The sequence below is a fragment of the Salvelinus namaycush genome, chromosome 39 (assembly GCF_016432855.1).
Source record: "Salvelinus namaycush isolate Seneca chromosome 39, SaNama_1.0, whole genome shotgun sequence".
In the NCBI taxonomy this organism is placed as follows: Eukaryota; Metazoa; Chordata; class Actinopteri; order Salmoniformes; family Salmonidae; genus Salvelinus; species Salvelinus namaycush.
In genome coordinates this window covers 12,566,354-12,627,301 of record NC_052345.1, presented here as the reverse complement: position 1 = coordinate 12,627,301, position 60,948 = coordinate 12,566,354, and the positions used below count along the sequence as shown (strand labels likewise).

At 42.3% G+C, this 60,948-nt stretch overlaps 2 protein-coding genes across 2 annotated transcripts; one reads left to right on the top strand and one right to left on the bottom strand.

Moving 5' to 3' along the window:
• Positions 1–998: 998 nt before the first annotated feature.
• On the bottom strand, positions 999–33,305 carry LOC120032581 (growth factor receptor-bound protein 2-like). The gene is made up of 6 exons (XM_038978724.1): positions 33,197–33,305; positions 32,088–32,381; positions 11,508–11,605; positions 7,249–7,371; positions 6,014–6,182; positions 999–4,460 (listed from the first exon to the last, which is right to left on the bottom strand). Exons 2-6 carry the CDS (start codon positions 32,163–32,165, stop codon positions 4,275–4,277), a joined length of 654 nt encoding a protein of 217 aa, XP_038834652.1. The 5' UTR covers positions 32,166–32,381; positions 33,197–33,305; the 3' UTR covers positions 999–4,274.
• Positions 33,306–41,340: 8,035 nt separating this feature from the next.
• On the top strand, positions 41,341–46,718 carry LOC120032688 (melanin-concentrating hormone receptor 1-like). Its single transcript, XM_038978884.1, has 2 exons — positions 41,341–41,548; positions 45,694–46,718. Exons 1-2 carry the CDS (start codon positions 41,341–41,343, stop codon positions 46,716–46,718), a joined length of 1,233 nt encoding a protein of 410 aa, XP_038834812.1.
• The last annotated feature ends 14,230 nt before the right edge of the window (positions 46,719–60,948 follow it).

The following is a 60,948-nucleotide window of genomic DNA, read 5'->3' as shown; positions in this document are numbered from 1 at the left end:
CACAACTGATTGGCTCAAAGGCATTAAGGAAAGAAATTCCACAAATTAACTTTTAACAAGGCACACCTGTTAATTGAAATTCATTCCAGGTGACTACCTCATGAAGCTGGTTGAGAGAATGCCAAGAGTGTGCAAAGCTGTCATCAAGGCAAAGGGTGGCTTCTTTGAAGAATCTCAAAGAAATTAAAAAATTGTTGAAAACTTTTTTGGTTACTACATGATTCCATATGTGTTATTTCATAGTTTTGATGTCTTCACTATTATTCTACAATGTAGAAAATAGTCAAAATATAGAAAAACCCTGGAATGAGTAGGTGTGTCCAAACTTTTGACTGGTACTGTATATATACAGTGGGGCAAAAAAGTATTTAGTCAGCCACCAATTGTGCAAGTTCTCCCACTTAAAAAGATGAGAGCGGCCTGTAATTTTCATCATAGGTACACTTCAACTATGACAGACAAAATGAAAAAATAAAATCCAGAAAATCACATTGTAGGATTTTTTATGAATTCTAATAGTAACCATGTGGGTACATGTCAAACTGATCTTAGATCAGGACTTGGGCATATTATCTGACTACTTATGTCACCCAGTTAATCAGCATCTTTCTCTTTTGAAACATTGTGTCACAGTGTGTGGTGTTGAGTGTAACCAAACATGACCCATGATAAGAGCCCACATCCAATCTGCTACATTGCTCCTCCATGCTCTCTGTTGTGCTCAAGTGGTGAAATAGTTAGTGAAGTAACCATAGAGATACAGGGCCAGTTGTTTCCCAGATGAAGCCTAGTCCTGGATTAAAAAGCATTCTCAAATGGAGAATCTACATTGAAGAGTTTTGAATTGAATGACTAGGCTTAATGTGTCTGGGGTACCGGCCCATAATGTTCTCATTTCTATGCGTAGAACTTCCTCATAAGAAAATGTGGATTGTTCTAATTTGAAACATACAGTATGCACGACAGCAAGAAGTAACCAACGTCACAACAGTAGCTTCTTCATAGTGATCGTTTTATTATTCTGTTGTCGTCTATCTACGTTCAAAGGAAATCAAATGCTGTGAGACATCAGGGGACATCGTCATCATCTTCCAGTTTGAAAACGGAAATGTAAAAAAATAAAAATATGTTTTTAATACGTGCACATCATGAAATGACATAAAAGCAACCATGTCAGAGACATGCATACAAAGACTTCCCAGCATAATGTAAACAATCACATCGTCTTAGGTGTCAACCACTATGATACCACTCTGGAATAACGCGAGTCAGACGGCTGCAATTGAGTGAACGAGGAAATAAACCATAGAATGATACTGGTAGCAGACTGGAGACTATTGTCCCCGAAGTGAAACAATAGTGAGTGCTGAGTGCAGCGTTGTGTCTTATCTAACTAGGCTTAATGAATGGTACACTTGCCGGCGACCTTCGCACTGTAATGAATGACTGACTGACCGAGGAGAGTGAAATATTGACCACGGGAGAGTGCAAGGGAACCTAGAAACAGCGTAATTAGACATCAACGTTTTGGACTGGGTCCTATTTATCAGGCCCCTTGAGAGCAGCGAAATCCACCGTCTGGTAGCGTCAACTAGCCTGGTAGAACAGACTGAATGCAGCGTTCAATCTGGTTCAACCAGGCCAAGAGTCAACCAATAGGGTACCCGTCTCAACTCTAAAACCTGTAGAAACATTGACCCTTGCAATCGCATAAGGTCTAGGGCCAGGAATTTCCCCTGAACACGTGACATGACTTGGAAATACTCCAGATCAGATGGTCAGGAAAACTTCAGGGTCATACATGTCATATGATTGGCTGAGAATACAGACACACCTGAAGAAGTAAATACTTGTCTCGTACAGAAAATACACACACACGTCACTTGTTTATTTATTTTTTTACATAGTGTGACATACTGAACTTTGAATGGGGGGAGGACGGCTTGAAACAACAGCAAGGTGACACAGCCAGGCTACAGTTCATTGAGAAACCACGTAAGCAAGGTTTCTCGTGCCCTTGCATTCTCAAACACCTGCAAGTCAATCGGAGTATCAGTTCATTGGAATGGCTCATTGCAGTTCATTGCAGGCTAGAAATAACATTGGAAACTTGCATGGTCCACTCCCTGCATATTCCCTCCAGACCTGCCTCTGTGTATTTCAGCCATTTTACTTCAAGAAGCCATAAAGCATATTCGAGTATCTTTTTCAAATCAAAGAGTGTAGATAGGGAATAACAAGCAGAGTGAAGGAGAGATAATATGGAATTCCTTGCATTTGAGGTCCTCTTCAAGATTCTCAAAAGGTCCAAAGTAGAGAGTTGTGGACAGCAATAGGTAAATGACCCACCCGTTGCGCTTGTCATCCTGATCGAGTCAGTTTGTCAGCATCATTGGTCCTTTAATCTTTTTATCAAGATGGAGGATTCCATTCTGCCTCCCCCACAAGCAGACACTGACTGAAGGATAAATACTGAAGATGTTGCCCAGATCAAGCACTTTATGTCCCCTCTTTCAGGAAATGCTAAGCTACCTTTTCTGTGACTTCTTTTCGCCCGCTGTCAAAAATGTCCCCCTTTAAACACAACCAAAACGGCAGATAATGTGTTCGCATCTAATCTCATAGAATTCCAAAAGCCCTTTTGATACGTCCCATAATCAGACAAAACAAGACTTTGTCATATGCATGTCATTCTGTTGAAAACATAGAACCACACTGCACATTTACATCAAACCATTTAGTAATTTCTCAAGGGAAACACTACATAACAATACCCTCTGGCACAAAGCATTATGTTTCTCTTTCATCGTATTATCATACTTGAAAGTGAGACAAGAGACTGCGAAGCTGAGATGGGTTTAGAGATTCAGACTGGGGTTTCCATAAGGTATCCCCTAACCAATGGCCGGCATGTGTGGAGAATGGAGACAATGTATTGGTCACCATATCTCTGCGATCTGCTGCTTAAAAAGCGCTCATTGGTCAACCTGGAGAGACAAACACCAGAGATGGAAAAGGCACTACCCAACTTCCACAAACACAGGGTGAAATCAGTGAGTGTAGCACGCTCATCTGTACACTATTCAATACCTTCTTTCATAGAACTAATGATTATAAGGATACTGCCGTTTCAACCCAGTCAACCACTAGCAATCTCCATAAAGAACCCATACAACCCAATTTAGCTACATTTAGGTCATATTGAATCAGCCCCATCATCAATTAAGTCTATTGATTGCGGGTGGACATAAAACTCTATACCATTGTCTCTGATTTTATTGAGAAAGATGGCTACATTTACAAATGCAGAAAGCGCCTACATGTCTAAACGGGTAAAAAAAGGACATAAATTGTTCCAGCTGATAGCCGCGCTTCCGCTTTCATACCAGAACAAAGTAGAAATCCTTCTCCAAATTAGATTTCCATCTTAAATATTATTCCTATATTGAATAACTCCCAATCACATGAAAACCATTTAGCTTCTTGTCTCAGAGACTCTGTGCATGATCTGGGTCATATTAATTAGTGCACAGTTTCAAAACGTTTTGCTACGAAAAACTAAAATGAGTGTTTCTTATTCAGTTCAGGTAGTTCCTCCCTGTTTGGATCTGTTTCCTTCCATTTGGTACCAAATGAATATGATCCTAGAAAACGATGTAGGCCTACAAATAGGGAAGAAATCAAGTAAATTAATGGGGAAAAAAACACACTAAAACAGGCTCAAACTACAAATATTTATAGATATACATACACATCGATAACAATAGATTTTCTCTCCAGTCCATGGTCCTTCTGAGAGCCCAAAGCTGGGTTGATATGAATAACACACTAGACTAGAGTCTTTGGTCTCTGACATCTTCTTCATTGTCTTTGTCTAATAGACTGAAACATAGAATGGTGATGTCATGCATAAAGAAAGAAAACAAAGAACGTATAAGAAGGGAGGCCGTAGCCGGAGTCGAGCTATAGCCGGATCCCTTGTTTGTTTTTTTTACGTCAACTTAGGTTCCTTTGCAATGCTTCTCTGTTCCGTGTGTCTCCCTCATTGCATCAAAGAATCCACAGAGTCAACTGTAGAGTCTGAGTAATGAAATCTGCCTCTCGCTCTGTCTTTGCAGGGATTTTGCTCCACTTCCCATTCCTCATTTAGGTGTGTGTTTCTGAAGTGTCCCTCAAAGTTCTGAGGGGGTGTAAATGTGCCAATGGGGGACGAGGGGGGCCATGTCATTATTCATTTAGCCAGTCAAATGTTTTGGTTGACGGATGTGACATGATCACATGCTTTGGTTGACTGGCGTGACGTAGTTGCGCGGGAACATGCCCGTCTGGCCGTGGCAAGCGCCTTTCCACCAGTTGGGATCGGAGTTGTCCAGGACCTGGATGAAGTCGCCGCGTCGGAAGCCCAGCTCGCCGTCCTCCTGAGGGTCAAAGTCAAACAGCGCCTGCACGTACGTCGAATGCTGGAGAGACGAGAGGAGAAACACATGGGTTAGAATACGTGATGAGGGAAGTCGGGCAGGTTAGCCAAGACACAGTCCTGGATCATGTTCATTAGGGCACGCAACATGTTTTAAAACGCTTTGCAATGGAATAGGAAATTAGTGTTTCATATTGGTCTGTGTAGTAGACCCTCTGTTAAAGTCAGTTTTCTTCTGTTTGGTGCCTAATGAACATGACCCTGTTTTCCAACTACCAATTGGATTGTACTTCTACTTGTATATTTGTCTCATAACCAACATGGACACCATAGTGAATTAAGCTATTTGTCTGCAAAATTGCTTAGTGAACTGTAGTTCACTGGTAATCGGCTAAGCTGTGTTTTTGCATGATTGCTTAGATTACGTGATGCAATCTCATTAAACGATTGTCAGAGATGAGGATTTCCCTGGTATTCCGTATGATTTGCAGCGCTGTGTGTACATACATTACCTTCAGAAAGTATTCACATCCCTTGACTTTTTCCACATTGTGTTACAGCCTGAATTTAAAATACATTGAATTTAGAGGATTTTTTGTCCACACAATACCCCATACTGTTAAAGTGGAATTGTGTTTTTGGACATTTTTACAAATTAATTAAAAAAATGAAAAGCTAAAATGTCTCGAGTCAATAAGTATTCAACCTCTGTTATGGCAAGCCTAAAAAAGTCCAGGAGTAAACATTTGCTTAACAAGTCACATGTACTCACTCTGGGTGCAATAATAGTGTTTTGTTTTAGGACTAGGTCCCTCAGTCAAGTAGTGAATTTCAAACCCAGATTCAACCACCAAGACCGGAGAGGTTTTCCTATGCCTCGCAAAGGGTATCTATTGGAAGATTGGCCAATAAAGTTTTTACTTAAATCTACTTGAAAATCTATGACAAAACCTGAAAATGGTTGTCTAGCAATGACCAACCACCACCAAGATCTTGAAGAATTTTTAAAATAATAATTGGCAAATGTTGCACAATCCAGGTGTGGAAAGCTTTTTAGAGACTTACCCAGAAAGACTCACAGCTGTAATCGCTGCCAAAAGTGCTTCTACAAAGTATTGACTCAGGGGTGTGAATACCTATGTAAATGAGATATTTCTGCACTTCATTTTGAACACATTTGCAAACATTTCTAAAAACATGTTTTCGCTTTGTCAAGATGGGGTATTGTGTGTAGAAGGGTGAGGATTTTTAAAAATGTAATACACTTTTAAATTCAGGCTCTAACAACAAAATGTGGAATAAGTCAACGGGTGTGAGTACTTTCTGAAGGCGCTGTACGTGTGTGTACGTACATGTATTTGTGTGTGTGTATTGGGGAGAAGGACGAGGATGAGAAGAAGTAGAAGAGGAAAAAGATGAAGAAGCAGAAGAGGGAGATAAGGACAGAATAAACAGAACATTTGTGGTTACTGATAAGGTAAAGGGAGGAGTGATTTAGGAGTAAAGCGGCTTTTCGAAAGTAATAAAAAAGGGAAAACGGATATGATCGATGAGGGTCCCCTGTGTGTGTGTCCCTGTGTGTGTGTCCCTCTTCACCTGTGGGACCTGCTCGATGTCCCTGAGGAAGATGGGCTGGTTGCGGGACACAGAAGTGGAACGGTGGTAGTCCACCAGGGAGTTGAGAGAGTTGAACTTGACCACCCACAGGAAGTACTTCCCAGCCCCGTCACGCAGGACTTTGAAGTGCTGCACGTCATTACCAAACCTGGGGAGAGGTAGCATAGATCTAGAAGTGATTGGTTAAGTTTAAACAAGGTGACCATCCTACTACTTCCATCAGTCCGACCATTTCAGATCTGTGATGACCAAACCTGTGGCGGAGGAGGAAGAGAAGGGGGAGATAAGTATAGAATAAAACAGAAAGTGAGTGATGACATTTACCGTGGTAACCATCTGAGAACAGCAGTCAAAACACTGTTAAGTCTACATCACGTGGGCAATCGTTTCATAACCATCTGTGTCAGTGCTTTCATGAATGATTTAAGCCCAGATGGCCCAGTTTCCTTCTCCCCGTGTGATACCATGAGTTTGGGATTTTGCCACAGAAGATATACTTCATTAGATTGCATTAGACAGGGACAGTTGTTTGGTACACAGCTGTGATACTAGGACAGTGCAAACGTAGCAGTAGCGACAAGAATAATATTCTATCACCTACTGTAAGTGCTGAACTGGAGTCTGTGTCCACAATGGCACCCTATTCTCTATACAGTGTACAACTTTTGGCCTGGACAAAGGGAATAAGGTTCCATTTCTCACACACACACACACACACACACACTTACTTACTGCAGACACAGCCTGGGACTAGGGAAAGTGCCAGCTTGCAAAGCTTTGATAACAGGCAGCAGCGCCCACACCGGAGCTATCTGACAGAGACCAAAGTGCTTTAGTAGCAGATAACTGTTGGTTAGCCCCAGGTGAGTCAGAGATGACACAGCCAATTAACTTGATATGGATCTGTAGATCTGCACAGCGACTTTACATAAAGACTAGAGCGGGAACAGGGTGGCCAGTCACTGACTTAGAACAGTCAGCACTTCCCAGGTCAAGCTGGCTAGACGCCACCCTTGCAAACCAAGATGGGAGCTGTGCTTGAGAAAGAAAGCACTTAGCAGAGTAAGAAAAATAAAATAAACGAAGGACTGATATTGGAGAACAGTGAATTTTTTAAAGTAACAAAAAAGGGAAAACGGATATGATCGGGCGATGAGTTATACAATGATTGAACTGAAATTAAATAAAACTGAGTGTGCGTGCGTGTGACATACTTGACAGAGAGGGAGAAGTCTCCCGGCGCGCTCTCTGACTCTCGGATGAGGAAGGCCCCATCGTGTCTCTGTTTGTTCAGCATCTCCTCTGCCTTCGCCCGGGGGATCTTACCATAGAACCACCTGGGACACAACAAATCAGAACAAAACACTTTAATAACTCATTAAAAATGATATAAAAACAAGTTGTAAATAACAGTGACAAGTGCTGTTTTACTGTAAATTAAGAAGAAGAAAAAATAGTGCTGGCAAAACTGGTTGAAATGACATTGTTTCAACCAGCCCTACCAAGCTGGGTGGTTTTTCCCTTCTTCATTTGTAGGAAAAGCAGCACTTATCAGAATTTGATTGTGGTGTGGTTGTGACGGTCAACGCTAACTAGCTACCCTTTTGAGTAACCTCAAAGCGTAGGGTCATAGGCGTGACTCAATGTCATGGAAACATGGCCTTAAGCAGAGCTTGACCTCAAACCTGACCCCTGTTATTGACAGTTGTAGTGGTTGTTGTGTCTGTGGGGGAGGAGTGAGTGAAGTGCATAGCGACCAATAACACTACTAAACAATGATGTCAAAATCAGAATATCACATCTATTGTGCATGCCAAATAGAATGAAATCAATGCAGTAAGTGAGCACCGGTGGGCCATTTAATTTGGTCTTTTTGCATTTGTCCTAGTAGGTTGTAATTACAGGGAGGTTCCTGGTCTGATAAAAAAAAAAAAAAACTGGTGGAGCCTTGGGCCGAGACAATGACAACTCTGTGTGCTGCCATGCCAACCGCACCTGCTACCTACTCCTCTGGCTCTGACTGGTGCCCAATACCAGCGGTCAGTCACCAACCCCCACGGATACTCCATACAGAGTGTGTGTGTCACTGTGTGTGTGTGCGTGTTTGCGCATGGGGGTAGTGTGTGATGGTGTGTGGGACCTCCCTTTCCTTCTGTGATTCGTCAGGTGTGGAATTTTACTGTCTAGATAAAGGTGTTATGTCACAATGTGCCAACAAAGGTGTTGCAACACACAATGTGTGCCTATCTCCAGTGAAAGCATACACACCCTGAGCTTTATCTATATAGCTTAATTTAGCCATATAGCTTAGCCTTACCATATACTGTAGCTTATTTTAGCGATAGCATACCCTCTGCTTAGCCAATAGCCACAGCAGTAGATCATGTCAGTGCAGGTGAGTGCTAGCGCTAAGCCGCTTAGCTTGTTCGTTTGTGAGCTCAGACAACATGACAAAGCCAGAGGACCTGATCAACACCAGCTATTCCTCATGAGGGAATGATAATCCAGCCAGGTTTCACATACAGTATCATCATCAGGGCAGAGTCCTCAAACAGTGTCACAAGCCGATAGTCACATACCCACCGGCTAATTTTGCCTGCTGGGTAAAGATGACAGATACGAGTAGAACAAGTTCAGTCCATTACATGTGTACACACACATTGACCTCTGGGCCATTGGTTTCAACCCACAAGCCTTTAGCTTGGTCCCGTGTGGCTCAGTTGGTAGAGCATGGCGCTTGCAACGCCAGGGTTGTGGGTTCAATTCCCACGGGGGGACCAGGGTTCAATTCCCACGGGGGGACCAGGATGAATATGTATGAACTTTCCAATTTGTAAGTCGCTCTGGATAAGAGCGTCTGCTAAATGACTTAAATGTAAATGTTAAATGTAGCATTTAGCAATGCTATTCTTTGTGCCTGGTGTTCACACGCAAACAAGCTTAGGGATGACAGAACTCCAACCCCCTCATCCAGTGCTCTGATCTCCCTGAGGTAACACCCTGAGGTAACAGTAACACTGTGTGTAGAGAGATAATGTGGATATCCTCCTATTATCCTGGTCCTTCCTGCTTTGCGGTGGAGTGCTGCTCTTTGATGTGGTCACACTGACATCCACGGCTACCAGGCTTCCATAAGGGAGTCAAAGCCCTTTACACACTATCGAGCTGAATCAAACCATACTGTTGTGACTTGGCTATCTTCTCCTCACATGATCCTTTCCAGCATGGTAACAGCAACCATGGTGGATGTAACCAGGCCAAGGCCAGCCCAATAGTGAAGTGAGTACTGTTTTTTTTCATATCCAGCCCCACCATCTGCCTGCTATCCTGGACCCTCCTCCACCAGCTGCTCCTCTCCCTCCTGTATTTAGGCCCAGCTGACCAATCAGTCATAGGATCCTTAAAGCTAATGGACAGTCTCTTCCTGACTGCTATAATAGGGCTCTCTGTATCTGATTGGTTGCGGTGTGAGAGCCCTCACAGCCCTGAGAGCAGGTGGCGGTGGTGGGGAAGGCGTTCTCACACAGCTGACAACTATACAGGACAAAGCCCCTCTTTGCTACTGTGTGTGTCTGTAGAATATAAAGTACAATCCATCTCTATTTAGTGGATACCTCAGAATAGGATCCATTTAGTGACCTTTAAGTTTATGTAGAAAGGGCAAATGTAGGACAGTTACAGTACAATCCATCTCCTATCTGACAGTTACACAAAAGCCCTGTTGCTCAGCTGAAGTCATATTCTTTACAAAATATAGCATGTTAAAAACAGTGCCCCATATTGAAACAATAGGGTCTACAGTGCATTCGGAAAGTATTCAGACCCATTCACCTTTTCCACATTTTGTTACATTGCAGCCTTATTCTAAAATTGATTAAATTATATTTTTTCCTCATCAATCTACACACATTACCCCATAATGACAAACCGAAAATAGTAAACATTTGTTTTTGCAAATGTATTAAAAATAAAAAACAGAAATACCTTATTTACATAAGTATAAAGACCCTTTGCTGTGAGACTCAAAATTGAGCTCAGGTGCATCCTGTATCCATTGATCATCCTTGGAGATGTTTCTACAACATGATTAGAGTCCACCTGTGGTAAATTAAATTGATTGGACATGATTTTGAAAAGGCACACCTGTCTATATAAGTTGACAGTGCATGTCAGAGCAAAAACCAAGCCATGAAGTCAAAGGAATTGTCCGTAAAGCTCAGAGACAGGATTGTGTCGAGGCACAGATCTTGGGAAGGGTACCAAAAAATGTCTGCAGCATTAAAGGTCCCCAACAACACAGTGGCCTCCGTTATTCTTAAATGGAAGAAGTTTGGAACCACCAAGACTCTTCCTAGAGCTGGCCATCCAGCCAAACTGAGCAATTGGGGGAGAAGGGCCTTGGTCAGGGAGGTGACCAAGAATCCGATGGTCACTCTGACAGAGCTCTAGAATTCCTCTGTGGAGATGGGAGAACCTTCCAGAAGGACAACCATCTCTGCAGCACTCCATCAATCAGCTGTGCAGCGACACTCCCCATCCAACCTGACCGAGCTTGAGAGGATCTGCTGAGAAGAATGGAAGAAACTCCCAAAATACAGGTGTGCCAAGCTTATAGTGTCATACCCAAGAAGACTCGAGGCTGTAATCGCTGCCAAAAAGGTGCTTCAACAAAGTACTGAGTAAAAGGTCTGAATACTTATGATAGATTTTTTTTTCTCTATACATTTGCCAAAATTTCTAAAAAACGATTTTTGTTTTTCATTATGGGGTATTGTGTGTAGATTGAGTGAGTGAAAAAAAACGATTTAAGCAATTTTAGAATAAGGCTGTAATGTAACAAAATGTGGAAAAAGTCAAGGAGTCTGAATACTTTCCCAATGCACTGTATGTTAAGTAGAGGGTATGTAGAAAGATCTGCAGAGGCTATATTGGGCCAGAGGGCGATTGTGGGGGAAAACCTAATAGGTCTGACGCAGCAGAAACAGACTCTGGAATCAGGACTGACGACGCCACATGAGGGATTCTGAGTTGCCAAACCGACAACCCTGCGACCACATGGAACTCAGAGGCCTATAACCCACAAATCAGATCTAGAAAGCAGGGTCGCTTCCAGGCTAGCTTCCAGACCACAGCAGCAACACGAGGAGACCTTTATCCCCCTTATCTTCAGACCAGAGGAGCATTTATCCTAGCCACAGGAGTTCGCTAGACTCTGGTTCCAGTGTCTTCTGAATGGTTCTAACCATGGGAACTAGAGAAGTAAAAATGTCTATAAAGTTACCTTTCTTCTGATATTTAGCACAAATAAATGCCCTTTGGAAAAAACACATTTGACAAACTAGTACTGGAGCCAACATTAGAACCTCACGTTTGATACCCCCATTTTGAGCTCCAGGTTAAACATGAAGTAATTTGAGGGAGGTGAACCCTGCCATTTTGGCTCTCAAGTTTTCGAAGGCTGGCTCATACTTACGGGTGTCCCTTCATTTCGATGTAGTTCTTGGGGATGAAGCCTTCCTTCCCATTCAGCTCTGCCTTGTACCAGTTCTGGTCGCATTCTTCATTCAAAACCTGAAGACACAAAACAGAGGGAAGAGAGCTGGGTTAAAGAGTCACAAATGGTTATAAGCATGGTCGTGACAAACATTAAGACCACACTATAAAAACCCACTGACAGAGTGGGTACATGAAAGCCAACATAATGGTGTGGAAACCATTGGATGAGCTAACAACAAATATTTAAGGAAATATCATGCAGATCCTCTATATTCATGTATTGCCATGTACATACACTGAGTGAACAAAACATTAGGAACTGCTCTTTCCATGATAGCTTTCAGCTGGATTCACCTGGTCAGTCTATGACCCCTGATTGATGTCACTTGTTAAATCCATTTCAAAAGCAGTGTAAATGAAGGGGAGGAGACAGGTTAAAGAAGGATTTTTAAGCCTTAAGACATGAATTGTGTAAGACAAAAGTGCAACTGAACAGGGTATGGTAGTAGGTGCCAGGTGCACCGGATTGAGCGTGTCAAGAATTGCAACGCTGCTGGGTTTATCACACTCAACAGTTTCCCGTGTGTATCAAGAATGGTCCACCACCCAAAGGACATCCAGCCAACTTGACAACTGTGGAAAGCATTGGAGTCAACATGGGCCAGCATCCCTGTGGAAGGCTTTCGACACCTTGTAGAGTCCATGGCGTGACAAATTGAAGCTGTTCCGAGGGCAAATGGGTTTTGCAACTCAATACTGGGAAGGTGTCCCTAATGTTTTGTCCACAGTGCATTTCCCCCATATGCTCCCAGACGAAAAGAAAGGCATTGATGTTTATGGTTAGGTACACGTTGGAGCAACGACAGTCCTTTTTCCGCGAATGCGCACCGCATCGATTATATGCAACGCAGGACACGCTAGATAAACTAGTAATATCATCAATCATGTGTAGTTAACTAGTGATTATGATTGATTGTTTTTTATAAGATAAGTTTAATGCTAGCTAGCAACTTACCGTGGCTTCTTACTGCATTCGCGTAACAGGCAGGCTCCTCGTGGAGTGCAATGAGAGGCAGGTGGTTAGAGCGTTGGACTAGTTAACCATAAGGTTACAAGATTGAATCCCCGAGCTGACAAGGTAAAAATCTGTCGTTCTGCCCCTGAACAAGGCAGTTAACCCACCGTTCCTAGGCCGTCATTGAAAATAAGAACGTGTTCTCAACTGACTTGCCTAGTTAAATAAAGGTGTAAAGAAATACGGTGTACGGTGTCCAAAAATACCGATTTCCGATTGTTATGGAAACATGAAATCGGCCCTTCTGATTAATCGGTTGACCTCTATACCGTACACATTTCCCCCCTAACCTCCCATATGTCCATTCACAAAGCCTAGCAAGGTGAAAGGATATTCCAGACAGACTGCCCCCATCCCTGCACCCATGTGTCCTAGTCCGGGTCAGTCAACCTGACCGTGATCATCTGGAGGCTCGACAGTGGGACCTGACCAGACTGCCACCACACCCCCTCCTGTCCCCACAGAGAGACCATCTGTCACAACCACTCCGGCCACAGATCCATCAGCATCGATGGCGGACACAAACACTCTGTAACCGGGCCAGAGAGCTCTCTGAGACAACGACCAAAAACTGTGGAGTTAAATGGGTTGGATGGAAGAGGATTCCGGTTGATAGAACATGAATTGGATTTTAGGTGTGAGAAGTAGTAGTATGAGTCTTGGTGGAATTGCTCTTTCTGGATGAGTTTGATTGAGTGAAAAATTGCTTGTTGGTCTATAAAAGGCAACTTCTACCTAGACAAATTATTTCAAACATATGGCCTTACACCTCCACTCTTTATTACCCTGTCCCTGTCTGATGCCAAACCAACTCAGCATGGGACTGCATTGTCTCCCTCAAGGAAGACCATCATACAGAACACTTGATGTGACTGGGGCCTGCATCGTCTCCCACAGTGTCTCTACACTACGGTGGATGACCCAGTCATCTTAGTGGAGAGAAATGGCCAGGCTCAGTCTCTTAGCCTTCGCTGGTCTCAGTAAACACCCATTAATCTTAGCTTTCTCTCGCGGTCTCTGCCATGGGGCTATGGCGCCACTCTTACCAGGCCACAAGTGAAATGGCCAGCCACTGTAAACACAGAGGACAGGAAACAATGTGCACCAAGCAGGAAACAAAAAGACATGGGTTATATTTTAGGCTTCCTAATGTAAATAATAGTGGGTTAGAAAATGTATAGGCAGTTGTGATGTGATGTCACATACGGACCAATTTTAACCGTGCTTGTGATTCCTAAAATGCTTTCTGTTGTACCATGATCTTCCAACTCTACTACTGAGCAATTTGACGATAACAGAATGAGGCTGAGAGTCAGATGTTTCACTTTAAAATGCACGTCAAACAAAAAACAATGATTGCAAAGTGAAACCATACAACTCCACGCACAAGGACGACTTCTAAACAGTTTCTACTGAAAATGTTACAAAAACACATTTACTTGGCCTGTGCAGATGCAGTTTGGTAACAGAATTACAGTTTGTGCTGTTTGTTCCATCATTGTGTCACCAAACTTTTAATCTGCACTGTTCTTTAAGTAAATGGGTTTATGTAAAATGTTCTGTGGAAATTGTTAAATGTCATCCCTGTGAAAAAAGTTGACTGCTTTTGTTTAACATACATTTTAAAGTGAAACATTGGGATTCTCAGCATCATTCCGTTACCGTGGAATTGCCCCACTGTTTACCATAGATATTTGTTCCAAAAATAACTATAACAAGGAACCAGTGTTGTACTAGCTGACCTCCTTTTCCTGTGGAGAGAAATCTGAATATGCAAAATCTGCCCCAATTTCTGTTCTATTGAATTCAAATCCCCCATTGGCAGAGATGAGGGGTTTAAGACTGATAAGCAAGCATACCCCCCCCCCACACACAGAGAGAGAGAGAGGAGAGAAAGTGACAGATGAGGGGGTGGATACCCTTATTTGTTCTGAGGGATGCTGGTGTGTGTCTACTGCTGGCCTCTGACTGCTTCCCAATCTGCCAATCACACAGTCAGCACCTCCCATAGCACGACCAGCGCAGTGGGTTTGGCCCATGCCTCTTTCTAACACTGGCCGGCTGTCCCTCACACTCAAACACGGTAATAAATACTCACGCAGTTTGAGAACGCAGGAGATAAACATACACAGAGAGAGAGGGGAGAGATAGACACAGTGTGACAGTCCTCCTCCTCCCCCCCCCCCAGACACACACGCCCAGCTGCTCAGTACTGGTGACTCACCCAGTCTGTACCCTGGGGGCTGTGTTGGCCTGAGCAGGATTCTAAAGTGATAGCTACTGCTAGTGATGAAGAGAGGCGCGGTGCTGTAACCTTGTGAAGAGTCAGAGCCAATCCAGTCCTGACAGACACATGTAGGGCCTCTAGTATGACTGAATACTGCGCATACATGAATCTCTGAGGGAGAGGATGAGCTAATGTGTGTGCGCGTGGGTGAGTACATCCATGTCTGTGTGGAAATGTGCAACAGTGTGTCTCTGCGCGTGTGTGTGTGTGTCTCTGCGCGTGTGTGTCTCTGCGCGCGTGTGTCTCTGCGCGCGTGTGTCTCTGCGCGCGTGTGTCTCTGCGCGCGTGTGTCTCTGCGCGTGTGCGTCTCTGCGCGTGTGCGTCTCTGCGCGTGTGCGTCTCTGCGCGTCTCTGCGCGTCTCTGCGCGTCTCTGCGCGTCTCTGCGCGTCTCTGCGCGTCTCTGCGCGTGCGCGTCTCTGCGCGTGTGCGTCTCTGCGCGTGTGCGTCTCTGCGCGTGTGCGTCTCTGCGCGTGTGCGTCTCTGCGCGTGTGCGTCTCTGCGCGTCTCTGCGCGTCTCTGCGCGTGCGCGTCTCTGCGCGTCTCTGCGCGTCTCTGCGCGTCTCTGCGCGTCTCTGCGCGTGTGCGTCTCTGCGCGTGTGCGTCTCTGCGCGTGTGCGTCTCTGCGCGTGTGCGTCTCTGCGCGTCTCTGCGCGTCTCTGCGCGTCTCTGCGCGTCTCTGCGCGTCTCTGCGCGTCTCTGCGCGTCTCTGCGCGTCTCTGCGCGTGTGCGTCTCTGCGCGTCTCTGCGCGTGTGCGTCTCTGCGCGTCTCTGCGCGTGTGCGTCTCTGCGCGTCTCTGCGCGTGTGCGTCTCTGCGCGTCTCTGCGCGTGTGCGTCTCTGCGCGTCTCTGCGCGCGTGTGTCTCTGCGCGCGTGTGTCTCTGCGCGCGTGTGTCTCTGCGCGCGTGTGTCTCTGCGCGCGTGTGTCTCTGCGCGCGTGTGTCTCTGCGCGCGTGTGTCTCTGCGCGCGTGTGTCTCTGCGCGTGTGTGCACTGGAGGGAAGGAAATGAGGGATATAATGACAGTCCTCTCCCTCCCATGAGCGAGGCAGGAGCTCCGGCTGCTGATAAAACTAATTACACCAATGCTAGGAAACAAGGAGCTAGTGCTCTGACGGAGAGAGAGAACGTAGCGGGAGAAGAAGACACACGTACACAGAAGTAGAGGCTGCGTCCTGTATGTGAGTGTGTGTGGTATGGGGGTCATAACAGGTGGAACAACAGAAGGGTACTGGACTCTATACTGGAAGCAATGTGGACACTCTCCACCTTGCTTGCTGACTAGTAAGAACTAGGCACCCCCTTCACATTAACCCTTCCAACACAATCATAAGAGTAAGACGTAAGAGAGAGAGTTTCTCTTAAAACACATCTAATCCATGGTTTGGAAGGATATAACTTTGTTATCCCATTGTTTTGAATTCCTATAAAGACTTTGAGAGCATGTTATGAAAAAAGAAAAGGCAACGTGGCCATGCATTTGGCACTAAAGCAAAGTGAATTTGAGCCAGGGATTTGTGAAAGCCAAATAAAGACAAGCGCACTTCAAAGAATGAGAAACAAAACAGACTAGTAAAACCCATCCGACACTGCAATGAAGACAGTGTCAGTCAATGTCTTTTTTCTGGCTACCATTAACAGTACATTTTGTTGTACAGTACATCGTTTCATCAGTGGCTGTCTAATTCAGTTTGGACTTCCCATAACAGAGACCGGTAATGGGTTTTAAAGCTGGAAAAACATAAAACTGTCTGTCGACTTCATGAAATGAGACCACACCACTCACTGCTATAATACCATCTGCTAATTTGATCGTGCCTAGGGACAGAAACAGAGGTAGCCTAGCTGTCACAATAGGCTGACTGGCTGGGGGAATGACATGCACACACCTCTGTCTCTCCTAGCTCTTTCTTCCTGTCGCACACAATGATGCATTCTCTCTCTCTCTGTCTCCACCCTTCTTGATACCCCTCTGTGTCCTGCTTCGTCGCAATCTCTCCCTTTTCTCTCTGTACTACCTCTCCATCTCTTTTCCCCCCATTCTGTCTCCACTTCTCTGTATTTTCTATACAGAAGCACTATGATATGTATAGGCTATGTCATCAGCAACCACCGTGCTAACGGAGGGTGAAGCTATAAGTGCCTGCTTCCCATTCAGCAGGCAGAACCATAGTGGCTGTAGTGAATGATATATCTCAGTATGGTAATTGCCTCAGTGTCACTGGTCGTGGCTGAGGCACAGTCCTCTGGATGGATCTCGTTGCCTTGTTGTAAACCTCTGTAAGGGCGTTGATGCGGTTACATTTACAAGATCAGGCCCCGGAGTAATCTCCTTCACAGCTGCCACACACACCATCATGATCATCCCAAATCCTCATTCTGCCATCTCCTAAACCAGACGTGATAAGTCTTGTGATGGCCCCATTACTGCTGCAGCCGCTGTGCCCTGAGGAACCAAGTGTTACAGTTTGTGTGCGAAGAACCACTGTGGGTTTTCAGGAGGAACGGACACCAGATAGGGCTGTACGTGACATGAGATAAAGTGACCTGGGAGGAAGGTCCCGGTTAACACGCTTCACCATGGGAGTGGAACACGCCTGTCAATGGCTGTGGGTGGCAAAATCACATGCATGCATGGACGCATACTAACTAACACACAGAGACACAAACACACAGGCATGCACACGCATGGCATACTCTCTCTCACACACACCACACCTTGCATGCCTATCCACATCTAAATATAGGACGCCAATGCTACTGCACCATGTTCTCGCATACTTAAATAGAGTAAGGTCTCATACAAGAGCATGATGGACGAGGACTAAAAGGAAGAGAAGGATGGAAGAGAAAGGGGGGGGGGGGGTGGAAGAGGAGAGGGAGGTGGAAGAGAGGGGTATTTTGCCACTGCAGAGTGTCGTCCAGAGAGGATTGGGAAGGAATCAAACTGCAGGATTATAACCAGGGATGTGAATTCAAATCGGGGCAACAACTCAGCAGACACCATGCTCTTAAATCTAAAGCATATCCACAGGGGGTTCCTCTCCTCTACTCCGACAAGAGAGACTTCTGTGTGGTGTTTGAGTGGGGGGGATGTGTGTGTATGTATATATGTGTTTCAGTGTATGTGTGCGAGCCTGTTCTGTATCCACAACCAGCCAGGGAACAAGGCATTCAGGGTGAATACTGTTTTCTGGTGCGTCATGAATATACATGAGATGGTAGACGAGAAGGAAGGAGAGAGAAAAATTGAGCATAATGAAAGAGACACAGAGAGAGAAATTCAGAGAGAGAAATACAGAGAGAAACACGCACACACTACACAGGAGGTAAGCTTATCTTTCTCCCAGAGCGATAAACATCCAAGGTGTCCGTGGAGGTGCGTGGAGAAACAGACGGGCGATACCTGACAGAAAACTTAATGAACTATGTGAGGGGAATCAGAGTGTGTGTGCGCACATTGGGAATCAGAGCAGACAAGAAAATTGATCAACTGCAGGTGGGAGCGTGCAAAAGAAATACATTTATATCTACACTGAACAAAAATATAAAACGCATCATGCAACAACTTCAAAGATTTTACTAGGTTACAGTTCATATAAGGGAATCAGTCAATTTAAATAAATTCATTAGGCCCTAATCTATGGATTTCACATGACTGGGAATACAGATATGCATCGGTTGGTCAGAGATACTTTTTTTTAAAAGGTAGGGATCTGAAAGCCAGCATCTGGTGACCACCACTTGCCTCATGCAGCACGACATCTCCTTCACATAGAGTTGATCAGGCTGTCGATTGTGGCCTGTGGAATGTTGTCCTATTCCTCTTCAATGGCTTGTGAAGTGGATATTGGCAGGAACTGGAACCCGCTGTCGTACACGTCGATCCAGAGCATCCCAAACATGCTCAATGGGTGACATGTCTGGTGAGTATGCAGGCCATGGAAGTACTGCGATATTCTCAGCTTCCAGGAATTGTGTACAGATCCTTGTGACATGGGGCTGTGCATTATAATGCTGAAACATGAGGTGATGGAGGCGGATGAACGGCACAACAATGAGCCTCAGGATCTCATCACGGTATCTGTATGCATTCAAATTGCCATCGATAAAATGCAATTGTGTTTGTTGTCCGTAGCTCTTGCCGGGCCAAGCTTATTGATCATCTTATTGATATGCCACACCTGTCAGATGGATTGATTCTCTTGGCAAAGGAGCAATGCTCACTAACAGGGACGTAAACACATTTCTGCACAATATTTTAGAGAAATAAGCTTTTTGTGCATATGGAACATTTCTGGGATCTTTTATTTTAGCTCATGAAACATGGGGTCAACACTTCACATGTTGCGTTTATATTTTTGGTCAGTCTTTCTTTCCACGAAGAGGCTCTACATAAACTCACAAGAATCAGCTTTGTCTCCACAAAAACATACAAATAGTGCTTTAAGCAGCGATTTATAGAAGCATACTGTAGGAATTGGTACAGTGAAGAAAGTGGTGCATTTCCATGTACAGTGATTTGCATCTGTTTAGACCTCTGAAAACAAACTATGACATGTCTAACATTTTCCAACCCACTGCTTTATGAAAATAGCAACATTAAGCATTGATGCATACTTTGCATAGTAACATGGTACCTAGCGTGTCTACAACATCATCCAAACTACTGCTTTATGGAAATAGCAACACTAAAACATTGATGCATAGTATAGTAGCACAACATCACACAATCCTCTAGTTGGACTGAATCTTACATTGCCAGTTGCCACACATCCAAGTCTTCACTTGGATAAAGTCAGTGGTAATCGAGGTTCATTACACAACCCTCTAGTTTTCTGGGATTTTGGATGGTGCCAAGAGCCTAGCCTGTAGCAGCTGAGGCCTTGCTTTCCTGAAGAGCTGTGTGCTGTTGTGTCCCTCTCTGCCCCCTGTCCCGGTTCTGCCCGGTTGGCCCCGATCCCAGCCTCTGTTTTGGGGCTAATCCATGAGGTCTATTTATCCTGTGTCGGAGGAGGGGATAAAGGGCGAGGAGCGACAGCTAAACCTCTAATCCAGCTACAGCACTGGGACACTTTTAACGAGATCCCAGATTGGGGCTGTCTGGATTAGAAAGAGAAAGAAACAGAGTGACAGAGAGAGAAAGAGCGACAGAGTGTGAAAGAGCAGGCCCATTAGGTTGAGACAGGCAGTCACAACATAGCCCACTCAGACTAGAGAGGCCCAGTGTACGGGACAGCCCTCTGAGGATCTAGTCTGCCCAGATGGCCCCTCTCAGACACTCTCTCCCCCTGGGAGGGCTTTCTATCGATGTCTACAAACTGTCAACAACAGTAGAGTTTCAGGGTCAGCAGAGACAGAGAGAGCGAGATACCTTTTGTTTATTATCCATTTCACTTGCTTTGGAAATGTAAACATATGTTTCCCATACCAATAAAGCCATTAAATTGAATTGAGAGAGAAAGCAGAATCGAAAGGAGCTTTTAATGCAGGAGAAGAAAGCATACACACAAACACAAGCTAACCCCTCTACCCTGCTCTCTGCCCTGCTCCACTGACAGGTGTAGTGAGTGGTATGACATCTACCACTTGTGAAGGACCGCAGGGGTTACTTAGGGGAGGAATGAGTCACTCTGATACTCTGGCTGGGAAGATGAAGAGAAGATGAGTGTCCCTGGTGTATCTCTAATGCGAACTATGTCTCTCGCCTCACAGGAGACACAGCAGGCAGCCGGGCCTGGGCATGTTAGCGCTAGCATAAACAAGTTAGCGCGGTAATGCTAACTGACTCACCCCAGGTGACAGACGAGCAGATGCTGCAGAGGTAACTGCAACTGATCCTATTTTGAGGAGAACTATTGAACGAGGTTACGCTTTACAAAGTGAGCGATGACAGGGAAATCCACTTAGCCTATTGTCTTCTTTTAGTGAAAGTGATTTACAAAAGTAAACATACTAGCAATATGCTGGCTACTGTTGATAGTCTGCAAAAAGAAAGCTACAAAAAGACATGTAGAATTAGTCTTGGCTAGCCTACTGTAGCCATGTCGATATGTCTTTTGGACTCAGAGGCAACGTCCTATTTTCAAATCTTCTCAAAATTACATACTTTTGAAAAAAATGTATGCAATTAATACAATTCTAAAGAATAGCGTAATGACTTACATTGCCAAATTATATTACACAGCTTTTTAATACATATAATCACCAAATGTAGCCTCTTAATAGCTGAATAGAGAGAAAGCATGCCTCCAACCTATAGGCCCTGCATGACCCCAGTGCATTTAAAGGGATACTTCTGGGTTTTGGCAATGAAGGAAGTCGGAGTTAGTTTTCACAAGCTAATGCTAGGTACCTACTAGCATGCTAGCAGTTACCATAAACTTCCAGCCATTGTGTTAATGCTAGTTAGCAATTGTGCTAATGCTAGTTAGCAACTTCCTTCAAACATTCATTGCCAAAATACTGAATTATCCCTTTAAGAACTACACCATGTCCGGGCCAGTAGAAATTCTGTTCAGGCCAGTAGATTTTTTCCAGGGCCCAACATGACGAATTTTACCAGTGAGAAAAAAAAGCTACCGTTGGACCCTGGCGTGTTTCATAAACATCCACGGAGTGGTGGCGCATAGGCTCTTTACTGTGCTTTGATTGACGAACAGCCAGCTTGACTTTATAAAAGGTGTGGAACTGACTGTAGGAAGTCAATCTCATATATCCTTGCCATTCATAAATCATACAACGTAGTTACTGTATATGTCCATGGTGTCGCATCGGGACAAGTAAACTAAAGATCTCATTTGTATTTTTGATATGAAGTCTTTTAGTACTCGCCAGACAATGATGTTAAAGTGAGTGACTCGTCAGTAGTCTACCGAATCGCATCGCTAAGAGAGCAGTTAATTTGGCTCTCTAATTTGCATACTGGTAGGCTTTGAATTGTTTTAAAAGCCACGTATACTTATTTTCAAAAGATATATACTGTCGGTCTACTGATTTAATGAAAATTTTGAGAATGCTGCTTTCTGTGTGGCAAAGCCCATGTTCAACACCTACTTCATTCTTCAATCATACCTGAAGCCTGTGGAAGTCAGACTCTTACAGGATGCATTAAAGGCCCAGTGCAGTCAAAATGAAGTTGTTCCTGTGTTTACTATCATATTGCACAACAGCTGATGAAACTAACAATGTAAAAGTGTGAAAATATTTGATCAGTGTTATATCCTGATCGTTTCTGGCTGAAAATACAATCCAGTATTAGAATGTACCAGAGGTCACCAAAATAGAGCTTGTTCGGCAAAAATGTCTTAACCTGACCCTGGCTGGCTACTCCATGTGCTTGTGGAAAACACTGTATGCTGCTGTTGTTTAGTGTGAAGGAGCGCAGGGGTAACTTAGAGGAGGAATGAGTCACTCTGATCGGGAAGATGAGCAGAAGACGAGTCCTGTATGTTGGGGTGCCTGCCTAGCATGTTAGCCCTCTAATGCCAACTGACTCACCCACAGTGATGAGACCAGCTGGGGATGAGTCAGCATGAGGCAACAGAGGGTCTCTACATAGTCCATCTTTTTGTCCCAACTAGGCAACATACTTAACCAACTGAGCTAATTGATCAACTCAGTGATTGAATTTAACACAGCTGGTCTTCCAGGTCAGTTAATTCAAAAACATGGCACTCAAGGACTAGGGTTGAGAGTCCTGTACTGCATGTTGGCACTCAAGGACTAGGGTTGAGAGTCCTGTACTGCATGTTGGCACGCAAGGACTAGGTTAAACCAGAGAGGAAGGCTTATTCCAAATACCTCCCCTTAGCCCTCCCCCTCGTCTTAGAGGGTCGCTTGGTGGAGGAGTGGCACTCAAAATGGAGCAACTAGTGGTAGGGAGAGCTAAATTAGGCCTAGGGAATGGGACATCACTACATCAGTTGCGCACATCATAAACTGTCAACGGATACCACTCAATTCATTGACGACGAGCCTTGTGTTTTTCACAATGCCTGTACTGGTGGCAGTAATAGCTTTCCTTATATTTCTCGTGCAACAAATACGTACTTACCATATGAACAACAAATGAGAAAAGCAGAACAGCAATATGCCCGTAATATACCCATCCTCTGGTTGTGGTTCAAACTCGAGGAATACTGAAGCTGGACTTTCATTCCATAGCAGTTTGACATTTAACAGTCGCAATTCCTTCACTTAGTCACTACCAGTGGAAGTACTGTTCTGAGGTCATCAAACCGGCACTAGGCTACAGTCATAGATAGAGGCTCCGTGTGGCAGATATCTAGGCTAATCAATGGAAGATGGAATTAAAATGACAGAACTAAAAGTTAAATGAGAAAGACAGGCTACAACACCGAGAGCCAACAGGTAGGCTGCTACTTAATAATCTGAATGCGAAATAAATGTACACATACATGTTATTCAATCATTGCACCCACACTGCTCGCGTGCGCAAACGAGCGTCTGCGTTGCCAAGCTCTAAAATAGAAGTCAGTTCTATTTGTGACGCTGAATGCGGTACTAGTCCTGCCTCTCCCATCTCCTCATTGGTTTATAGAAGCATATACCCACGTGTCATCGCCTCATTGGTTATACCCACGTGGGTGATTGAAAGATGAACTGAGGTCGGTAATACACCTTATTATGAAAGTTAGTTGCCAATCGCCATATAAAGTCCAAAGAAGAAAAAGCCTGGAAGGAGGAGAGATGACTAGAAATGATTTGGTTGACCCTTTTATGTGTGGATTAATTGTCAGAGTCAAGGACCTTGTGCATTTCAGGTAAAATAACACCTCAATGTTTATATCCCAGGTCAAATTAGTTAGCAACTGCAAGCTAGCTAGCTAAATTGCCATAAATGCTTTTCAACCTGTCCCCAAATTAATATAATTGGTTCAGAGATTGTTTGATATTTCAACCTGCATGCTGTGATCGCGTTTGGTGTGGGGGGACAAAATCAATTTGCGGACGCGCTCATTTGTGCATGGTGTGATTTGCTATAGAAAGGAATGGAAACCGCACAGTTAAAGTAATGTAGTCTCAATTAGCCTAGCTAAGCTAATTTCTCTCAGTTTGATGCAGTCAAGACAGATACTACGTAATCAGACGAGATGAATAACGAGCAATACGTCCACCACTGCGAGTCAACATGGTTGCCATCTCTCTCCCTCTCCCTGCTCCCCTGGTTACTCTCAGACGCACACCACAAGGCTTCTGGAACTGCAAAATATGGTTATTTTGCTCAAATGTGTACAGAAACAATTGTAACAGGATCGTTACATCTTAACTATTACTTCTCAGAGGCAGTGGTGTCACAAAACTCATCAGAAACTCTGGATATAGACTTTTCCTTAAGGAAAAGCACCTTTAGTCAATCCGCTTTCTCTGTGACAGCTTCCCATGTCTGGAATACACTGCCATCAGACACACATAACTGCACCACATATCACACTTTCACAAAATGCATGAAGACATGGCTAAAGGTCAATCAGATTTGTGAACATAATCCCTAGCTGTGTATTGCCGCTTTCCATGTTGTCTGTAGCTTGTGAGGTGTGGAAACACTTTGTTGCTTTTATGAATTTTGTCTTGCTGCTTTTTGTTCTATGTTGCTCTGTCTGTATGCTATGTCTTGCTTGTCCTATGTTGCTCTGCGTGTGCTCACTGCTCAATGATTGTCTATATTGTAATTGTTTTTAATAACCTGCCCAGGGACTGCGGTTGAAAATTAGCCGGCTGGCTAAAACCGGCACTTTTACTGAAACGTTGATTAATGTGCACTGTCCCTGTAAAAATAAAATAAATAAACTAGAGTTTGGGTATAACCAGAGATACTGGATATAATGACGGGATACGCATCAATCCCTAACAATGGGATTCGTTGTCCACAGAGCGGAATGGCAGGCTGTCGAGCTCCTGTCTATTCCTCTCTGGTGATTGGTGTATAGATCTCGTTATTTAATAGTTTTGTAAAAAATATTTAATGCGGGGTGTTGACGTCAACCGCCTGTTTTCAATGTAGAGTGAGATGCTATGCTAACCTCATGAATATGCATAGATTGTCACGAGTTCCAACAGGGACAACTCTGATATAAAGAGTTTTTTTATTAAAAATTGCGGGGATATCACTCGCGTCACACTTACGTCGGTACACTCGTAACATGCTAAGCATTTTGAAATGTCTATTAGATCAAAAAGCCTCACAATATCACAATAGCAATACATTTTTATCTTGACTAAACTCTCATTGCCCCCCATACAAAAAAACACTTCACTTGCTTAATAATTAATAATCTTCTAAATGTGGACAGATTATGGGCGGAGTAAACCCTCTCGCTCCGCCTCTTCGGGCTCAATCCCAGTTACCCCCAACCTCAGCCCTCCCCCTCCGTTTTGTGCCATCCCGCGAGTCACATCGAGTCGAAGTGGTGTTCCAATTCAACTTTGAGCGAGGTGTAGTGCCTTTGAGCCCTGTAGTTGACCCTCCAAACGATGCAAATTGACATGCAGACTTCCTATCTAGTGGTTATCAGAACTACCATGAAGCACTGTGACCCAAGTCTCTAAAGTTGCAAAAATACTACGATTGAAGCAAAATTAAGTAATTATTACGTCATAACAAAATCATGCAAAAAATGTAAAGTTAAGAGGAATATATTAATGCAGGAAAGGATTATGCATATTTTTTGGTCATAAGTTAATTTACGAAATTTGCTATTTAACAAGGTGACTAGCTAACATTAGCCAAATAACCATATATTTAGCTTGCTGGTGGACGTGACATTTGTATGACTTGTAATACGTGTTGAATGTTTTAGAGACTCCTGAGCAAACCAGACTGTCATCTTGTGAAACCCAGTGCAGTGGATGTAAAGAATCTAGCTAGCTAAAACATGTACTGCAAATTGATTCTACAATTTTGTAAGCTTGTTTTGCTGATCATGAACAAATATTTCACTTCTTTATGGTAGTAACTTAACTATGGCTGTGAAATTTGGATTGTTGACGTTAAGAAAAAAAATCCCTAACCGAAAAGCGTTTCCCCCCCCTTACTAAATTTAAAATCACAGTGCAACTATCACAAAACTACCACCAACAGGTCCTGATCATCGTCATAAAGGGATTTGTGATTTTTTTTTAAACAAATAACTAACGCAACTATGCTGTAACATTTAGTAGGAGGGAAAAAAAAGGCTCATTTTTAGCTACTTTATTAACCGGAGCTGTACGAGGGAGAGCGAAGCAGAGCAGCAGCCAGGCAGGCTCTTGAGCGGGGGAGGGTCTGTGCCTTCATATATATGTATATATATAAATAAAACAAATGCCACTTTCGGGAACCGCAAAAGTTATGGGTGTTTTCACGCACATTATGTTGATGGAATTGTGTTCCATCACAACGGCCAAATTACAGGATGGGAAAGAAGAAATTGCTTAATTTATCTCACACAGACACACGCACACACAGTTCCTGAAACAATTACGCTTTTCCTGGAATTGAAGCAAACCAGTAAATAATCTTGCAGTGAGCATTTAGCCTGTTCCCTCCAGTCCCTGAAGTATACAAATAGAGTGAGAACAATCAATATCAGGAAGTGGCTCTATTGACATCACAGTAAAGACAAATGAGGTGTGAGAAGGCAACTTGTTCATCCAAAATGGAACCCTATTTTCATATATAGCGCACAACTTTTGATTGGGCCCATAAGACTCTGGTCAAAAGTAGTGCACTATATAGGGAATAGGGAGCCATTTCAGGGTGTTGTGAAAAAAAAATGTATTTAAAAGCTCAGGGGAGGGAGGGAAAACAAAGCTTCTATTTAGAAAGACATCCGTATAGAACTAACAGGCCAATGTATTGTATGGTTGGTCCACATGGGAGAAGGCCGGTTTAGGTTTAATCAATGGTTAAAGCATTTGACTGGGCTTAGAGATGGATCTTTGAAAGAGCACTGTAGAGAGGGTGAGAGGCTGTGTGTGTTGTGAGAGAGAGGAGAGGGTGAGAGGATGTGTGTGGTGTGAGAGAGAGGAGAGGGTGAGAGGCTGTGTGTGGTGTGAGAGAGAGGGTGAGAGGCTGTGTGTGGTGTGAGAGAGGAGAGGGTGAGAGGGCTGTTTCCGAGGCATTAGACAGAGCAGTGTTGGGGATCGCAGCTTTGAGGAAAAACATCATGTTGAAGAGCCCACGCTAGTCCCACTGTGGATTAGTTTAGTGTGTGTCTGTGTACGTGCGTGTGTTTTCTAGGGTGGGCTTGACACAGTTGTGTGTATGCATCTGCTTGCATGCGTTTTGTGAGGCTGAGAGTCAAGAGAAGCATTAGCTGTGACAGGAAAACAGGTCTTGCTTTTCACACTGTCGGGCCCATGATCACACTCGTAGCTAAAGAGCAGTAGGGAGTGGGTTGTGGTGAGCCTCAACTACTGTAGCCCTGGAGAGAATTAAGACTGGGTGAAGTCAACCCATGCAAAATTAAACTCTGGCAAGTTGTGAGGTCTGGAAATTTCTGAGCACACCTGAAAAGACTATTTTCTTCTGAAAGTTTAAAATCCCTCGTTCCTTAGACGTTGTCAAATCTCAGGACATTCCCAACAGAAATGGAGCGAACTCGGCATCTACCCATCCCAAACCACACAGGAGGACAAGCAGGAAAACAAGGAAGCAAGGCTCCAGGATGGCTTCAAAGCAAAGGTCCCTGAACACAGGGGTAATAAGAGCAGCCTTTGGCCTTACGACTGGGTCAGACAGTAGCAGTAAACTTTTCAAAGATACACTGAGACAACTCTGTGTGTGTGTGTGTGTATATATATATATATATATATCTCTCTGTGCATGTGTGCACTGCCAGCCCTCCAGTCAGACGATCTCATACTGTAATTAGGTCAGATTCACTTCCAAGGGTAATAAGCATCATCTATGCTGCAGTAGCCGCAGGGGGACGAGGGTGCAAAAATGTTTTTAACACCCTGCCATTGTATTGAGGGGAGTGCATGATTTGTTAGAACATCCTAACTTAACCTATAGGGGGAGTGCCCGATTTGTTAAAACACCCGGACATTAGTTCACAAACCTAACCTGGCGGGAGGTGACGAGAGAGAGCCTGGCACAGGAATGTGGGTTTACTTTAGACCTGTTCTCCCTCGGTCTTCTTTAGCACCTCTAGCAGGTCACATGCTCTGACATGGGACCTGATAATTTGTTAAAATCTTTCACTCACTCTCTTTCTGCCAGGGGAAATAAATAAACAGGGCCTCGTTCTCTCTATCAACAGTGCTTCAGTCGGCAGGATGAAGAGAACGAGGGATGAAGGGAACAGAGGAGAGAAATGGAGAGATGGAGGAGTGCAGCCAGCCGCATCGCTCACCTTCATTTCCTCCTTCTGGAGGACAAAGATAAGGACGAGCTGTGACAGAGAAGGGCAGATGGATTAATGATTGTTCTGTTCTTCTCTCAATGGGGATAGTCAATGTGGGTCTATTGTCTTTCCTTCCATCGCCCTTGTCTTGACACTCATCTGGATAGAGTGGTGATTCCACCTTGTAACGGGAGCGTTGATATACTGTACATTCGCCCTGTCAAAGGAGTCAGTGTCAACCACTCACGCACCCATACACACTCATTAGTATACACATAGAAGTTCACTAGCTAGAGTTGACAGACACTTTACTGTACATTCACAGTACATCCCGTTTTAGCTCCCGCTGCCTCTGGCATTCTGGGAGAGTGGAGTGCTTTCTTTCTTTCTCTCCCTCTTTATCCTTCTGTGCCTGACTGCCAGCTCGGGAAAACAGACTTCTGACGTCCGTGTGTTTGCACCAAAAAGTCAAAGAGCCAAAGTGAGACCAGGCAGGTCTGAGATCTGTGCTGTATAGCCTTAGCCAAACAGCATTGACAATGGCCATAGGATTTGGCTACACAGCAAAAACTAATCTGGGACTAGGCTAGGTGCTGCTACTTACCTAAAAACTATTTAGCCAGACACAAATCAGGTGATTTGAGACCAAAGCTGTTTGTTGTTTCCTTCTTCTCCTTTGTTTGACCAGAGTGATGCTCCATTCTCTTTGGACTTCTCCATCAGACACGCAGACCGTGACCAGGTTCCTGTCTCAGATGGTTTTTCTTTCCACTCCTTGCTTGCAGGCTAAATTTAGACCTGATGGTGCACGGCTTTTGTGCTGCGGCCTCAGTTGACAGAAAAAATAAAGGGAGAGAGAAAGAGACGTTGCATGCCCCAGAGCCATTGAAAGTCTGTCCTGCATCAAAAAACCTCCGTAAATAAAAACTGAGGTCTCCTCTCATGCCCTTCTAAATGCATGAGAAAAACCGAGATGTTTGTGTTACTCAAGACATCATACAAGACTTCTGGCGGTAAGCGTTATTTATTTCTGCCATTCTCTTCCTGACAACTCAATTCCAGAGAATAAACTCCTCCACCCTTTGTAAAGTGGGGGATGGGGGAGTTACCCTACATATTAGGAGGAAATAATCTCTCATCTTCACAGATTTCTAAAAATATCCATGAGGACTTAATGTCCCCTGTATTGTAAGGGGATCTCAAGAACTGAGCTAAATCGATCATGGACATGGCACGTCACGCATTGGCTGTATTCTAATTCTCAGCAAATCACCAAGACAGTAGGCTTACTCCATTAGAGCTCAATTCATCAAGAGAGAGTAGACCTATTTCACAAGAGCCACTTCACTGAATACCATGTAACACTTGTGTAATAGTACATGCTGGAACAGTACTGGAGCATTGACACAGTGCCAGGCCAGAAGCTTTGAAGTGTGTGGTTAAGAAGAGGACACCTATGGGCCCCGAGAATTGTGCCAAAGAGCCCCGTTCTCCCGCCATCCTCCCTCCACGGTCAGAATTCAATTCGGAAAGGAGGGATAAGATCACTGCCGACGTTCCTGAATCCCCTCCAGATTCTCCCTCTATGAACTCAGAAGAGCCAAGACTGCGTCAGCAGAACGTTCCCGGGAAGTTGCAAAAACGGAACTCGACAGAACCCTTTCGCAACTCCGGGCGGAGTTCATGCATGCATGCATGCTACGCAGGAAGAACCGAGCAGGGAGAGAGAAAAAAAAAGAGAGAGAATAGCCTCGGGTGTAGTAGTGTTTTTACCGGCAAGTTGTTGCCACACACCACATCACACTCTTGGACGATTAATATTTATGTGGTACCCGCCAAGCGAGCGAAGCCTAAGGCCCAGGGGATGGAGCAAGCTGCCTGGCATACTCCCCATCCCCTTCTACAGGGCTGAGATAAAGAATGTTCGCTCTCCATTGAGCTTAATTTCTGTGAACAAATCAGGTAACACAAGAAAAAAAATCGATTGATCTGGCTGTTAGAATATAGCCCGCTCCCAGATCTGTTTGTGCCGTCTTGCCAAATGCTATGGTCATTGTCACGCCGGCTAAAAGCTTGGCTAATACAGGAGGGACATTGGTTTGGCTGACAGAATGTACTATGCGGATAGTAAAAGTTACTTAGACTAGTGTATACTGTACGCAATATAGCCTGCACTCACATGCCTCCTGTCACCGATCGGCAATTGCACCAATTGTCCTTCAGATGCTCCTCTTGGGCAGTTACAGACTTGTTAAGTCGGTAGATGCCGCCAGAAACGGCGTGACGAACACTGCTTCTCTTTGAAGTGCGAAAGCCGCTGCATGATGAACTGAGGTTGACTCAGGCAACAAATTGACTGATAACTTTGTTCACTGTTTTCACAGCTCGCGGCCATATTCCTTTTAAGGCCACATGATCAGATTTGTTCCTGTTTCTAGTGTGAACATCTTCAACTGATGTTTCTCTCGAGGAGATATGAATGCGTATTCCTGTCCTGGTTCGCCGGATCTGTTTCTGCCTCTGAACGTGGCGTTGCCGGGGTACATTGCCGGAGTAGAGGAGAACAGAGCACAGGGCCAGACCGTTCTCAAAACACCAGCTGAAAGAGGGAACTGGAAAGAAGACAAGACTGCACACAACCACAACCAGCCGTTTACCTCAGAAACATACACTTCACTCTCAATCTTCTCTTTACTGCATATTGTTTTTTTTTGCATATGGTTTTAACCCGAACTGACACCAGTATTATGATTGCAGTGCAGGCAGTCATGTGTCAGCATGCAGTTATGTCACAAAAAGTTCAGCTATAATAGAGCTTTTATAACCATTATAGCATGTCTTGAAGCAGAGCTGTTAACGTACAGTTCTGACACTGAAATGAAGGTGCTGTCATAATCCCAGCAAGGGAAGGGGTGTGGTTGGAAACATACTGCCAGCTCATCCTCTCTTTAGCTCTCCTTCCTTCTCTGTTTCTGACTGAGTGAGGGAAAATGTATAGAAGCCAAGGATGATACTGGAGACTTCCTGTTTCAGCATTATCACAGTCCACAGTCTAACCACAGAAGAAGTCCAATATTGCTGAACTACTGAGGATAATGAAAGGATTCAATGGAAGAGCTTATTAAGCATAGTTTTTAACAAACTAGGGGGAGGGTTACTTACAGTCGCATTCTGTTTCCTCTTGTAGCATTTCTTTGACTAAAACTTATTGTCATATAGGCTACAAAGACTAATTTTGGGGTTGCTCATTCTGGTTCTCCACACAAAATGACAACTGCATGTAAAATGTGGCGTACAGTATAGGATGCTTGTTATAGGATGTGAGAAAGACAGAATTGTGTCCTGCCAAAGACTACCAGTGCTATCCTTTTCCATATCTGTACGGAAACAATCGCTGAACTTTTCCTTGAAAACATGACACCGATTACCATATGATTTGCCATTGGCAAAGACATTAGCTGCCCCTCATTCAATGTGTTGGAACCAAAGGACAACAAACACCCCTGCAACATGTTTATATTTATATTCCATTATATTCCCTCTCATTCTGTAGGTCTATCATAATAAATAGACCTTTGAAAAGACAAGGTAAAATCTCTTAGAAAATACTTTATTAAATCGACCAATTAAAGTGAATTAGGGGTCTTACTGGTTACAAGTTGTTAGATAATGTCCTTAAAACCAGTTACTGTGCAGGAGTGTCTAATATGAAGACACAAAATGACCAACAACACAAAGGTAACAGGCTATTACAAATAGTGTAATAACTAGGCCTAATAATAACCAAAGGAAAAATATCTGACACATTTCTTAAGAATATAAATAGTGAAGCAATGGGCTGCTTACCTTCAACGTCTCTCCACGCTTAAAACTCAACTCATCATCTGCAGTGGCTTTGAAATCGTATTTGGCAATGGCCTCCATGGTGAGGATTGTTGGAACACCTGTATGCTGTGTTGATGAATGCACAAGTACCCTTCTGAAGTCTTTCAATTGAGTTTATTCCTCAAATGAATGATGAAAATTATGAACAATGTCAGAAAAAAAAGAACAGAACAGCTCCGGTCCCGTTTTCCCCCTGGTCTGACCAGTCACTCCGAGTAGCACAAATACCCTCACTCGCTGCACGCCGCTACAAACCTGTGAATAAGAACGCAGATAGAGAACCTGAGACTATGTAGCAGTAAAGCAACATTAACCAACACCGAAAAACAATGCACTAATATGATAGCTTGTGAAGTGATGCCGCGCCCATAGACAATACTAGCATTCTGACGCTCGCGCAATCAGGGGAGGACGGATATAATCTGATTGACGTTTCCTCAAGCCAACTAAACCACATCATCTCCACAATTGACCAATCGGATGTGAGAATACTGTCATATCCAATAGGTGTTCTGTAGCTGTGCAAAACCAATGGGATTGCTAATTTACACGCCTTGTAGAGGATTTTTGACAGGCAGATGTGGTTGATGACTCAAAACTCGAGCTAAAAATGGAATGTCTAATTTCGACTCAAAATCGTTTTATGTCGCGTACAATGTTTTCTGCCCTCTTTCCTTGCCATTAGCCAAGTCATTCTTTTGTATACCTTTCCAGCTCATTCGAGTGAAAACAAAGAGCTGCGATAGTTGTAACAATGCAATAAATTATTGTTTCCAAATTTGACAAGCAACAGTTTGTTACAAAGTTAAAAGTAACCTAGTTGTCACAATTGCTAAAACTACGAAATGAGACTTGTAGGCCTACTTTAGCTCCAACAGAAGAAAGATGACGAAGATACGACTATTAGGCTATTGTTGTGCTAGTCCTACAATGTAGGTTAATTAAACAAGAATATAGGCTAAATCATGTCAAAAAAGTGAACGACGGTCCACCAGGTCTTGCTTGAACTGAAACTGTTCAGGTCTCTGAAGTAACCTAGGCCTAGTCCACCTACACTCATTTAATGTTACCTTGTTTTCTACTTGCTATCCCTTGAAATTATACAAAAAACGTGTTTTTAGTAGGCTATCCACTTCCTAGAACGTGAGCTCTGTATATAGGAAGCTTCCTTATCGCGACATTTTGGGAATACTTAAATCTGCACAGAAATTTGCCCACTCCCCTGTTCCACTGCTCCGCCCTCTCTCTCTCTCTCTCTCTCTCTCTCTCTCTCTCTATGCAATTCAAAGGGCTTTATTGGCAGGGGTAACATGTTTAGATTGCCAATGGAAGTGGAATAGAAAATAAACAAAAGTGAAATAAACAAACAGGAATTAACAGTAAACATTAAACTCTCAAAAGTTTCTTAAAGAATAGAGACATTTCAAATGTTATCCTTCTGGCTATGCGTAATGTTGTAACAATGTGAAAATAGTTTAAGTACAAAAGCGAAAATAATTAGACAGATGAATATAGTTTGTATTTAAAATGGATGTTTTGCTTCACTGGTTGCCCTTTTGTGGCAACAGGTCACAAATCTTGCTGCTGTGATGGCACACTGTGGTATTTAACCTAATAGATAAGGGAGTTCATCAAAATAGGATTTGTTTTCAAATTCTTTGTGGGTCCGTGTAATCTGAGGGAAATATGTGTCTCTAATTGGCATTGGCAATGCTCCTTATATGGACACATCACTGCACTCTATACTCCTCTGTAAACTGGTAATCTCTGTATACCCGTCGCAAGACCCACCGGTTGATGCTTATTTATAAAACCCTCTTAGGCCTCACTCCCCCCTATCTGAGATATCTACTGCATCCCTCATCCTCCACATAAAACACCCGTCTGCCAGTCACATTCTGTTAAAGGTCCACAAAGCACACACATCCCTGGCTTGCTCGTCTTTTCAGTTCGCTGCAGCTAGCGACTGGAACGAGCAGCAAAAAACACTCAAACTGGACAGTTTTATCTCAATCTCTTCATTCAAAGATTCAATCATGGACACTCTTACTGACAGCTTTGCGTGATGTACTGTTGTCTCTACCTTCTTGCCCTTTGTGCTGTTGTCTGTACCCAATAATGTTTGCACCCTGTTTTGTGCTGCTACCATGTTGTGCTGCTGCCATGTTGTGTTGCTTCCATGTTGTTGTCATGTTGTGTTGCTGCCATGCTATGTTGTCTTAGGTATCTCTTTATGTAGTGTTGTGTTGTCTCTCTTGTCGTGATATGTGTTTTGTCCTATATTTTTATTTAATTTATTTTTAATCCCAGCCCCCGTCCCTGCCTTTTGGTAGGCCGTCATTGTAATTACAAATTTGTTCTAAACTGACTTGCCTAGTTAAATAAAGGTTACATTTTAAAAAATCAGTCATACATTTGGCAGGAGGTTAGAAAGTGCAGCTCAGTTTCCACCTCATTTTGTGGAAACTGAGAATTCCTTAATTTTGGATCAGTCACAGTGATCAGGTATTCTGCCACTGTGTACTATTCTCTGTTTAGGGCCAAATAGCATTCTAGTTCTGTTTTTTTGGTTAGTTCATTCCAATGTGACAAGTAATTATCTTTTAGTTTTCTAATGATCTCTCTCTCACACAAACACACACTTTTGCATGAATATGCATGTGTGAAGAGTAGAAGACAAAATTTAGTTAGGCTCTAGACCTCACCTGTTGTAGTTGTGTCTTAAGGTGTAGGGTACATGTAGGCCTAATAGGTGTGTAATTCTAACAGGGACTCCATAGCAGGGATTACTTGGCCATCTAGTGGTACAAAATTAGAATAAATTGTGAAATGATACAGGAGAAAAAATATGCATATAATTTGATAGGCTACATACAGGTAATTGCCCCAAAAATGGACTTAACACTTGAATAAATGAGGGATACAAAATATATTGAAAGCAGGTGCTTTCACACAGGCGTGGTTCCTGAGTGAATTAAGCAATTAACATCGCATCATGCTTACTGCCCTGCAACACTATAGACATCGGGCGTCCAGCATTGCCAACAGCAATCAGATCAACTTCCAAATATTGTTTTACCAAGTAAAACGAGAGAGCGAGAGACAGAAAGGCTTTTGCCATGAGCTCATATGCCATCACCAGCAAGTGAGCTGTGCATCATTGGGTGAGTCAGCGAAACTAGAAAGCATTTTTTGGACTATAATTTTGAGTTGGATGACCTTTCAAAACGAATTTTCCCAGTCAGAACTTGTTTTCCCCCGATTTCTCAGTTGTCTTGAACACACTGAAGTCGGAGACTTTCACAACTCATAATTCCCAGTTTTTTAAACGCAGCATTAAAAACGATTATGCCAAAGTCTCCGGTCGTGTAAAATGACGTAGAATTGCATGAAATGCTTTTATAAAAGGCTGTTAGGTGCCTCCTAAGAAGAGGTAGGTGCAGGAGTCAGGAGCAGGAGAGCAAGGAATTCCAGTTTGCACAGTCGTTTATTATAAATCCCAACCCACCAACAACAGGCGGGAAAAATCACGAAACACACGGAGGAGAAACCTCTCCTCCTAACACAGTACCAACGGTACAACGACTGTGAGGGAAAAAACCCTGTGGCGCAAACACGCACCCCTAACAGAGCTAACACAGCAAAATAATCCCGCACAAAGACTAGCAGGCAGCGGAGGTTAATAAACCCACCGAAATTAACTAATCAGACACAGGTGATAACAACAACAGACAGACACAAATGAAAAGGAAAAATTGATCGGTGGCAGCTAGTAGGCCGGCGACGACGACCTCCGGAGCCACCTTCGGTGGAAGTCGTGACAAAGGCCCAACATTTCCCGGACACTAGGCCACAACATTTTCTTCCCATGTATGTAACTTCTGTAAGTGCCTCTACTCTACTGCTCTATGCCACTACGCAAATGTGATGATATGCATGCTTAGCTTTATTATAAAGGTGATTCTTTTCTATTGCGTTCTGGTACCTCAGAATATGCATATAGACGGACTAAAAGTACATTTATATTGTAAAACTTCTGACAGCCAACTTTCTAACTCCATCCATAACTTTTGGACATTATAGCACTGCAGAAGGCAGTTCTAGCCACTACAATATTATTTAAAAACAGCAAGACAGTTGCATTATTAACTACTTGAGAATTTTCCCTGAGCATTAACAATTGATATTTTTTTCTTTACCCAGATTTTATTGAGATTACATCGGAAGTTATCAATGGATTTCTATAATGTGTCGGTCTTGTATGATAACACCTCGCCGGTTGCAGTGAACTCATCTGAAGCTTCAACAGGTAAGCATTTATCATGATTTAAAATATTTTTACTGTAGGCTATTCAGTTTAGCAATTAAACAACCAGAGTGTAAAGGTCACTGCACTGGAGGAAATTTTAGCGCGTTTTTAAAATGATTAATATCCTACAATGATTTCACATGATCTTATTATGGCACACATAATGTAGGCTATAATGAAAGCTACAGTCATCTTCTTTTTGTTTTCATTCGTTTTTCCTTGAAGACGTTAAATGGTTGGTTTCCTTCACTGCTCTGTGTAAAACTTGTTATTCAGAGGGAAATGAAAATCTGTCTAGCTTCCTGAAGGCACAGCTAGTGCCAACCTTTTCCTTTTTGAGTGACTTGTTTTTCGTCTGAATGGTTCACACTCTACCTTAATCTCAAAAGAACCATGAAAATTCCTGTGAACTTTTAGTCACCACACACATACAGTAGCAGCTATGTTATTGGGTTTTTGTCAATATAGCACATACCAAGGGCACTGAAATATATATTACTGGGCACTGAAAGATCTTCACAGGTTTGGTTTATGGATAGCCTTAGTCTACTATACTGTATATCATGATTTATTACAATGTTCCTCTGCTTTGGCTGATACCAAAGTCCTGACTTCAGAGTCTGGAAAGGCTGTTTTGATGTTGTCGCCATGATGGGTTGATAATGAGGGGGTCTGTTTTCAAATCCAAACAGTGAGAGATCTCAACAAGACGCCTGATCCCTCGAGCTGATATGAATGTGGTATAGCAACACAGTGCCTTCAGAAAGTATTCAAAACACTTGACTTTTTCCACATTTTGTTGTGTTACAAAGTGGGATTAAAATGGATTTAATTGTAATTTTTTTTGTAAACAATCTACACAAAACACTGTAATGTAAAAGTGGAAGAAAAACACAAGTATCCAACCCCCTGAGTCAATACATGTTAGAATCACCTTTGGCAGCAATTACAGCTGTGAGTCTTTATGGGTAAATCTCTAAGAGCTTTCCACACCTGGATTGTGTAAGATTTGCTCATTATTCTATTCAAAATTCTTCAAGCTCTGTATGGTTGTTGATCATTGCTAGACATTCATTTTCAGGTCTTGCCATAGATTTTCAAGCAGATTTAAGTCAGAACTGTAACTCGGCCCCTCATGAACATTTACTGTGTTCTTGGTAAGCATCTCTGGTATAGATTTGGCTTTGTGTTTTAGGTTATTGTCCTGCTGAAAGGTGGGTTCATCTCCCAGTGTCTGGTGGAAAGCAGACTGAATCAGGGTTTCCTCTAGGATTTTGCCTGTTCTTAGCTCTTAGTTTATTTTTTATCCTGAAAAACTCCTTAGTCCTTAACGAATACAAGCATACCCCATAACATGATGCAGCCACCACTGTGCTTGGAAATATGGAGAGCGGTACTCAGTAATCTGTTGTATTGGAATTGCCCCAAACATAACACTTTGTATTCAAGACAAGCCACATTTTTTGCAGTATTACTTTAGTGCCTTGTTGCAAACAGGATGCATGTTTTGGAATATTTTTTTATTCTGTACAGGCTTCTTTATTTTCACTCTGTCAATTAGGTTAGTATTGTGGAGTAACTACAATGTTGATCCATCCTCAGTTTTCTCCTATCACAGCCAATAAACTCTGTAACCGTTTTAAAGTCACCATTGGCCTCATTGTGAAATCCCTGAGCGTTTTCCTACCTCTCTGGCAACTGAGTTAGGAAGGAGGCCTTTATCTTTGTAGTGACTGGGTGTATTGTCACACCATCCAAAGTGTAATTAATAACTTCACCATGCTCAAAGGGATACCCAATAGCTGCCATTCTTTGCGAGGCATTGGAAAACCTCCCTGTTTTTTGTGGTTGAATCTGTGTTTGAAATTCACGGCTCGACTGAGGGACCTTACAGATCATTTTATGCGTGGGGCATGGAGATGAGGTAGTCATTCAAAAATCGTGTTAAACACTATTATTACACACAGAGCGCAACTTACTATGTGACTTGTTAAGCACATTTTTATTTCTGCACTTATTTAGGCTTTAAAAAGGTTTTACTTATTGACTCAAGACATTTCAGCTTTTCATTTTTAATTAATTAGTCAACATTTCTAAAAACATAATTCCACTTTGACATCATGGGGTATTGTGTGTAGGCCAGTGACAACAAATCTCAATTTAATCCATTTTAAATTCAGGCTGTAACACAACAAAATATGTAAAAAGTCAAGAGGTGTGAATAGGGCTGTTCTGGTGACCGTATTACTGCCACACTGGCGGTCACGAGTCATGGAGACAGACACATTCCACGTGACCGTTTAGTCACGTAATTAGGCTTCGCCAAGCTCTGATGCTGCTGATGGTCATTAGTAGCCTACCAAACTTGCTAACTGCCTGGTACTCAGCACTCTATTGTCCCTCTAATCACTCTGACATAAATGCAAATGTGTTCGAAAATCGAATCAAACACTTCATGAGAGCTCATGTTGCGCAAAATTTCTATAGGCTATGCAATTGGGGGAGTAAACAAAGTAATGGCCTCTATTAAAAAGAGGAGGATCCCATCAGGCTGGGTTTCTGTACAGCACTTGTGACATCGGCTGATGTAAAAAGGGCTTTATAAATACATTTGATTGATTGATTGATCCGCTTTCTATAGGCTAGGCCTACTATATTTATTTCTGAACTTTCCTAATATTAAGCACATTGCTTATCTTTACAACAGGAGTATAGCCGACCTGGCTGGCATGAATATGAACCACAGGAAAAGCGTCCTCCATTCACTATTTAAATGCATAGAGGGGATGCCGCTGGGAAATATGAGGCATTATCAAGTGCTTGTCAAATTGTGAATGAGAGACTGATGAAGTGTGTACAGCCTGCGCAAAAAATTAAGCAGAGCTCATGCCTTTCAAGCAACTTTTTTCAAATCATCAAATCATTAGTCGCATCATGCAGCCTTACAATGTATAAAACATATAAACATATAGCCCAACGTTTGTAGAACAACTAAAATTACATGAATAACTCTAAATTAAGCATATAGGAGTACCTATTTCTTTTTTAACCACTCAACACAGAATAGCCGCATGTGTGCACTCACTAAAATCGTTTGGTGAAAATATCCTTTCTATTTTATTCAGCTTTGTTCAATTGTATTCTTAATAATATAAAATAATGCCATGGAATTCTAAGCAAATCTTTCCTGCTAAATGTACTAGTATAGCCCACAGCCATTTGGCATAGCCAGATCAGGACCGAACATAAGGACAACTATTCTGTTCTTCTGAAATAGACTACATTTTCTTCATATCATATTTCTTTAGACCTGTCTAAAATAAGTCATGGATTTATTGTGAAGATGTAGGCTGTATTACATGGATTTATTGGACTTTTTAAAATGTAGATGTTCCAAAGCCAGGAGATGTTAAATGTCTTTGTTAATCAATTACCGTGACATCAACAGTTATTTGCTTAACAATCACCGGCTGACGAAAATGTTGTGACCGCCACAGCCCTAGGTGTGAATACTTTCTGAAGGCACTGTATAAAGCTAGATCTCAACGCCCCAGGAAAAAGGTTTACATTTGAGAGAACAAATCAATGCTTCCTCCCGTCTAGACCAGTGAGTCACAGCTCTTCCTGGCTGTGTACAATCTTAGAATTAGTAGTGACTCAAGGAACCCTGGAGTTCCTCAAGGAACCATTGCTAGTCAATGGTTCATATTTGCACCTTCGGTTTTTTGAGTTCTTGGAGGAACCTGTAAGGGTTCAATGTAGCTACTGGTTCCTGGAGGAACCATGGAGGTGTGGCTAAGTACTGGTGTGGCTTTAAGTTAGATCTATTTTCGGCCACCCGTTAGAGTAAATGTCATTCCTGTTCGTCTGTTCTGTTGTATTGTCGTCACATGTTAAAGTTGAACACTGACAGTTTTGTAGCTTCAATGAGGCTTACAGAGATGGATGAGTTGCTCAAGAGCCTATGGATTTCACATGACTGGGCAGGGGTGCAGCCATGGGTGGGCCTGGGAGGGCATAGGCACACTGGGGAGCCAGGCACAGCCAATCAGAATGAGTTTTTCCTCACAAAAGGGCTTTATTAGACAGAAATACTCCTCAGCACCTGTGTAATAATCATGCTGTTTAATCATCTTATTGATATGCCACACCTGTCAGGTGGATTAATTATATTGGCAAAGGAGAAATGCTCACTAACAGGGATGTAAACAAATTGGTGTATTTATGCATTTGTTCAAATGCACAGATCGCTTTATACACTACATGGCCAAAAGTATGTTGACACCCCTTCAAATTAGTGGAATTGTCTATTTCAGCCACACCCATTGCTGGCAGGTGTAGAAAATCGACCACACAGCCATGCAATCTCCAAAGACAAACATTGGCAGTCGAAGAAACAAGAATGCGACCGGCAAGTTCAGCATGGTGGCAGCACTTTTACTTTATTTGTTTGTTTTGAATGTTACTGGAAATAATTGCATCTGCTATTTAGATGAAAGAATAGTAAATTCTCAGCAACTTCTCAGTCATGCAAACACTTTTGATGGCATCCAGCACTTCGGATTTGGAAGGAATGTTATATACCAAACTTTCATAGCACCTTGACACAAACCAAAACGATCATCGAAATCCAGTCTGAAATCACAAATGAATGGTGGAGATCTTATAATAACTCTATGCCTTCTCTTATCGGGTGATATCAATCAATGCCCTGGACCTCACTTTATCACGAACCCCATCAAACGGCCTATGCACCCATGCTCCTCTTGCGAACGGTGGATAAAGAGTAACAGTAAAACTTTGGAATATTTGGAATGCGCGCAGTGGATTCATTTAAAATGCAACGACTCTAGCTTTGGACATGGGGTCAATGAAGCTTACCGTTGCTGTCGGTGTGCTGTACCCATGGGGTGTGTGAGCACTGGTGGAGTGGGACCAGAGGACTTACCGAGTGTGGAGAGTGCACCGGAGGAGGGGGGTCCACAGCGGAGCGGAGGCAACCAGAGGCGAGTGACGGAGGACATGGTGGTGAGGACGATGGAGTGGCACCTGGGGAGGGGTGCTCCATGGCGACAGAGAGGCCACCAGAGGCAGGGCAGTGGGAAGGTGGGAGGCGAGTTACAAGTGGATCGGGAATTCAATGAGGCCTTTGGGAAGAAGGGCTTACATTTTGTGCACTTAAACGTCAGAAGCCTACTACCGAAGATCGATGAGATACGCCTGTTGGTTTGCAAATCAGAGGTGGGTGTCTTATGTTTTACTGAGACATGGTTGGATTCATCTGTTTGTGACTCAGAAATTGAGATAGGTAATTACTCTGTTGTCAGGAAGGATCGGAATCGGAACGGTCGGGGAATATGTGCGTTTGTAAGATCAGACATTGCTTTTAACATCAGATCAGATTTAAACGCTGATCTGGAGATTGTCTGGCTGGTTATCTGCCTTCACAAAACCAAGCCGATTTTGTTGGGGGTGTGTTATAGGTCGCCCAAGCAGAATGCATTCTATGAAGGTCTTGAAATTGTGTCGTCAAACTGTAATGATTCGCTGTTGAAGGAAATCATTTTGTTAGGGGATTTAAATACTGATGTCTGCAAAAAGAATAGCCCAACCCACAATGTATTTATGCACTTTTGTAGATCACTTGCTCTGACCCAAATTATAAAAGATCCCACCAGGATATGTGAAACAGTGCAAAGTACAATTTACTTAATATTGGTGTCTGATAAATCTAAAATATCGCAGAGTGGAGTAATAGTCTATGGAATCAGTGATCATTTTATTACATTTTGCACAAGGAGGATTTTTAAAGATATATTTAAGTGTCACAAAACTGTTAGAATCAGAGGACTCAAAAAATACTGTGTAGAAAAGTTTAGGGAGGAAGTGGGTAAAATTGACTGGTCACCTGTGCTAGATAGTGTAGGGGTAGACAGTGCCTGGGAAGCCTTTATTAAATGTAGGTTCCTTGATGTGGTGAATGTGATGGCTCCCATTAGACGGGTCAGGGTAAAGCAGAGATCTAGTCCTTGGTTTAATCATGAGATTCTAGAATCTATCCAAGCAAGGAATAAGGCCTTTAAGAAATGTAAGAACTCTCAAGAGCAGCATGATTTTGTCCTATAAAACATCACAGAAATGAAGCACAGAGCAGGATGGATGAAGCTAAGAGGGGTTACTTTGCTGAGAAAATAATTGAAAACAAAAATGACCCTAAAAAGCTTTGGAAATAATTTAAGGAACTAGGCTGTGTAGTACTACCAAAAACAAACTAAACAGTATTGGACTGAACATCAAAGGGGAGATGGTATATGAAAAGGCAGAGGTTTCCAATGAATTCAACTCTTTTTTTTTTTTACTTCTGTTGCCAGCAAGCTGGTTAGCAAGCTGCCCACCAGTTCTGGTTTGTATGGAAGCAACCAAGTCCAGAAGTATTATGTAGAGGTAGGGGTTCAGCCAAACTCTTTTTCTTTTGCAAAGGTAGCAACAGCCAACATAGTCAGTATGCTGGCAGAGCTTAAATCCTCCAAAGCCACAGGCCTGGATAATATTCCTGCAAGGTTTCTAATAAATTCTGCTGAGCAAATTGGCCCTTGTATTACGCATATTGTTAATCTCTCTCTTGAACAAGGCACCTTTCCCAGGGACATGAAACAAGTTAAAGTTATACCTCTGTATAAGAAGGGGATAAAGTCTGACCCTGGGAATTATAGGCCTGTATTTATCCTCTGTGTAACATCAAAGTTCCTGGAGAGAATTGTAGATGAGCAAATGTATGAATATGTTAACACACAGGGTCTAATGTATGATTTTCAGTCGGGTTTTAGAAAAACATACTCCACTGATTCATGTCTACTTTACTTGACTGACTTCATCAGGAACGAGATTGATGAGGGAAATCTGTGTGGAATGGTACTGCTTGACCTACAGAAGGCCTTTGATACAGTTAACCACTGTCTTCTAATCTCCAAACTGGAGGCACTGGGGTTAAGCAGTATCCCTCTAGGCTGAGTAAAGTCCTATTTATCAGGAAGGGAGCAAGTAGTAGAGGTTGATGGTTCACTGTCTCAGGCAAAACCAATGAGTTGTGGCGTTCCGCAGGGGAGCGTGCTTGGGCCTCTGCTGTTTTTATTGTATATTATTGATATGAAAGATGCTTGTTCTTGCTGTCTTTTTCTTTATGCGGATGACTCTACACTTCTGGTGTCTCACAAAACTATGTTGGACAGCATACTTAGCACAGAGCTTACTAACATTAGAAAATGGCTTGGAGATAATAAGTTATCTCTGCACTTAGGGAAAACTGAAGCAATTCTTTTTGGAACCAGACCTAAATTGTGTAGGTTGTCTGAAATCAGAGTGGAGTTAGGGGGTGAGGTGCTGACTACTAAAACCTCTGTTAGCTACTTGGGATGTATCCTTGATGGAAGCTTGGGAGGTGTGAGCATGGCCAATAAGGTGCTAGGGAAGGTTAATGCCAGGATTAAGTTTCTGGCTAGAAAGTCCAAGCTGCTTGATAAGGACTCCATGAAAGTGCTAGCTACTGCCCTCATTCAATGCCATTTTGACTATGCTAGTACTTCCTGGTTTGGGGGCTTATCTAAACTTATGAAGGGGAAGCTCCAGATAGCCCAGAATAAGTTGATCAGGGTAGTTTTGAAGGTGAGTCCACGTACTCACATAGGCAGGAGCTGCTTTCAGGAACTAAACTGGCTGCCTGTTGAGGCTAGGGTGTCCCAGATTAGACTAGGTTTGGTTTACAGGAGTATTTATGGTCCTGCGCCCAGATATTTAAGTGATTACTTTCCTCGTGTTAGGGATGCACACAATCACAGCACCAGATCAGGTGTGGCTGATGTGTGCTTATACAGGTTCAGGAGTAATGCTGGGAAAGGTACTTTCTTGTATACTGGAGCCTCAGAATGGAATGAGTTGCCTCTGCCTATAAAAACAATGTCCTCTCTGGACAGCTTTAAAAATAAAGTTAAAATATGTTTGATGTCCTCTGTGCCCATATGAATAACCCCTATGATGTAACTGGAATGATGAGATAGATGTTCTTCTTTTATGTTTTTGTTTTATTATTTCACTGCCGTACTGTGTTCGATCTTGTATAGCCATCTTGTCTCGAGGACCACAATGGAAATAAGTCCCATACTTTGTGTGTTATCCTCGATGATTTTATTAATGTGCATGTATGGCTTTTAAGTTTTGTGTGCTTGTTTTTTTAAATGGTCTTATTAATAAACTAAACTAAAATGGCCTTTACGGAAGAGCTCAATGACCTTCAATGTGGCACAGTCATAGCATGCCACCTGTCCAACAAGTCAGTTCATCACATTTCTGCCCTGCTAGAGCTGCTCAACAGTAAGTGCTGTTATTGTGAAATGGAAATGTCTAGGAGCAAAAACAGCTCAGCTTCAAAGTGGTAGGCCACACAAGCTCACAGAACGGGACCGCTGAGTGCTGAATCGTAGCGCATAAAAATGGTCTGTCCTCGGTTGCAACACTCACTACCGAGTTCCAAACTGCCTCTGGAAGCAACGTCAGCACAATAACTGTTTGAAATGGGTTTCCATGGCCGAGGAGCCGCACACAAGCCTAAAATCACCATGCACAATGCCAAGCGTCGGCTGGAGTGGTGTAAGGCTCGCTGCCATTGGACTCTGTAGCAGTGGAAACACTCATTTATCCTGGGATATAAACATTTGGTTGTTATTTTACCTGAAATGCACAAGGTCCTCTACTCCAACAATTAATCCTCAGATAAAAGGGTAAAAGTTTGTTTTCTAGTAATCTCTCCTCCTTCAGGCTTCTTCTTCTTCTTTGGACTTTATATGGCTGTTGGCAACCAACTTTAAGGTGCATTGCTACTACCGACTGGACTGGAGTGTGGACCTCAGTTAATCTTTCAATCATCCACGTGGGTATATGCTCCTAAAAACCAATGAGGAGATGAGAGAGGAGAGACTTAAGCTTCACAAATAGAACCAAGTTCTATTTTAACGCCTAGAGCAGACGCTCGTTGACGGGTGCGAGCAGTGTGGGTGCAATGATTGAATAACATGTATGTGTACATTTATTTTGCAACTCACGCACGCGAGGCGAACGGTGTGGTCAGCATGTAAGAGTGTACCACTTGGGTCGCGGCAGCCAGGCTATGTAAATTGATGCTTGACAGTTCTGGTTTATGGATATATGACACATCATACCGGTATTTTAATAACATTCTCCTCTGCTGCTCTTGTGTCCCTATAGGTGGGGGATATGATGCCTACTACAACAACGCCATCTTGCCCACCATATTCGGCATCATCTGTTTCCTGGGCATTATGGGTAACTGCATGGTCATCTACACCATCCTGAAGAAGACCAAGTGCCGCGCCAAGCAGACCGTCCCTGACATCTTCATCTTCAATCTGTCCATCGTCGACCTCCTCTTCCTCGTCGGTATGCCCTTCCTCATACACCAGTTGATGGGCAACGGCTCGTGGTGCTTCGGCGCCACTATGTGCACAGTCATCACCACGCTGGACTCCAACAGCCAGATCGTGAGCACCTACATCCTCACGGTCATGACTCTGGACCGCTACCTGGCCACGGTCCACCCCATCCGCTTCAACTACGTTCGGACGCCGTGCGTGGCAACCGCGGTTATCGTTCTAGTATGGATGCTGTCGTTGCTGACCATCATCCCGGTGTGGATGTACGCAGGCCTCATGCCTCTGCCTGGCGACCTGATGGGCTGTGCCCTGCTACTTCCCGATCCGTCTACCAACATCTACTGGTTCACTCTCTACCAGTTTGTCTTGGCTTTCGCTCTGCCGCTTCTCATCATCTGCGTGGTCTTTTTCAAGATCCTCAAGCACATGGCCACCAGCGTGGCCCCCTTGCCCCCCAGGAGCCTGAGGGTGCGCACCAAGAAAGTAACCCGTATGGCGGTGGCCATCTGCCTGGCTTTCTTCACCTGCTGGGCCCCTTACTACATCCTCCAGCTGGTTCACGTGGGAGTCCAGAACCCCAGCCCAGCCTTCTCCTATGCCTACAACATAGCCATTAGCATGGGCTACGTTAACAGCTGCATCAACCCGTTCCTCTACATTGTGTTGAGTGAGACCTTCAAGAGGCAGCTCATCGTGGCCATGCGGCCGGTCCACAGGAAGTTCCGGGTCAACCCCACCAGCACCAAGGAGGGTAGTGTTAGTCTGAGATTGACCACTGACAGACCCCAGCAGGATCAGAGCTCCAGGGAGCTGCTGCCTGCCAATATGGCCGAACACTGAGGCCTGTTGCATGACCATTTTTGTTTTGTTGAGCCTTTATTGAACAAGACCTCTTTACCCAGGCAGACCTGGTGTGGCCAGTGGAAGAGGGTATGAGATCAGTGTACAAGAACGGTGCATGAGGACAATCTATGGACCAATGTATAGGAAGAACTGTGTATTTCATCACTGAATTTGAACAGTGTACAGGCAGGAACAGTGTATTGAATCAATGTATGGACCCCTGTACAGGGTAGGTGTTGCAAACATCCGGTAACTTTCCAAAAATCCCCTGGTTTTACAGAAAGTCCGGTTGAAAGATTCCCTGAATCAGGAAGTAATAAGCAAGAAATCCAAAATCGTCCAACCAGGATTTCTATAAAACCTTGAAATTTTGGGAAAGTTTCCAGATTTCTGCATCCCTAGTTTTTGCAACCCTAGTACACAGTCTGTGACATTGTATTGGATCACTGTATGGGATCAATGACGTATGTCTACATGGGAACAGTTAATGGATCGATCAGAGTAGAAGAATACTATCATTCAATGTGTGAGTAGGATCAGGCTGAGCCTGAGAGGAGATGTTTAACATAGTCAGGATGAGGTTATTGAGTACCGGCCAACACATGGTTCTCAGTACAGTAAACATAGGTACTGAAACATAAGGATATTCAAAAAATGATTTGCTAATGATATTCAGTGGATAATGTAAAAGTGTGAGAGTCAAGATGGTTCATAGCTAAATGTACGAATCAATGAATAAATACATACACAGTCATAAATTACCAGCATGATTATGAATAGTTTGATATTGTATCAGGCATTGTATTCCAATTCTTCAGGGAAGGCAGGTTTTACCACAATCCTTTATTGTAGTTTTGGTTTGTCAATCTAGCTAATGTATGTTAAATTTCATTTCAATGTACAATGTTCACATACCACTTATATTGTACAGTATGTTCAGTACCTAGTACCTACACTGCAATTGCATCATAAATGCATGTTTCACCTTTTTTTTATCCATGCTATACATTGTCTAAGAAGTCATCATGTATGACCATTTGGTGTGGATGTTTTGTAAATATATATATACTGTATGTTTTGGTGTATTTGTACAGAAACATTGTTTTTTCATGTGTTTCAGAGTTTTTTAATTTATTTGCATTTTAATGTAAATACCATTTACAGATTGTTCATAATTAAAATAAATATGGTTCAAACTCACACACAGTATAGAGACAGGCAATACCAACTATAATTTGATGCATAACCAGTGCAATCCTCATACTAATCATACATTTGCTTAATTAATTATGCAATGCCAATGAAATTAGGCATTGCGGATTCTCCCATCTGAATTTATTTGATAAACTGTTAGGCTTTGTTTAGCTTCGACACTTCAAATCTCACTTTGAATCTTAATCTGATTCCTCTCCCTTTTTACAGATTTGTCTTTTTTGAAGCTACAGTTGGAGATATACACTGAGTATACCAAACATTAGGAACACCTTCCTAATATTGAGCCTCAATTCGTCAGGGCATGGACTCTACAAGGTGTTGAAAGTGTTCCACAGGGATGCTGGCCCATGTTGACTCCAGTGCTTCCCACAGTTGTGTCAAGTTGTCTAGATGTCCTTTGGGTGGTGGACCATTCTTGACACACACAGGAAACAACCCAGCAGCGTTGCAGTTCTTGATTCAAACCGGTGCACCCGCCACCTACTACCATACCCGGTTCAAAGGCACTTAAATCTTTTGTCTTGCCCATTCACCATCTAAATGGCACACATTCACAATCCATGTCTCAATTGCCTCACGGCTTAGAAATCCTTATTTAACCTGTCTCCTCCCCTTCATCTACACTGATTGAAGTGGATTTAACAAGTGACATCAGTAAGGGATCATAGCTTTCACCTGGATTCATCTGGTCAGTCTATGTCATGGAAAGAGCAGGTGTCCTTAATGTTTTGTATACTCAGTATTTTTTATAAAATACATTTATTAAAGCAGAAAATGGGTGGCAAAACAGGCAATCCATTGTATTGTTTTGGAAAAACACGTCACATTGAACTGTAACTTACAGAATATTTTTGAAAGATCATCACATTAGAGAAGTCTGCTGTATAGCCGATTTGTGAAAGACTCAGCATCTGTACCGTTCTTGGTACAAAACTTGTTTTGTTTAAAATATCAATAGATCTTTTCAAAGTGAACAATTGCTTTGAGCTCAAAGGTGACATTCTTTCACTGTAAATTATTTCATTGTGCTTGAAGGGTAAAAGTGGGTGTATTGAAAGTGTATTGAATCCACAAGATGTTTGGGTCGATCTTGCTATGTCAAAGTTAATTAAAGTATGTCAAACTTGATGGTTGTGCTCTGACAAAGGACCTTGCTTGAAAACGTTGCCCTTAAGTAGGCCTAACAATACATCTCATTAAATGGAATTATTGCTGTTGCCATTCTGAACCTTCTTTTAAGATGTCAGTTCAAGTTAATTGGGTGTTTATTAGTAATGCAATATGGTAAACTTATCAGGTTTCAGGTAAGACCCAAATACAGACTGTGTTGAAGTAACAATGTTTATTACAGCGACAGGGGCAGGCAAACGACAGGTCAAGGCAGGCAGGGGTCGATAATCTAGAGTAGTGGGCAACGATACAGGACGGCAGGCAGACTCAGGCAGAGTGGTCAGGCAGGCGGGCTCAGAGTCAGGACAGACAAGGGTCAAAACCAGGAGGGCGAGAAAAAGAGGGACTGGGGAAAAGCAGGAGCTGAGACAAAACGCTGGTTAACTTGACGAACTGACAACAGACAAACAGAGAACACAGGTATAAGTACCCAGGGGATAATGGGGAAGATGGGAGACACCTGGAGGGGGGTTGAGGCAAGCACAAGGACAGGTGTAACATCAGGGCGTGACAAAACTTGAATATGGAAATTCATATCTTGACATATTTTATGTAGACTGGGAACTGACAGTAGCTAGCTATGGATACTCCTTTCTGAGAACCTTGTATTATGGTTATTCTTGTCAAGTAATATCTCGCCATAGTAACCATCTGTCTCTCATAGCAACATTCTAAAATTATCCGCCGAAATTGTTGCAACCCCTATTACTAGCCTGTTCAACCTCTCTTTCGTATCGTTTGAGATCCCCAAAGATTTGAAAGCTGCCGCAGTCATCCCCCTCTTCAAAGGGGGAGACACTCTTGACCCAAACTGCTACAGACCTATATCTATCCTACCCTGCCTTTCTAAGGTCTTCGAAAGCCAAGTTAACAAACAGATCACCGACCATTTCGAATCCCACCGTACCTTCTCCGCTATGCAATCTGGTTTCCGAGCTGGTCATGGGTGCAAGGTCTTAAACGATATCATAACCACCATCGATAAGAGACATTACTGTGCAGCTGTATTCATCGACCTGGCCAAGGCTTTCGACTCTGTCAATCACCACATTCTTATCGGCAGACTCAACAGCCTTGGTTTCTCAAATGACTGCCTCGCCTGGTTCACCAACTACTTCTCACAGAGTTCAGTGTGTCAAATCGGAGGGCCTGTTGTCTGGACCTCTGGCAGTCTCTATGGGGTTGCCACAGGGTTCAATTCTCAGGCCGACTCTTTTCTTTGTATACATCAATGATGTCGCTCTTGCTGCTGGTGATTCTCTGATCCACCTCTACGCAGACGACACCATTCTGTATACTTCTGGCCCTTCTTTGGACACTGTGTTAACTAACCTCCAGATGAGCTTCAATGCAATACAACTCTCCTTTCGTGGCCTCCAACTGCTCTTAAATGCAAGTAAAACTAAATGCATGCTCTTCAACCGATCGCTGCCCGCACCTGCCCGCCCGTCCAGCATCACTACTCTGGACGGTTCTGACTTAGAATATGTGGACAACTACAAATACCTAGGTGTCTGGTTAGACTGTAAACTCTCCTTTCAGACTCACATTAAACATCTCCAATCCAAAATTAAATCTAGAATCGGCTTCCTATTTCACAACAAAGCATCCTTCACTCATGCTGCCAAGCATACCCTCGTAAAACTGACTATCCTATCGATCCTTGACTTCGGCGATGTCATTTACAAAATATCCTCCAACACTCTACTCAGCAAATTGAATGTAGTCTATCACAGTGCCATCCATTTTGTCACCAAAGCCCCATATACTACCTACCACTGCGACCTGTATGCTCTCGTTTGCTGGCCCTCGTCGCCAAACCCACTGTCTCCAAGTCATCTATAAGTCTTTGCTAGGTAAAGCCCCGCCTTATCTCAGCTCACTGGTCACCATGGCAGCACACACCCGTAGCACGCACTCCAGCAGGTATATTTCACTGGTCACCCCCAAAGCCAATTCCTCCTTCAGCCGCCTTTCCTTCCAGTTCTCTGCTGTCAATGACTGGAACGAACTGCAAAAATCACTGAAGCTGGAGACTCATATTTCCCTCACTAACTTTAAGCACCAGCTGTCAGAACAGCTCGCAGATCACTGCACCTGTAAATAGCCCATCCAACTACCTCATCCCCATACTGCTATTTATTTTATTTATTTTTTCTCCTTTGCACCCCAGAATCTCTACTTGCACACTCATCTTCTGCACATCTATCACTCCAGTGTTTAATTGCTATATTGTAATTATTTCGCCACTATGGCCTATTTATTGCCATACCTCCCTTATCCTACCTCATTTGCACACACTGTATATAGACTTTTTCTATTGTATTATTGACTGTATGTTTGTCTATTCCATGTGTAACTCTGTGTTGTTGATTGTGTTGCACTGCTTTGCTTTATCTTGGCCAGGTCGCAGTTGTAAATGAGAACTTGTTCTCAACTAGCATACCTGGTTAAATAAAGTTTAAATAAAAAATAAAAATGTACTTTCTCCTCTTAAAACAGAATCAGGCATCGGTCATAGGTCATGGTCGTATCACTGTCATTGTGCTTTTCCCCTCTTATTTCATATATGTCAAGATGGAAGTCCATTACCTGAGTAAAAGCTTTCTAAATTATTACATTACATTTACAAGAGTTTTCAGTGTGAATTGTATAAAGGCTTTGTGGAGGACGGCTCTCAAAGGGATCATCAGGTCCCATCAATGAGGGATCATAGCTTTCCCCTGGATTTAGCTGGTCCGTCTATGTCATGGGTGCTGGTCAAAAGTAATGACTATATAGAGATGAAGGTGCCATTTGTGATGCAACCAGTCTGTGTTCCTCTTCCTTCATTTACCTTCTGCCTTTGTTGCTGGGCAGAAACTCTTCATTACAGCCTTTGTTTCAGTGGAAAGAGGATGACTATGGTTCGCTGGGCTTTGACAAATGCACTGATCAGCGTGCGCACATTGCAGAATAGAGTTCTCACAGGCAGGCTGAGTTTGGAATGGACAAATGCTTAATAGGAAGAGAGGGAAGCAGCTGATGATGACTCATCAATAAACACCAGTTGCAGTTCCTGTGTTGATTGATTTTAGAGAGCCTCATGTTGCGATGTTATTGATTGTACAGAGCCTGGTAGAGAGAGCCTATAGCAAGTTTTCCCATCTGAAGGCAACTATTAGATGAGGTAAGAGTTGTGTGTGTGCAACCACGTACTGTGCCTTGCAAAAGTATTCACCCCCTTGGTGCTTTTCCTATTTTGTTGCATTACAACCTGTAATTTAAATAGATTTTTATTTGGATTTCATGTTATGGACATACACAAAATAGTCCAAATTAGTGAAGTGAAATTTAAAAAATTACTTGTTTCAAAAAACTCTAAAAAAATTTAAATGGAAAAGTGGTGCGTGCATATGTATTCACCCCCTTTGCTATGAAGCCTCTAAATAAGATCTGGTGCAACCAATTACCTTCAGAAGTCACATAATTAATTAAATAAAGTCCACCTGTGTGCAATCTAAGTGTCACATGATCTGTCACATGATCTCAGTATATATACACCTGTTCTGAAAGGCCCCAGAGTCTGCAACACCACTAATCAAGCGGCACCATGAAGACCAAGGAGCTCTCCAAACAGATTTTTTTTAAAGGAGTGGGGCAGTCCCATTCATTTCGTATTTGTTTATGTTTATTGGATAGGATAGAGTCAGAGAAGAAGCGTGGAAGGAGAGAGTGTGCTGAAATAGCAGTGGGCTAGATTCAAACCCATGCTGGCAGCAGTGTGTTCCAGGGACAGCTTAGTCCACCCTAGGCCACTCCAATACCATTTTAACCCAGAAACTTGAAGGCGACAATGGGAAAAAGGAAAAAGAACAAGATAGACGTCCAAGCGCAGGAGTGTGGGTAGCAGGTGGAATATAAAAGGTTTGAGAAGCATTCTTCTTGGGAACTGTTCCCTTGTCCAGCTATTTTCAAACTTAAAGTGCTGTACAGATATACATCAATATTATATTGTCTCTATCTATATATTGTTTGGCCATTTTTGGTCAATTATGTTCCATGATAGCCCTGTCTCCTTCATGTCCACATAAAAATAACAATAATAATAATAATTAGTCACTGCACCTCTTGGAGAAGGTCTCTTATTGGCTGAAGAGATTTTGGTTGATTTTCATCCCCATCTTGAGAGAAATCAATAAAGTGACAAACTACATTAGCGTAACGGACAATTGCTTTGCTACGATGTCTCAATGTGCTCCATTGACAGGATATGCGGTCACGTTGCCAGCACTTACATGGATGATAAGTAGCCTTTGTAACTTCACACAATAATCACAATAAAGAACCAAGTCATGCTCCACTGATGTCATTGGACTTTCTTAAGTTCTAATGTTGTGTATAGAGACAGAGATAAATACAATATTGTGACTCAGTGAAAGTGTGAATACTAATGTAATTACTAGGAGTGAACACTAAAAATAATTCCTTAGAGATGATTCATTATGCATTTCCCGTGCCCATGGTCAGCAACAGGAGGAACTTCGGTCAGACTTAAACCAATTAACAACTTATAAAGGCTTAATTGAGCTTTCATTATGTCTTCATAAGCACTACATAGATGGATCACCAATTATTTATAAGCAGACACATACTACATTAAAGGAGCTGTAGAAGGTCCTTTTATCTGGCCTTTGCCAAAAGTAGCGTAACCCCTTTAAATAGCATAACATTTACTTGAATGAATTATTTCTGAAGGATCTACAGCATATAGCCCTTATGAAGGGTTTATGAAGGGTTTATGAAGGCTTCAGTAAACCACAAAAGTTACTTACAAGCTCAATCCTCTCAACAACTCAAATGTTTTGGGGTTGGATACTTGGTCAGACTACCTCGTCTTTTGATTGACAAGCAGCTCCATCAAAATAGAACACAGCCATAAAGCAGGCCTGCTAACTTAACCCGTGTGTTTATAATGGGTTTTCAAAGAGAGAGCATCTTGTATTGAGTGTGACTCCTGGAGGTTATCATGCAGGGGTGCATCATTACATCCTGTTCCCAGATCAGTCTGTGCTGTCTTGTCAATAGTTGTCAATGTTGTCAAGACAGTACAAACAGATCTGGGACCAGGCTAGAGTATGTTTATGGATGAATAGAATGGGGTCCTAGTGTCATGTTGTCTTCACAGAGAGAGGTCACCGTATGGGATCAATGTGTGATCTGATCAACTGATGTTCTTATATAACTGGCACCTCAGGGGAGCATAGCCTATATAGCTAGAGAGAGGTGTGTGTGTGTGTGTATGTGTGTGTGTGGGACAGTACATACAGATTGTTGAGTCTCAAGGGGAAAACGAAGACTAAGAAATACATGAATATGACTGAATATGGCTTCTTAATCCATCCAGTTTATGTACACACAATGCGTTAGATCTCAAACGGTTTCTCAATATCAATCACGCACAGTATGTGTGTAACGATTCTCGTTGGTGGAAGGAGAGGAGGACCAAGGTGCAGCGTGGTACGTGTTCATTTTAATAAACAAAATAAACTGAACACTGAATTGACAAAAAATAATAAAGAGCGAGAACGAAAACGAAACAGTTCTGCAAGCAATACGCACAAACACAAAAACAGGAAACAATCACCCACAACACACAATGGAAAACAGGCTACCTAAGTATAGCTCCCAATCAGAGACAACGATAGACAGCTGCCTCTGATTGGGAACCACACCAGGCCAAACACAGAAATAGACAACCTAGACATACAACATAGAATGTCCACCCACATCACACCCTGACCAAACAAAACATAGAAACATACAAAGCAATCTATGGTCAGGGCGTGACAATGTGCTATGTTCAAAGAACTTGCGTGTTTATTTATTGAATATGGTATACTCTCTCTAGTTTGCAACTGACATGGATAAAGTGTTGTTTAAAAAAAAAGATGTATGTTGTTTTTCTATGCAGATGAAAAACATGCAATTATTCCCAAGCATAAAGTTTGTTTCTGGTTATAATTAGGGAGTATATATTCTGGGTTGCATTGACAAATGCTGTGTACTTATGTTTCTAGACAAAATAAAACAGACGGTAAATTCATACTGGAAATATGTTTATGAATAAATAACATTTAATAGGGTCTTCAAATAATTAATTTCCTTAAAAAATACTCAGAAATCAAACAAAGTTATGTTTTTACATTAGTGGGCTGAAATGAAAACGTGCTTTTGGCATTTGGAGAGAAAATAAATTCAAATGTAGAGTTCTCAAAGCCCTCGGGCTCTAAAGGAGCCTTCAGAAGCCAGCGCAGAGCAGACACACTACAGGAGAGAGAGAACACACACATGTCCTCTCTCTGGAGGGCATCATCTTTATTGAAGTGTAGATTCTGAGAATGGCAGGTCAGTCAGTTTAATACTGCATGGGTGGGAGGTGTGTGTGTGTGTCTGTGTGATGAGCGTACCTCTCAGTCACACAGATCTGAAGTCCTGATTCAGCTGCAACATCAATTGTGGTACTTGATGTCTCAGCATGCCCCAGGAACTATTCAGTATTAAATGACTCTGTGTGTGATATGATGATATACAGAAAAAACAATGAATAGTACTGATTCTATTAATCTTGTCAATAGGGGGGCGCTATTTTCACTTTGGAAAAAATCGTGCCCAATTTAAACGGCCTCGTACTCTATTCTAGATCATTCTATTATTATTACCATTGGATAGAAAACACTCTCAAGTTTCTAAAACTGTTTGAATTATATCTGTGAGTAAAACAGAACTCATTTGGCAGCAAACTTCCAGACAGGAAGTGAAATTTCTGAAAATGGGGCTCTGTTTCAGGGCCTGCCTATTCAACTGGCTTATATTTATCGATATACGATATACTAGATGTCAACAGGCAGTGGAAGGTGGAATGGGGTGTCTAGCTTGATCTGAGGTCGAACAAGAGCTTTTGGAGTGGCAGGTCAGGAATTTCCTTTCTCTACCAAGGAGCGCGAAGCACCTCGATATTGTCTTCTGATAAGCGTTCGGTTTACACGGCGAATATCTCCGGCTCTGATTTTATTTGATACATGTGATAATAACATCGTAAAGTATGCTTTTTCAACTGAGTTTTATCAGATTATTCAACGTTTATTGGGACTTTTGGAGTTTTCCGTTCTTTGCGTCGAGAGAGAATGGGAACGTCATCAACATTGGCTAGCATTGTTGCGCGAATTCGACAGAAGAAAAGGACATTCTAAAACCAAACAACGATTTTTTCTGGACCAAGGACTCCTTGTACAGGATTCTGATGGAAGCTCAGCAAAAGTAAGAACAATTTATGATGTTATTTCGTATTTCTGTGGAAAATGTTGATTCCTATTCTCTGCCGTTTTGGCGAGCGCTGTCTCGCAATAACGCAAGCTGTTTGTTATGGTAAAGTTATTTTTTAAAATCTAACACAGCGGTTGCATTAAGAACCAGTGTATCTTTCATTTGCCATACAACAAGTATTTTTATGTAAAGTTTATGATGAGTTCTTTGGTCGGATTAGGTGAGTGTCCAAAATATCTTTGGAGATTCTGGTGAATCGATGCTACGTATTCACAATGTATAATCAGGATTTGTAGCTCTAAATATGCACATTTTCGAACAAAACATAAGTGTATTGTATAACCTGATGTTATAAGACTGTCATCTGATGAATTTGTTCAAGGTTAGTGATTAATTTTATCTCTATTTTGTCGGTTTTGTGCAAGCTATTTTTGCGGGGAGTAAATTGCGTTGTGTGTTTGGCTACTGTAGTGAGCTAATAGAAATATATATTGTGTTTTCGCTGTAAAACACTTAAAAAATCGGAAATATTGGCTGGATTCACAAGATGTTTATCTTTCATTTGCTGTATGTATTTTTCATAAATGTTTTATGATGAGTATTTAGGTATTTCACGTTGCTCTCTGTAATTATTCTGTCTGCTTCGGTGCTATTTGTGATGGTAGCTGCAATGTAAAACTATGATTTATACCTCAAATATGCACATTTTTCGAACAAAACAAATGTATTGTATAACATGTTATAAGACTGTCATCTGATGAAGTTGTTTCTTGGTTAGTGACTAATTATATCTCTATTTTGTCGGTTTTGTGAAAGCTACCTATGCGGTGGAAACATGGTGAAAATATGCGGTTGTGTGTTTGGCTATTGTGGTTAGCTAATAGAAATACATATTGTGTTTTCGCTGTAAAACATTTTAAAAATCGGAAATGATGGCTGGATTCACAAGATGTTTATCTTTCATTTGCTGTATTGGACTTGTGATTTCATGAAAATTATATTATATGATATCCCTGTCCCGTTAGGCTAGGCTAGTCAGCTTTTTTGATGAGGAGGATCCCGGATCCGGGATGGATATTAAGTAAAGGTTAAGAGCCATAGCTTTAACTTATAGGGCCTAATGACTGTCAGCACGTGATTTTTATTAAGTTTCCTTTAAATGACGTCATCACCTGAAGCCTGGAGGCGCTCGCTGGGAGTTGGATTAAGAGAAAAGCCCCATAGTCATTAAAACCCCATAGTCATTAAAGCTCCATAGTCATTAAAACCCCATAGTCATTAAATCTCCATAGTCATTAAAGCTCCATAGTCATTAAAGCTCCATAGTTATTAAAGCTCCATAGTCATTAAAGCTCCATAGTCATTAAAGCTCCATAGTCATTAAAGCTCCATAGTTATTAAAGCTCCATAGTCATTAAAGCTCCATAGTTATTAAAGCTCCATAGTCATTAAAGCTCCATAGTTATTAAAGCTCCATAGTCATTAAAGCTCCATAGTTATTAAAGCTCCATAGTTATTAAAGCTCCATAGTCATTAAAGCTACATAGTCATTAAATCTCCATAGTCATTAAATCTCCATAGTCATTAAAGCTCCATAGTTATTAAAGCTCCATAGTCATTAAAACCCCATAGTCATTAAAGCTCCATAGTCATTAAAGCTCCATAGTCATTAAAGCTCCATAGTCATTAAAGCTCCATAGTTATTAAAGCTCCATAGTCATTAAAGCTCCATAGTTATTAAAGCTCCATAGTTATTAAAGCTCCATAGTCATTAAAGCTCCATAGTTATTAAAGCTCCATAGTCATTAAAGCTCCATAGTCATTAAAGCTCCATAGTTATTAAAGCTCCATAGTCATTAAAGCTCCATAGTTATTAAATCACCATAGTCATTAAAGCACCATAGTCATTAAAGCTCCATAGTCATTAAAGCTCCATAGTTATTAAAGCACCATAGTCATTAAAGCACCATAGTTATTAAAGCTCCATAGTCATTAAAGCTCCATAGTTATTAAAGCTCCATAGTCATTAAAGCTCCATAGTTATTAAAGCTCCATAGTCATTAAAGCTCCATAGTCATTAAAGCTCCATAGTCATTAAAGCTCCATAGTCATTAAAGCGCCATAGTGGGCTGATTTTCTTTCCACTTTGATGTTTAAGTGAGCAAACAAGAGTGGCTATTAACGGGCATCAGAAGTAATTATATTATTACATTAGCCACCTAGGGACTGAAGATGAGCCATCCTCATTTAAAAATCGGAAAGTTTACCCAGAACTCAAGAACTTGAAGTGAACCCTTAGAATGAGGGTAATATGGAAAGTACAGCATTGCGAGTTAATGACAACGTCAACTCAAACAAACCCAATGTCCCAGTGGCCTCATTGGCGAAGCTTAAGATGCTGTTCCCTCTCGTTTCCAAGAACAGGGTAATGTTCTGTCCATTGTGTCTATTATCTGTGTTCTGTATAGTGGTCATTATCTCATTTAATCCCATTCATCCTACTGAGTCTGACAGTCCACTCTCCAGACCAGAACGCAGCCATAAATCAAGCCAACATGATCACATACAAGAACACACTGGGCGCATCCCAAATTACACCCTATTCCCTTTATACTGCACTACATAGGGAATTGGTCAAAAATCACTGCCACAGAAAACAGATAGAACTCGCTGTAACCGCTCAATGTCGTCAATGCAAGGCAGGAGGCGTGTGTTCTTTCAGACGTAGTCATTACAATTGAATGCATCCGATGTATCAATGAGAATAGAGAGAGCCTGTTAATTCAAGTCTAAATGGGTGCCATCTTTGTGAAGACGCCATAGGATACCTTTATCCTATTCCTTCATCCCTTCTCCTTTAGTGCACACACTGTGGATCTCTGTCTCACTGTGACTAAAGATAACAAGTCACATCTGTAAATGGCTCCGAGCCATACTTGTCTGTTTCTCCATAGGAACTAAGGAGCTAATTGTATCGGCATCTCTACTCACCCTCAGGTGTCAGGGCAACGGAGTGTTGAATGTTCTACCTTACGGCTCACCATGTATCCCATGATTCACTGGTATGAAATCAAGTGGAAGGTTAATATACCCAATTTTATTTATACACAATTACATTTCTCAAGATGTACATTAAGCATAAATTACATTAAGACAGACTAATATGAATTTGTCTGGTCTCATTGCCTTCAATCTATGACTCAGGGCAGGTTTACTACCAAATATAATTAGAATGTGATGAACGTTGGAACTAAACCCGATATGATCAAATGATATAATCTGCACTCAACCACTAGACACAACCATACCAACTGCAATAGTGCCATCTACTGAGCAATTATTGCCAACCATGTGAAACTGACTTGTCTAATTTACCTAAATACTGGCATTAGGGTGATGAACGTATGATGCATCATAGTGATCAAGTGAATGACAGAATGTCCCATAAAAGCCCCACTCTCTATGTGCATCCAAAACGACACCCTGTTAGGCTTAATGACTTCTCAATAAACTGAGTAGTAGAAGCAATTTATTTCAAAAGTGTTTCCATTTAATGTATTTTTTAAATCACCTCCTGAATTGAATGCCTTCAGTTCAAAATGAGCCCAGCCCTGAAGTGCAACAATGTGAACCTTTCAAAGAAATACTGGCATGGTAGGTGGGAGAGATGTTGATGTTTATATGTGTGCTTTATGTAGATGCTTGAAGAGTATAAAGACAGCTCCAACAATGGTACCAGCACCATACAATACCCATGTATACTATACTATTCACTGAGTGTACAAAACATTAAGAACACTAAGCAATAAGGCCTGAGGGGGTGTTGTTTATGGTCATTATTGCCATTAAAAACTGGTTGCCAACGTAATTAGACCAGTAAAAAGTAATGTTTTGTCATACCCGTGGTATACGGTCTGATATACCACGACTGTCAGCCAATCAACATTCGGGGCTCGAACCACTCCGTTTATAATATACAATACAATACACATGCAGCCAAGTGAGTGAATACATAATAACTGCACACAAGCCCAATTGTGATAAACAATGTGTTTTATTTACAGTATAAAAAAAATGTCATTGGATATCATTACAGAGACATATTAGGCAGATACAAACCCTTGTTGTAGTTTTACAGTAATAGTTTTACAGTAATAGCATATCCCTTGTCGTACTCTTGTGCATAGAAGAACAGTACACACCACAGTTGTAGCCTACACTTGTGCATCAGCCTTAACCTCATAGCCCCGCGATTTATACAAGGCTATACTACATCATGTCTCCCTTTATACATACATTATATAGAGCGATGTGTAGTCATTTATTTACAAAACCTTTATAAAATGTAGAAAAGTTGCATATAAAACATCTTTATCCCACATTTCACAAAAGAATTGAAAAAAAAATCCTTAATTTATAGTCTTCATTTTAAATACAACTGCTCGTTTTGGTACAAGTAAACCTTGTGGTAGGTACATAGTGTCCTCATCTAGAACAAAATAAATAAACCAAATGTCAATGAACAATACAGACTTTG

What these genes read in the sequence shown, in the direction of transcription:
- LOC120032581 (XM_038978724.1), bottom strand. Translation starts at nt 32,165, where the DNA reads ATGGAGGCCATTGCCAAATACGATTTCAAAGCCACTGCAGATGATGAG. An exon ending in AGCGTGGAGAGACGTTGAAG is followed by an intron (nt 11,606 to 32,087) that starts GTAAGCAGCCCA and finishes TTGTGTCTTCAG; the next exon opens with GTTTTGAATGAAGAATGCGA. An exon ending in ACATCGAGCAGGTCCCACAG is followed by an intron (nt 4,461 to 6,013) that starts GTGAAGAGGGAC and finishes TCGTCTCTCCAG; the next exon opens with CATTCGACGTACGTGCAGGC.
- LOC120032688 (XM_038978884.1), top strand. Translation starts at nt 41,341, where the DNA reads ATGGGGTGTGTGAGCACTGGTGGAGTGGGACCAGAGGACTTACCGAGT. An exon ending in GGGCAGTGGGAAGGTGGGAG is followed by an intron (nt 41,549 to 45,693) that starts GCGAGTTACAAG and finishes GTGTCCCTATAG; the next exon opens with GTGGGGGATATGATGCCTAC.